The sequence below is a fragment of the Coturnix japonica genome, chromosome 3 (genome assembly GCF_001577835.2).
Source record: "Coturnix japonica isolate 7356 chromosome 3, Coturnix japonica 2.1, whole genome shotgun sequence".
Classification (NCBI taxonomy): Eukaryota; Metazoa; Chordata; class Aves; order Galliformes; family Phasianidae; genus Coturnix; species Coturnix japonica.
In genome coordinates, this window is record NC_029518.1 from 27,470,010 (window position 1) to 27,542,098 (window position 72,089).

The window sequence follows — 72,089 nt, forward strand, 5'->3', positions numbered from 1 at the left end:
TGGAAGATCTCTTCAAGTTTTGGAAATAGAATTCCATTTCCACAGTCATACTCCACACCTAAATGTTAACAATTTTATATGGCCTCTAGACTCGTGTTAATGCCTAGTAGAACCAAACTCATCTCCAAGTATATATATATATATATTCAAATAAGGCTTTCGGAGCACATCTTTAGATAGCATTGCACAGGACAGTGAAAGAATATTTCCAGGCGGGACTTGATAACATGATGGAGTTGCTGTCGTTCTGGAAAGCAGATCCAGAATGGGACAGAGAAAATTAATCTCTGCTGTGATCTTGCTGCCAGCATCCAAGGGACTAGATTCTCAAGCTGTGTGAATGAGCCCTTCATATCACAGTCATTTAAATGCATGAGTTGAATTTTGCCCCAGGATTTTCCTCAGCTGTTTCAGTGACCCAATCTTAACCTGATCTACTACATCCCCATCAGAGGGAGGGAATGCATTATACCAGGAGAGAGTGCAGAAATGTAATGTGTGAGCACTATAGGCACAGTTAGCAGGTCTGTAATCTTTGTTGTAGCATATGCTTTGGGTCATATGATGGTAGAACAATGTCCCTGTTCTCACACAGCTCGCCTATACTTTGCTGGCTCTGCTCCACTATGGACAGCAGGGGTGTCCCATAAAAGACAAGTACAGTTCTCTTCTATTAAGACTTCAAAGGAAGCTCTGAACCATCCTTCTCTGCTTCTTTCAGCTACCCCAAGCCATGCAGTTGTTTACTCCAGGGATATGCTGCCCACTGAATGGAGCTGGACTCAGAGCTAGGATATCACCCTGCTACTTACTCTGGGAACATCTGGGTCTGCCTGAGAGAAGGAACAGAGACGGCAAAAAGAAACTAACCACTCTGGATGAAGGTGAAGGGATTCAGGAGGTACTCAGAGCCTTTACTCAAGATTGGAGTCTTATGTCTGGTGCTGGTTAGGCGGAGCAGAGGGGACAATGTTATGTCAAATTGAGCACGAACACTGCCTGCCCTGGGAAGGACAGCAGCAGGGTGCAGAGTGTGATGATACAGCTTTTAACAGACCATCCAGGAAACAACTCATATTTTAAACAAACAATTCAGCCAGACCAGACAGAACTGCTTCCAGCTCCATCTGGCTCTATTACTCACTGGAAATCACACCTTCTTGAATGAAGGCAATTCAAATTACTTACCCACAAATGAACTTACCCAAATGATCCTTTGAGATTGGAGGTTCTCATAACAGTGAGCAGTGATCCTACTAAACTGTGAGATCTTCAGGGTACTCCAGAGTGACAGTGACAGTCTTAATATGTAGTTATCCATGCACTGTTCATAACTATGGGACAGACTGTCAATTCAGAAAGGACTGCACATCCCTTACACAGTAATTTCTTATATGACTTGATCTTGACAGAGAAAAGGAACTGATCAGTGATCATATTAATAGTTATTTACATTCAAGTAATCAAGATTTGACTACATTTATGCTAAGTACGTCCAAACCTGGTGCTGCACGTGGACTTCACTAAATACTACATGTGGAGACTTAGGGCAGGATCCATAAAGCCCAGGATGGTTAGAGAGGACTTCAAATAGAAGCAAAAATAATATTGAGGATCTTGTTTACAGGCATGCTGATTATAAATCTGTAAAATAATCTAGGAGGGATACTCGAACTCAGCAAGAGAATCAAATTGTGAAATGGATGAGGACTTGGTCATGAGGAAAATGAAGAGGGATGTCATATCCCTGGAGAAAATAGCGTGCACAATAGGTACGAGATTTCACATTTTTTTAGCAAGTCTCATTGGTGTCTATAAATAGGGTAATTCGTGATTGGACAGCATGGGGAGCAGCACAGATTGCAGAAGATTTGGGGCACTCTTGAAAAGGAGCCAAAGAACAGCAATGTTCACATGAGCTACCGACAACCCCTTTAGCCCTATCAGTGACAGAATGCAAGGGTGAACTAACTACTGGTTAGCCGAGGGAAGTGACATTGAAGGTCTGGGTTTTGCAGGGCACTGGGTCAAATCCCACGTATAAACAGGATGACAGGCGTATTGCTGGTGCAGGAGAACTAATCTTCCTAGCCTCAGTCTAGCAGTAATCAAGGCATTACACAATGCAAGAACCGTGGGTTAAGGAACTACAAACAAGTTTGACATGTTGTAAAAAGATTTAACCATGTGACAAAGAATGTGAAAAGAAGACGTTTTCCATTTGCTTTTATACAGACATTAGGCGTCTGGGTAGCAGGCAAGAGGAATTGGAAATTCTCATTAGTGAGAAGAAATGTGATATAATCAGCATTACTGAAAGCTGCTGGTTTCAATTTGCATGATCGGAATGTTAAAATGACTGGTTATAACCTGTTTGGGGAAGATAGAGTTGGTGAAAATGAACTGTGTGAATCATACCGTAACATCATACCATAGAGAAGGAATTACTCCACAGCCTCTATGAGAATGCATGGAAAGAAGCAGCGTCACATGGACTTTCATACATGGGGGCTCCAGTCACTGAGAAAACATCCTGATTTGGGGAACACTATTGACTATTATCTAACACAAGGAGCCATCATGTGGTAACTCTTCTGACTTCATTCTGACAAAGATGAATTAATTACTGGGCTGAGAGTTGACGGTTGTCAAGGGAACAGTGTGGATGACCTGATTATATTCAATATGGGCAAACAGAGGGCTGCCCCTAAATTCAAAAGAGCTAATTTTTCACACCCAAAGTAAATTAGGAATCAACTTGATCGTGAGGAAAAACTGAGACAGGAAAAAATGTGAATGGAAGTAGGATATACACGAGGATTGTTATTGATGGCCAATAGCTGCAAGCCTACTGTATATATATATATATATAAATTAATAAAAAAGAACTAGTGTAGCATTAGACAAAGGATTTGTTGTAAAGTTAAGAATAGCAATTAGGAATAATAATAGTAATAAAAGTAAATGGATAAGAAAATAATAGAATTGTAAAACTTCAGAAAAATAGTGAAAGCATCTAAAACACGCAGCCCGTAAAATTAAGGTAAGCAATAGGACATTTTCAAAAGGATAATGAGAACAAAGGAAATTGCAGTAATCACTTAGGCCTATTACTGGGTGAAGATAACATGAAGAGGCAGAAGTGGTTCAATAAATATTCCTGCTTTGGTGTCAAACGTCTTTGGAAGTTGAACATCAACTAAAGGCGCAGCATTTCTAAAACAGCAGACCCAAATAATCTGCATTCAGGGACCACAGAATTGTTAGCTGAGACCTCTTGCAATTAATTTTGAAAGTGCCTTGTGAAATGGGAGTTTCCAGACAACGGAAGAAGCACTATCACTATTCCAGTTCAAACAGGGCAAGCTGGATGAGCAAGGTAACTACAGATCACTTAACACCAGTCCAAGCAAAATGGAAAAAATGACAAAGAATAGACGGACAAAAAAAGCAGCTGATTCTGATAACATTGTGGAAACTATGTCTCAGTGAACAAATAAAGTTGCACGCCTTCAGCAAGATTACAAGAACAGCCAGTAGAGTTGTCAGTCAGCTACTACATGATGGTTCTTGATAAAGCATCTTCCTTAGTACCACATAACAGTGTGATAACTGTAATCAAATGCCTGGAGAGCACAGGTGAAACGGCACAAAGAACAATGTGAATGACAGATTTAAACAAGCTGTCTACAGAGGAGTTATACTGAAGGCAGATGTATTGCTGCTGAGATTGGTACTAGACTCTCCTACTCAACATTTTCATCAATGAGACGGAAACTTGAAATGACCACTCATAATTTGTTGATGATACAAAAATTGGTAGATGGGTAAACAGTGGAGGTACAGCAATAACACTACCTGACTGCATCACTTGATTAATTGGGCCCTTCCAACAACATTTGTTTAGTAAATCAAATGCTAATGTATTCATCTAGAAACAAGGAATGCAAGCCGTTCATAGAACCCAGGGATGACATTCTGAAAAGAGATAATTCCAAAAAAGATTAAGGGAGGAAAAAAGGCTCATAGGAGAAGAGGATAGTTCCACAATATTGCTGAAAATAACACCAGTTGATTCTGCTTGCGTTTTTTAGATGATTGAATTTGATAGAGAGGCAGCTCATGAAAGAGTCATATTGAAGATTTTATAGGAGAAAAGTTTCTTACGGAGTGAGACTTAGAAGAAAAAGGGGAAAAAAGCCCACAAAGAACTGCTTCAGGCCTCTCAAAACAGGGCAGACTTAAGAGCTTGGTCAGGCTGCTTTAGGTGTTGTCTGCCTAAGTTTTAGAACTCCCCATCGATCTCCAGTGCATTATGGCTCTTCCAAGCGAGAAAGAACTTCATGTCCAATCAGAAAATGCCTCTGAAGCAACTCACACCCATTGCTTTTCATTCTTTCATAGTGCCCTTCTGTAAGAAGTCTGTCCCCACCACCTCCATAGACATCCAGCAAGCATCTCCTCCTTAGCGTTTGCTTCTTCAGTGTGAGCAATCCTGGCTCCTGCAACCTCTCCTCACATACTATATGTCCCAGTTGCCAGGTATTTCAGTGGTCCCCTGATGGAATCTCTCCAGTTTGCCAGAACCTTTCTTATACTTACAGAGTCCTATTTCTTTTGTCAATCTAAAGCCAGAATGAGAGAAGATTTAAAGTCCTGAGGCCTCTCTAAGCCAGAAGGAAAGGAAGATCAAGGATCTGTAACTGAAAGCTGAAGCCAGATAAACTGGATTACAGTGTGGGCTCTTTGCTACTAAACAGACAGTACAGGTGCTGGATTCTCCAACTCTTGATGTATTCAAATCAAGACCAGATGTTTATATGAACATTTTTCTTCAGCCAAGCAGCACAATCTTGCCTAGGATCAAGGCAAGGATAACAGATAGGAGATCATGAATTGGTGATATGTGAACTGCAGGACTCAACTGCCTCAAATTATGGAATGTTTTTGGAATTATACTCTTAAGGTCCAAGACACTGTACATTTCCAATATAAAAAGCCCAGCCTAGCTCACGGGAGAAATAACAGAAAGAAAGAAGAACCAAATTATACTATATATATTGCACAGAAGAATGGAGACGTTGATAATAGTGCTTCACTCTGATTGAGTTGTCCCTTGTTGGACACTCACTGGACTTCAAGATCTGTATCTGAGAGGCTTTCTTGACCTCTCATAGGAAGCCCTTGTAGCTGAACAACCTTTGGCCCTAAGGACTTGTTGCCCAGCACATTCCAGATCCTTAAAACACAGTTTTCTGGAACCAAAAGTGTGTTCTTTAGGAATCAGAAGTGTTTGTCTAACCTGAAGTCACCATTTGTCTTTTCAGGGATATATAACAGATGTAAGTACACAGATATATTCTTTGAATAGAGATTTTGGACAAGTTTGGTCTTAACACAAATGGCAGACATGGCATATTCAGGCCTCAGAAAATAGTCTCATGAAAGGAGCACATTCCACTATTGCTCACCCACAGGGAAGAAAGTGAATCTGTGTCAGTTTAAAATGTAATCTCAGATTTTAGAAGATTTACAAACTCAGCCAGTGGAAGGAAGAGATGATGTGATTTACCTAAACTTCAGTGACGCATTTGGCTTGGAATCACACAATATTTTTATTAAGGAAATATGTAATACAAAGCACCCTTGAAACTGATTAACAATCAACCGGTAGGCTTTCAAGTGTCATTATAAATTAGGAGCTACTGTTTAGCTCACATATTCTAGCTTGGTCTGCAGCTTATGTTATGTGTGATACAAAACTAAATTATTCCCTTCCAACCTAAACAAGCTATGGGTCTCTCTATGCTATACTTGCAAGCTCTGTAGTTCACAGATTGACATTTTTGAGAGACAGCTCTACCAAAGATGGTGTCTGAGAAAGAGGAACTGGAAGCTTCACCAGACTGTATAGCAACAAGTGTCCAGGCTGATATGTAGGCTGTAGGCATGGTAGGAGGAGGCTGGGCATTCTATATGGAAGTCAAGAGCTCTGCTAATTTACTGTTTGGCAGTATTCCTCCTACTCAGTGAACAGGTGGCTCCAAGGGCTCTTCCAGGGAAAGCCCACTGCAGGCATTCGGTACACGTCACCAGGAAAGAGTTAGAAGATTGCTGGAGTTGTACCTAACAAAAGCCTCACTTCTGCTAGAGAAAACAGCATCTGCTATATTTTGCACCTGTTTTTCCTTCTTGTATTTGTATGTGCGGCTTTTGCCCCTTTTCTCATGATAGTTACAGATCTTTTTCTGAAGGATTATTTTCAGGACACAGAAAAGTGTCCCTTATCATACTGTCTTATGTTCCTGCTGGATGTCTATTTGTCTAGGACTATGGAAAAGAAGCTCTGATGACCAGAAAGAAGCTGTTATGCTCCTGTTCTGTGCTGAGGCCTTCCCTACCCAGATCTGGCATTCCTGGGTGCAATCAGACTTCCCAGCACTGAGATGGTTGTTGAAACAAGTCTTATCTCAGAGAGACACTGATGTGCTACAGAATCAAATGCATCACAGAAATTCAGTCAGCTTGAACAATAGCTTGCACTGCTAGCTCAAACTCAGGTGTTCAGATAAAGCAATTCATCCACAGTGTTATGAGGAACCATGGGATGAAACCAGTGCCCAGAGACTTACACAGAACAGGACCAATTTTGCACACCTTGTGTTCCGCATTATGTGTTACAACCCCGCCCTCGTCTGTAAGGACAAACATGTGAATTCTTACTCTGTCACGGCCACTCCACTAGGCTATTCAGCTGGACAAATTCAGAATAGTAATAGCTGGAAAATAGCCACTATATCCTGAATACTCACAACGCTGCGGGCTCGCTCTGCAAAGAGGTGACTTTGTTTTCCCCTCAATCTGGTTTTGATGTTCTCTTTTTCCTCCCTTTTATGCAAAGCTCTCCACCCCAGAAGGCAGGCAAGCAGCCAATCCACCTCTCTGCCCCACTCCAAAATAAATGTTAGACGCTAAAGTATGCACAAAAGGGAACTGTGAAAGAGTTTGCATAAAGGGTTGTGAGTTGGTTTTGTTGTTTTTTTTCCTAGTCTTGAGGGGGTTTGTGTGTTTCACACGGCACACTCTACTTTGTTCCACTGAGGTTCTTACACCGTGGCTCAGCCTGACCATTCAGCAGGTCAGAGGACATCTGCCATAAAGACCTGATGATACACTGAAAATGCTACATGGCTTTCCTGTTTCATTCCTCCTCTGATGAAAGCAACATAACATGGGCTGTTCAAACAAGTGCTGCACTGAAAGATTAGTCCAAAATTTGGATATTTTTGTGGCAGATTTGAAATACTGCTTGTTAGATCCATATCCAGGGCTATGCAGATCTGGCATAGCTTCATCTAGGGCCAGTTTTTTTTAGCTGAGCTAAAAAAGATTTACAGCAGCTAGGGATATATGCCTACATTGCATGCAATTATGTGTGTATGGATTGGAGGCTGTTTGTTCTATGCAACCCATGGAGTCAATCATGGTTAAGCACTGACCACTCATCCTTACTTTGAAGCAGCATGTGTCACCTTTCAGAGTTGCAAATTTACACTGTTATAAAAGTCATAGAACCATAGAATTGAATGTTGGAAAAAAGCTCTAAGATCATCTCATCCAACCACCAACCCACCCCCACCATGCCCACTGACCATGTCCCTCAGTGCCACATCCACACAGCTCTTGAACACCTCCAGGGATGGAGACTGCACCACCCCCCTGGGCAGTCCATTCCAACACCTCACCACTCTGAGAGCTATTGGATCTGAGTGGTGAGCATACACGGCCCGTGTTACTGCTCTGACAAAGGCAGCTCACATTGCCCGCAGTCGGAGCAGCAGCTACTCAGCTAGGCAGTCAACATCCCAGAGCACAGCAAGGAGAGGATATAGAGCCCTTGTATAGCCCCATCATGCCCTGCAGAGGGGCCACTGGGGCTGCAGTGTGGGATGCGTGGTGGAGGACAGACAGCCCGACTTGAAACCCTTGATGCTACAGTTTCATCTGTGGATGGTCAATGTATGGATGGCCGAAATCCAGGCTCTCTCACAAATAAAGCATGCAGAGATACTGGAACTTCAGCTGTTGTGCCCAAATTCCTGTCTGCCACGGGGAAAGATAGATTGCTCACAGAAGGGCAAGTGTGAGTGGCTGGCCTAGGAGATTTGTTCTCCCAATCCATCAAATATTTCCATGTGCTTCGTTCCAAAATATTGATGTGTAGAGCCTTGGGAGTTTTATATTTAGCAAGGAACATAAATCACAGATGCAGAGGGCAGCTTCTGTAATGTTTCCTGGCTTATCGACTGTACCACTAATAGCTCAGAGGGGCTTGTAAATTGGACTGTGAATTCCACAGTACAAGCAGCGGTGAAAAGAAAGACATTTACCTCTAGTGGAGGCTGGGAAGCACTTTCTGGTGACAGGTCCTGGGGCATGTCAGGATCCTCCTTGCAAGGCTCCCAGGGGGCTGTAAGGTGTCAGTGAAACACATGGGACTAACCCATTCACAAGCCAGAGGGTGACACCAGCACATGGATTTCCTCAGATGTGCTCTGAGGATCTTTGTGCTGGCTCCACTTTTTCTTTCCTCTTTGTTCATTCACTCAGTAAAGGAGCTTCACGCAGGTCCTGTTCCTTTCACTGGCAAATGGCTTGTAAATCCAGAATATCAGATAAATTGCTTGAGATCTTGGGAACACTCATGTGAGCAGCATCAGCCTTTCCCTAGCTGGGAGGATCATCAGCCTTCCCAGCACACTCACTGGTGTGCTGTTGCAAGGAAGATTTGAGGTCTTCTCCTTTGTAATTCATTGTTTTACGCCTCTGAATAACTCAGTGTTTAGTTTAATAATAATGCTTTGTATTCTTGTAGTTCCATCCATCTGAGCACCAAGAATTGGTTTCCCAGCATCAAAGCATCTGTCCTCTTTCATTGACTTTTGGCATCAACTTATTTTCTTAAAATCCCCATTCTGACAGATTTCCCCTCTAGCAGCTTGTCCTGGCCTTTAAAAATTCTTCTAAGTAGAGTCTGAGAATGGCTTTCCTGCTTCCCTCTTGAGTTCACAGCAAACCTTGCCAAGAGGGAGAAAGTGTGCATCCAAAACAATGGCAGTAATATGCATGAGGCCCTGCCAAACACAAGGGGTAAACTGCCTGAAGGAGATAATCAAATACTTGCTTATTGTATTCACAGGGCTCGCTCACTAACAGCCAGAATATAATTTTAGCAATAGGAGGTACCCAGCTTTGAACAGATGGGATCTGAGAGCTGGCACATCCCTCGCAGAGCTTCATTGTGACCCCATGCGGACAAGCGCTTGCATCACTGAAGCCAACACAACTGCAGGAGCTGCCTGCTAGCCTGGCATCATGGCAGAGACTCTTGGGGATGCAGATCCATGATGTTAATGCATACAGTTATCTCAGATTTAGGCAGAGCCATGGTTCTTTTTAGGTCCTTGGACCAAAAAAAACCCCTCAGAACTGCCTTTCCATCTCTTCCCAGCACTATGGAGTTTCCTGGATTGTTCCTTCTTGCCTGCCAGGACCTCTGCAGGGATTTTCTTAGCATTAATGCATGGAGTGCAATGATCTCCCCCAGAACAGAGAAAACTCACTCATGGTATGTTGCAGGAAGGGTTTTGTCAAGCATATTTTCCTTAGTTCCTTTAATTATCCCCTCTCCTTGCCTTATTTTAGAGATGGCTGCCCACACAGCTGTAGCATCCACAGAACAAATGTCTGTGGGGCACGGCCTCTCTGTCTGTACCGTACCCACTCTCACATCACTGGCAAGCTGACAGAACCTCGCACTCTGGATACCCTTCTATTGTGCAATAGGATTTGATTCCATTTACTTTCCGTGAACTCTGTTAACTTTGTGCAGGGCTCTGTTTGCGCTCCTGTGTCTATTTTAAAATGACACACCTTGTGGACTTCTGTCATTCAAAATTTTACAAATACTTCACCCTGATCTTTTTATGACATGTTGACTGTCGAAGCTAACAACAACATTTTATCATGGTCTTCTCTGTTGCCTCTGGCAGAGCTTATTTAACTCTTTCACGGTAATTAATATTTCCTTTGCAGAGTTTCGTTACTACAGTTCTAGAAAGACACCTACCACACATCTCTAAAAACTGCTGTCTTCATCCTTCACTTTAGCTGTTTTTTTCCTATCTGAGTCTTTCCTGTGGCCACCAGCTCTCCTGGATGTTATGCTCTCTCCCATTAGGCAAGGTTTCTTATCTGCATTATTGCTGCGAAAGGAACCTTAGGAGTTTGGACCCCGCAGTGCTGAGAACGGCATAAAACCAGCCAGGAACCATGATCCTAGAGAGCTAACCAATCTTTTTTGGCTCACTTTATGTTTTAATACCTTGACATTGCTTAAAAAAATAAATTACGGAGAGCGGTCCAAAAGTTTCCACTAGAGGCATTTCCCTGGGAACCTCCTATCTCTGCGTACTAGACAGCATAGTTCAGTGATCCTGAGCATCTTGGGGCTGTCAGGAGAGCAACCTGTCATTCACAGCCTAACAAAAGGCTCCTCCTATCCCATTTTAAATCATTATCATTATCAGATGAGACAGTCTCATCACGGAAAAGGTTTTCCTCTGTCTATTGAAATTTCTTTGCTGTCCTTTCCCCCACAAGCATTCAAAAAGCACCCAAAAATACAAGTCTGGAAAGAAATTTCAGGATTTCCAAAGTGCATTTGAAGGAAAGGAGATCGTTCATTATGATGCTGAAATTAAGGTGTTTCAAAGTGTTAAAATTTGTTCTGGAGCTTCAAGGGTTAAAAACGTGTACTATAATGTGAGTTGAGGTAATCTCATGATTTAGCAAAACTGTTGCCTGATAACACACCCACTGCTGGGTTAACGGATGATATGAAAGGAGCTGCTGGAGGAACGGAAGAGGGTGCTGTCAGTCTCAGGTAAGATGCATTTAACTAAGCTGATAGTAGCCCAGACGGTCTCTCTTGCAGGAAGGTTAAGGGAAAGGACACACACCACGTCAGTTCAGCCCCAGTTGACAGGCTTGAGCCACTCAGACTGCTGCTCCGAATTCTGCACAGTGCAGAGCCCAGCAACAGGGATGAACTTCTTGCTTGGCATCGGATGCCCAGAGGCACTGCATGGCATATTAAGCATCATGTAGGCATGTGATCCTAAGTCACTGGCAGCATCCCAGCGGAGTCATATTCCCATTGCATTCCTTGGATATCTCCCAGCCACTGGCCTGAGAAAGTCACTAACCTTCGTATGCTTCATTGTTCTGGCGGGATATCTCCATCCAGACGGTGTCGCGTGACTTCTGCTGACCACTGAGCGTGCACTTGCACAGCTCATCCCAGAAACATCTGATCTCACAGACACGTCCTGGCAATATCACACACCCTGCTCCTCAACACCCCACCAGCAGGATGCACATCTCTTCCAGCTGTGGAAGCAACTGGGTGAGTCTTTCCAGCTGTGGGACATCATCATCACTCCCACTGACACCTTCTCCTGCCTGAGAGTAGAGGAGCTGTGGGCAGTTTAACAGTTTGGGCTTTAGAACTTGTAGTGTTTGAAGAGAGGATCCCTTGAAGATGTGGGATAGTATTTGGATATATGGAAAAACTGCTTCTCAAAAAGAGTAAGGATGTATTGGAATGGCCTGCACAGGGAGGTGTTCAAGAGCTGTGTGGATGTGGCACTGAGGGGCATGGCTAGTGGGCATGGTGGGGGTGGGTCAATAGTTGGACCATATTATCTTGAGGGAACTCAAGATGGAACTGAGGAAAAATGGGAGAAGTGGCTGCATCTACCTGAAGGATGGAGAAGAGGAGCTGAAGATAGTAGCAGTGAGTAGACCCAAAGAGGATCAACGACAATTAGGATGGCACCATTAGCTGCCATGGAGATAATGTTATCCTCAAGCATGATAGAACAGCATGGCTGTTGTCATGAAATGTCAGCTCTCACAACTCAGGGAAGAAGCTGCTGTCAGCTAGAAATTCATTCAGCCAGTACATTTTCTCTGATGGGGAGTGAAAGGCGGGTGCTCTGCAGACATACAAGATACATTTGATAGACAGACCTTTGGTTGAGGAGGTGGAAGAAGACCTGAAGAAGAGACTGAGGAAAACAGCAGCTGTGGGAGGAGGAAGAATAGGTTTGCTGGGTGCAGGAGACCAGCTATTCACACAATAACAGGAGAAATGGCAAGATAAATGGACATTTGGTGCCATGAGAACCAGAGATTAGGATGACAATCATCTGACCTAGGATGGGATGATGGACCACTTTTCATCACTTCCTATAATCTAGCAATTTTATTTGTACCAACTTGAGCAAGGAGTCAGGAAATGCTTCTCTTTCTCAAGCATTATTGCATTTATTTTATTTTTGGTATATTAACAAAATGGTGGTAGGCTCCTGTGTGTTTGATAGTGTTAAACTCTGCACAAGGTTGGAGAACCTGAACAAAGTTCAGTGACATTCATACAACAAGGAGTAGCATAGATTTCTCCCAGTCCTCTTAGATAATGTGCAGTAAGTAGATGTTACAATTACAGAAATGGAAAACATCCAAGACACTTGTAGAAAGCAGGTCTGGTTTAATTTTATCAAACTGATATAAAATGAAACTTAAATATACCAATGATATATATTGAAAGATAACTCTCCAGCTTAAATGAAATTACTGATATATCATGTTGAAGAGGCTCTGTGCTGTCTTTGAAAATATGCAGAAAGAAAAAGACTGTCATCTCCCACTTCCTGATATATGTGGACAGGAAAAGTCAGGATGAACTTCAGAGTCTGTTTCTTTCATGCAGTAAAACAGAGGGGTTGAGACAGCAGGCAGTAAGCCAGCCTGCAAGCACAAGGAGGGGTAGGACCAATTGTTCAATACAGAACAGGGCATCCTGATTGGCGACCTTCATAAATCATGCAGTGTGCAAGACAAGGAGGAGACATGGGGGAGATGTTCAGCTAGTGGGAAAGGGGGTATGTTCCAGCACTGGATGTCTACTCCACGTCCACCTAGTGCTTAGCACACAGGCACCCACCTACATTAAGCAAACATGCATCCAGTGAAGCCTGCCCATGAGAAGCTGGGGCCTGCAGACTTCACGTTGCATCTGCAATCTGCATGCACAACCTTTAGCATGTGGCACTGTGTAGCATTTAATTTCATGATCCCATACTCTTTTTCCACTGTTTTGACTCTATGCATAATTATCCAGCTTAGCTGCTTGCCCTACCCAGTGCATGGCCTGCAGGCCTGTTTTCCACTGTTTATTCCTTTTTTTTTTCTTTTTTCTTTCTTTTTTTTTTTCCCTTTTCTTTCCTGTTTTGTCCCGCAGTCATTATTACTGTGTTTCCTTGTGGCCTTACCCTCAAATCAGAGTGCTTCAAAAAAATGATGCCTATTTCCCCATAGCGTGCATGGGAGAGGAGGTGGCTCAGATACACACAATAAAATAGAGAGGTCAAAGTTGCCTGATGTTTCTCACTAATTGTGGGTGCCAAAATGAAGGCACTTGAGCTTCTGTTTCCCAAAGCTGCTGGCAAGCTTTCAGTACTTTATACACTCACCGTACAGCTCCCACTGACTTCCTTTCCAGGTGTGTGTGCTTAGCACTGCCGCAAACACTGTCTGCACGAAAAACACAGCATGCAGTGAGTGACAAACAGACAAAGTCTGGGCAGAATGGACACTGCCTGCAGAGGGAGGAGCGCATCTGTTTCTTCAGCATAACATCCCTCTGCCTCTCTTACGGGATGTTCCCTGCTGTGACATCATAGTGATAGCCACTCAACGTAGGTAACCCAGAATGGCTTCCTCCTCCTCAGCCCAATTAGGCAGTGGTCATACCAAAATACAGTACATGTTCCTGTAACCAGAGTTCAGCAGAATACTTCTAGAGTTCACAGCAGAGGCATTCCTTGCATTTGGCATCTCTTAGCCAAGTGATCAACACCACAGCTTTAAAATGAGGTACTGCAAGAAACCAAAATCTTTGAGATAAGAACTGAACTAAATATTTTGTTGCATGGATTTGTATTGATCACCTATTTTAGCTGCCATGGAAGAGTTATTTGTTTCAGTCAAGTAATAAAGGTGTGCACTGCAGATTTGTCAGGTTAGGCAAGCTATTCTTTTCTTTGTAGACCAGCCAGAGGTTGAAGGGGAATTAGTAGGACATTCATTCTGGGTAGGATTTTCTCAGCTATTTGCATACAATGGATGGACTGGAAGACTAAGGTCTTGTATGTGCATTTCCAGGGTGCTGGTAGAGTTTGGGACAGGCAGTTGCACACCATTTTGCCACTACATCTTCTCTCATTGCTTTGATCCTGTGAACTAAAGAAAATATATTAATTAATTAAAAATATTTGTAGTAATCTAATCTTTACCTCCATGTAATTCCGTAAGTGATACAAAATAGGACCAGGTTGGCACCTCTCCCAGACAGATTAATTTTTTTTATGCTTTCAGCATGAGTTTGACCATTGAATTTTGGTCATTGTATTAAAAGTGTCTGAAGAAAGGCCAATTGCTTATGAGTTTAAACAGTGTTCTCTGCTCTTGGTGTGAGCTTGATGTGTGGTCATAGAAAATAAAAATTGCAATTGGTTTTGCTAAGTAGCTATTTGAAAGTGATAGAGGTCTTTCCTTCACTCTCTAGGGTGCATCCGTTTCAGAATGCCTCAGAGACGTTACCTCATTAATTTTAATGAGAAGCCCAGACGTGAATCTGACACAACCATAAATTGTTCTTTTTGTGTGTGCATGTATGTGTGTGTTTAAAAGAGCTCCCTGTGTTACCCTGTGAAGGACCTGACTGTGTTGTGCGCTGACGTCTACTACTTATGCATGCGTCATTCTGGCCTCACAACACAGTTCCCTTTTTATCTTTCAGCCACCCTTTGCGAATTACCTTCGTGCTTCTCCCTTTAGTGCCTTCTGTGCAGATAGCTTATTCCATCTCTCCAACAGGAGCAAGAGGCTCTTTTACTCCAGACAGTCTCAAGATTGAAGCTGTAACATCACCCCAAAATACCCTCAGTCAGGCACACCTGTATATTCACTTCAGCTTATTCACTACCTTATGTCCTTGTTCAAGCTGCACAGCCTCCAAGGAGCCTCCTCAGACCCTCTTGCAAGGCATAAGCTTGCAAGGACTCAGGATGTGCAGTTGAGCATGGGTGGTAGACTTGCCAGCCTCAGGAAAGGGATGAGGGAGGTGAATGATGACATCTTGCTCTCCCGTTTTCCATGTCTGATGGCCTAACCTGTTCTGTGGCTGACCCTTGAGAGGCAAGCCACCAACAGAAACTGTTGCCAAAGGAAAACCCTTTGGTCAGAATATCTGTAGTGGAAGAGATCTGGGTTTGTACATCCGCCTATGTGAAGTCCTGGAAAAATAATGCCCTCAGTACAGCCCATTCACCAGCTCCCATGAGATCAAATCCCAAGTGTCTGCTTTGGGCAGTGGGCACTGGCTGTTTAAGTGACATTGCCACAAGGTACAACAACCATTTGTTCTTGTTGTATATAAAAAGCAAAATGAGCAGTGGAAGGACACTCACCACAATACCTAAACTCCTAAAATGCCTTCCTCCCACATGCCTGCATTTCATAGGTGACCCACTTCCCCTACCAGAAAGATCTTTGTTTTCTCCTATTGCATGACAGCCTCACTACTGCTTCCAGCTATGAGCCATTTTCAACCCTTCTCACCTCCTCATCAAATTCTAATCCTACCCTGACCATCTCAGACTGATGAAGAGATGTTTGGGTTTTGCCCAGATGGTGCCTATTTGCTCAACAAATGCCCAAAATTTAGGTAAACTTTAACAACTTTCTCTGTCCTTGTAAGACTCGATTCTTACACATAGTTTCACAGTCACTCGGGTATTCCCATCAGCGAGAGTATTTATGCTGTTTTTAAATCCTCTCATAGCAGCTAAGGCCACCCACCATCTCTTTAAAAAGAGATGCTGCATCTGTTCGGTGAAGTTATACGTCTGAATTTGTAAACTTTGATTCAACTCAGATATGCATGTGCTTTGGGCTTCCTCTGCTCTCTATGTCCTGATTAGCATCTGCTCTTCTGCAAACATCCCGTGTAGCTTGGCAACATGGACTTTTCCCGTCCTGTGTGACTGCATATGACTGCACTGCCATTTTATCTTGATTAACATAGAACCATATATTCAGAGAACAGTTTATATTGGAAAGGACCCTAAAGACAATCTAGTTCCAACCTCATTGCCATGGGCAGGAACACCTTCCACTAGTCCAGGTTGCTAAAAGCCCTGTTCAAATTGGTTTGAGTATTTCCAGGTATGAGGCATTCAAATCTTCTCTGAGCAAAATGTTCCAGGGCCTCACTACCCTCATCATGACGTATTTCTTCCTGATTTCTAATCTAAATCTACTCTCTTTCAGTTTAAAGTCATTAACCCTATATCACTGCATACCCTTGTAAAAAGTCTCCCTCCAGATTTCTTGTAGGACCCCTCTAGGTACTGGAAGGCCACTGATAAGGTCTGTCTGGAATCTTCTCCTCTCCAGAGTGAAGGACCCCAACTCTCTCAGCCTGTCTTCAAAGTTTGGAGAGGTGCTCCTGCCCTCTGGTCATACTCACGATCTTCCTCTGGATTCACTCCAATAGGTCTATTGTTCTTCTGCAGGGGCTCACAGCTGAATGCAGTACTCTAGGTGGGATCTCACAAGAGCAGAGTTGGAGAATCACCTCCTTTGACTTGTCCTTCACACTTCTTTTGATTCAGCCCAGGATACAGGTGTTTTTCTGTGCTGCAGTGCATATTAATGTTTCATATTGAGCTTTTCATCAGCCAACAACACCAAGTCCTCCTAATGTCTGTTTGCAATCCATTCTCTTCCCAGTCTGTAATATAAAGGTAGAAAAGTTTCTTTTGATAATGACACTATTTCAGAATTTGATGGTGTCTGTCTCACCTCAGCATCATAGGGCTACCTCTTCTTGAGCTTTATGGTGTACATGTAAGTGGAAGCCTGAAGAACCTTCTGACTTAAATGTCCCAAGCCTTTGTTACCCCAACCATATGTTCATAAATGCACTTTGGTTTTGTATGTCTTTGCAAACTGCCAAAAGCTGCACACTTTCATGATATGGGATGCTTTTACTGAGAAGTTGTAACTAAATAGCCTTCGTCAAGAACATTGTTTTCTGTTGCAACTGCTTCCATGTTTACTGCAAATTAATCTGTCCTCTGCTTTCTGTTTACTCTGGCTCAGTTTTTGTGCCCTGGTATATGTATGTGAGTAGATTCAGTACCCCTGGCTCACTCCTTGTTAACACTTACAAGGGCTGGTTTCTCTAGACTCCCAAACCTCCAGTGTTACTTGTCAACTCAAGTGCAGTTCCACCTTCCCTTGTGGTCAGTCACACAAATCACCCACTTTCCAGTAGAATAGATGCCAAACATCCAAAAATAAGCAAGATTTAGTTTCATCCACTTATCCCACCAAAATGTTGGGTAGCATCTTCTGACAGCTCGCTTGTAGAGTTGCCTCCAGAATGTTTCTGAAGGACTGGAGACTTAACCTCTATCAGGCAGGAATGGGCTTCAAATTTCTCACATCTGAGATAAAAACTTCTCACTTCTGTTTCTTTGAAATGATTTCCATTTCTAAACAAGTTCAAATTCAATGCAACCCAATTCTGATTCTTCACAAAGCTCCTTTGAAACCAAGGGACTGAGTCTAGGTTTAGCAGATTCGTTTCCTGCTGACACTGCACAAGAGAGATGTTACTGCCAGGGTGTGGGAGATCAGTCTTTTTACCTGGCACTCAGTGCATGGCAGCGTGCAGAGAGTAAACACTTTGTCCCATTCAGGCAGGTCACAGCCAAGGAGACAGTGGCAAAGCTTGTCCTTTAACTACTATTCTTTCTTTGGTCTCGTTTTTCATGATCTCCTTCCTCAATCCCTCTCTGCCTTCTCCCTTTCTTTTTCTTACTGCTTCTAAAGTAGTCTCTCTTTCTCTGCCTTCAGCCTTGACTTTCTTTTTGTCTGACTGTGCAAAATCACCTCCCATCCAGGGAACTGCAATTCTCTACGGTTGGTGAGCTGCTAACAGGACTCTGTCAACAGAGCACTTGTGCTAGCAGTGCGATCTGTGTGAGCTCAGCCTGCTGTGTCAGAGGGAGGGAGCAACACTGCACAGAGCACAGAGCACAGAGCACAGACCTCCTCCGTGGCCAGGGTCTGCTGTTTGAGTTTCCATCCCTTGGGTGCAAATGAATCGGCATTTAAGTGGGACATGTTCTCCAGTTCCTGCTTCTAAAAGTAGAACCCATTTAACTCAGCAGATTGCCCAGCTGGAACAGGCTATTTACAGCTGTACCTGAAGCTCTGATAAGATAATGGTTATGTTGTAAATACCTATCCCATTATGCTGCCTTTGGTTAGTGCTTGCAATCACACGTGAACCAAATGGCTCCTCATATTGAATAACATCTCAGTGTTCCTTCATGAAGAAAGCTGGAAGTCCCACAGGATTTTTAAAATTTGTTTATTTTACTAGAAATTTTCTGGGGACCTGGTAAAAATCATCTGATTGCTGGGTAAAAAGCAGATGTTGTGGCTTGGTCTCAAGGCAGGGAGTGAGGGTGGGCCATTTTCCACTTTGGTTGTTTAATAGGTGTACATTTCATTAACTGAGATTGGATCTGACGTTTATTGGAATTATTAGAGAACGCTGAAAGGGTTGAGATGGGAGAGCTTATAATAAGGAAATCATCTGAAAAAAAACACGTGCACATCTTAGAGCGAAAGAGGATTTGTTTTCCCTTCCTCCCTCTGTCCTCTTTGTTTCCCAAAAATACAGTCTGCTTCCAAAGCAGAGAGAAGACAAATGCTTCTACATGGCCTCACCAAGGTTTTCCCAGATTCTGTGCTGGTGATGGAAATGGACAGCACTTGGGGTCTCTGTCATGGCAAGAGGGCAGAAAGAGTCTTCCAAGTGATCTGGGTTGGCTCCCAGGGAAGAGGCAAAGGAAAGACAGTAATCTCCAGCTTTTATCTAGGGATGTTTGGGTTTGAGGAACCCTTTCTCTGCCCCCAGTCTACCAAGAAATTCTTGCAGACCAGCATTGTCTTGACATGGCAGGAGGCTGTTCTGGTTCTGCTTTCCACCAGCATCCAACATGGCTGCTCTCCCCCTCCCAAAACATTTTGCAGAAACTATCCCTGGTGCAGGCGTCCTTATGGGATTACACAAGTATTTACACTCACAGACCACACACAAGCTGCAGTCAGTGCTGGACGGTCCGTTTGCTTCATGCTGTTCCTCTTGGAGAGAAGGGAGATCCCATTAAATGTGAAAGCCGTGCTCTGCTGTCTGCCCCAGTTTCCTGTACACATGAGGCAGCTCATGCTAACCTTTGGGGCACCATACAGAGCTCATCAGCATCTTGCCTGAGGTCATTAATAAGGCATTTTTCTATTTAATTGCTGGACCCATCCTTCCTTCAGCTCTGCACGTCACTGTGGTTACATTCACATAGGCACTCTCAACCTGAGGAGCTGGAAAAAAGCATCCCCTGAATCATGCCTGAAGCATAGCAGATGTGGTTGTCTCCCTGTAGGAAATCATAATCAAGTTCATATGTGTCACTTAAACCCACTATTGTGTCTGTGCATCAAGTAATTGCTGCTTGACCCATTAGGTGAAACAGCTACAAAACAGAAAGATCTTCTGGCGCCAGAGCTAGGACCGCAGAAAGTCAGGCATATTTTTAAGTGCAACAAAGTCAGCAGCTGGGATATCCTTTCAGAGTTCAGGAGACATTTGCCCTGCTCCAGGTTCAGCTGCTGGGCCTTCATTTTTGCTCCCAGCCCTTGTCCATCTTCTCCCAGATACAGCTTCACTCCCTCATTAGGAGCTCGTACAGTGTCTAGCGTAACGGGGCCTTGACCTGACGCAGCCCCAGGCCCTGCCTCCATAAATCAAGTACAAGAATGGGATTACAGCACTGTCACCCGACAGTAATAACATGTGCTCCAGGTCAGAGACACTGAAGGGCAAGCCTTGCTCATTAAGAAAGAGAAAAATATGGGATTTTTCACTTGACATTATCAGGGAAACATGTTCATTCATGTTTACAGAGTTATTGTAAAAGCTTCCTACAACAAAGATATCCTCTTATGGTGAAAGTGAAACCCTATCTAGCTGCTCAGCCTGTACTAGGCTGACCTCCAAAACTGAACAAAGCCCCCAAGACAGAAAGAAAGCGGATTTTGGGCCCAGAGGAAAGTCTCTGGCAGCGCTAAGCTCTCTGGCTGGATGAAGCCTCCGTGCTATGCCAAACCACCCAGCAGTCACGTATCTCTGGGATGGATCAGCACTCCTGGTAGAGCAGGCAACCAGCCCCACTCTCATCTCTCCCATACTGGATGAAGAGACTGGGGCCAAGGCCTGGTTTCACAGGCATTTCAGCCCCACTCCTGAGTGGATTTGGCCTTTTCCTACTTGGCTTAAATTGTAGTTTAGAGGCAGTGGCAAAGGCTGCAGCTTCTGTTGGCCTCCAAGGGATTCTGGTATTGAGTACCCAGCACAAAACCAAAATGTCTCAGTTTGAGAAAAAAAGAGATCTTCCACTGTACAGATTCTGTTCTACAGAAGAGATTTTTGTTGAAGCAAATCAGCATGTCTTCTCCCCTCTCTAACATAATCAAGAACTAATGTTCTTCCTGGACTCCCAGGAAAACTTTGAATCATACAGTTACTAGATTCACACACACACAAAAAAAAAGGAGATAAAGCAACATGTTGTGTGGTTTTGCAAGCCAGGGAGTTCTTAGGGTTACTCACATCTACCTGGCATTCTGGTGAGGCATCAGAATGGGGGCAGCTCTGGGTCAGGTGTGAGCTCCCCATAAAGAGAAATTGTACAGCTAAAGCAGTCTGACATCCTTTGAAAACTGAAGATTGAGCTCTTCACCTTCTGAAATCCATGGAGTATTTCCAGGTTTCATGTTGTGAACAGAACAACTCAGTCTTGGGTTGGAGCTGGGGATATCTGGCCCTGCTGCTGAGGGAACACTGCTCCTTCCCTTCACTGACCTGCTAGAAAGGAGAATGAAGATTTCCCAGGGCTGTGAGCAGGGCAAAGGCAAAGGTGAAAGCAAAGTTTGCAGCTCCTGCTGAAAGCATTAGTGAAGGTCTAGGGCAACCTGGCCAGATCCACTCAACAGTCAGAGGCATGCTGTTTCATCTCTCTGCACTGTGGTTTGCTGGTTATAAAAGAGAAGAAAACTTTTCCCTACCTCTGAGCAAATCCCTTGGTTCTTGTCAGGCACTTAACTACCGCAGCAGTGAGGGCCATATAAATTATAATTACACTGAGTGCCTGGTGCTGCTGCCCGGAACTAGCACTTCATTCTTTAGTGCACAAAATTTCTTTTTGGTGGAGAAATTAACTGCTGCTGCTGCAACCCTAATTAGGTTCCCTGTCTTGAATGACTCATTTCATCATATAGAAATCAGTTTTCTTTGTCTCTAAAGGAAGCTTGAAATCATGTTTTGGAATTCAAACCAGGTTATATTTGCCCATAACACACAACCCCTGAAGTCTGGTTAGGACAGGGTGGGGAGCCACGGGTGTTAAACTTAGAAATGGATTTAATTAACCTTTGCTGTTTATTGCTTGCTTCCAGAGTTCAGCCAGGTTAGGAAAAGAACAAGGAATGGGTCACCCAGTGTTTACACGGGGCTTTTGAAGAATGGCCCAGACACTTTTTTCCCCCCTCCTTTCTTTAAACATTTCAAGTTTAAAGCTGTGGCTTAATTTTGGAACCACGGAAGGGGAATGTTGATTCAGAGAATGGTAAATACATGGTGGTAGGAGGCAATATGAGCTCCTCTGTGCTGTCTTTCACATAAGGCTATCACTCTGCCTCCTCAGCTTTCTGTCTGGTAGGAGAGCCACTACCTATGAAGAGTCCATCTCTGCCCTCCCTTCCACACGGAGCATTTGTGCCCCCATCATGTGGCTCATTGAGTCACCCTCACATCAGCTCTTGGTTCAAAACAAAGTTACTGTGCACACTGTTGCAGAAGGAAAAGTTGTTTTTCAGGATTTGATGAGCCTGTCCAAGGTTATGGAGCAGGAAACCGCTCAGTTTAAATAGACATCGGGCTGGCGTAACCATGGCAAGAAGCTCTGAAGCTTAGGAGTGACAAAGGAAGATTTAGGAAATGATGAAGTAATGCCTTGTGTGTTATTACATTGCCCATGATGTCAGAGGTGCATGTTGGTGGTGTGGCCGTAAAGGTTGAACCTTCCTGTCAGTATTCCCTTACATTTTGTCACCATGCGATGGATGGCAACAGAGGGGCAGTCTGATAGAATGGCATCAGACACGGATGTGTTTATGAAGCAAAGGAGTGTCACTAATTTCCTCCACAAGGGAAAATACGGTGCCCAGTGATGCTTGCTGAATGTTTATGGTGACCAAACAGAGAAAGTTGGACTGTGCAGGTAACATTTTCCTAGCAGTGATACTGCTGCATCAGCTGTGAAACAGTGGGTCATCTCATGAGTGCGCCATGCAGGCTCTTGTTCATCACTGGAGAAAGTGCAGAGCTAATGGCAGTGACTATGTTGAAAAGTATTGTTATGTAGCTGAGAATGTGCTCTATCAAATAGTGTTATTGGTAATCTGGTAGGCATTACTTTTGGAATGACCTACCTAGATTGTTGAATGATATAAACTAATATCCATTGATTTTGGTGAAGTTACGTACATTTACAGCAGAAGAAAATCTTGTCACGTATAGTCATGAGACAAAGGGAAAAAAAAAAAAAATGAACCAAGAGGTCACTTTGAAGTGTGGAGATCACAGAGGACAAGGCTTTCACTCCAGTAATGATTATGGCAACAGCAGTGCCTGTCTCCAGTAACTCCAATAGCTTCCACTACAAGTTTCAAAGACTACAGGAGAATAACTCAGACTGGGAACTCAGTAGAGTACAGACAGAAGCAATGTTGCAAAGAAAGAAGGAAATGGTCTCCCAACAGAAAGGAAAATGCTGTAGCAGATAGCAAGGAAAAAATATCAAATATCTAAACTATCAAATATCAGGGCATCCATATAGCAGACTACCAGAGCATAGCTCCCTCTAACAATCAACCAGAAGATAACCCTTCATTTTGTAATGATAGCAAGCTGTGCACTGGGTTGGAAGTAGAAAACAGAGGTTCCTCCGGTGGGGTGGATGTGATGTTGTCTGCAGTCCTGCCTTACCTTTTACATTTATGTTCACAGAAAGAAATGGAAGGAATGATAACCTCCAGGACAGTCCTGAGTCATAAAATATTGATAATAATTGACTCAAAGAAAGAAGAGTTTTCTAGGAAATCAAGCTAAATAAAACAGGAGGGAAGGATGACTTAATGGCTTCAAGACAACTGAGGAGTCAGTGAGTGAACCTTTACTCTTTCCACAGAAGCAGAAACAGAAATAGTTCATTTCCCTTTGTTAATCTGTAATGTAATGGGAGTTGAGATGGTCTTTCATTATGCTTTTGAACAGAGTCTAGGAGAGTGGAACCTCAGTCACGGCAAAGCACTTCTGGAATCCAAATGAAGATGGAGATGTCATGGAAACTTGGAGCTGGGTGATCCAAAACATTCCTCCAGCCTTGCAGTGGAAGGCCATGGAGATACTGCATGACAGTAAGTGGCAGTAGTTGCAAAACAGAAGGGGATGCTTGCTCCTTTCTAATTATGGAGGAGAGCATAGTTGGTTCAGCCTTAAATGGCCTCTGAAACATTCAAAGAGAAAATTTCCAGTTGGACTGAAATATTGACTCAGTTGGTGGAAGCCAAATTCTTCAGATACACAGATAAAGTTTTTCAGATCTCATTTGGCAGGGAAAGCCCGGGGCTGAACACCTTTGATATATTTATTGGACAGGTTCCAAAACAATTCACTACACAGATGCTACAAACCCTGTAAAAATTAAAGTGTCTTCTCAGGACATAATTGCCCAGGACAGAGCTGTCACTGAGTATCAGGAATTATTTCTGTACACGCTTACTGTAAACTGTAAGTGGTAAAAGGTTTCAATTAAACAAAATGAAGTTTCAGTTCAATAAAAAGGGAGAAGGAAAGGAAGGGAAAGTGAAAAGGGAAAGGGAGGGGAAAGGGAAAAGGACGGGGAAAAGAGCAAGGAATCTCTTAATTTTAACAGATACTGACACTAAAATTGTTAATGCAGTGTTCTGGCTCTCAGAAATATTTTATCCATAAGTTCATAATGAGATTTTCAAAACCTATGGCGTCCCAAATAAAACCAAGGCAGAGTGACAACAAGAAAAGTTTACTCATTCTGTAGTATGTAATGATATTAATCCAGGTTGCATACTTTTTTACTTGTTAAGCACAACAAAGTTCTTCATGGATGCTACAGGTAGACACACTCATGAATGCAATCAGTCTCCAATTTCATGCCTCTGCAACTTCACCCAGCTTGCTGCATGACTGAGTAGAGGCCTGAAGTGCACACAGGGGCAGCAGAAGTAAGAAAATGTGTCTGCACTGCTGAAGAAAGCAATGCTAGGGTTGCACATGATTGTCTTGATTTGCCCAATGGTGATAAACAAGGCAGACAGCAGTTTCCTCTGAATCTAGAAGAATACACTGTGAGCCTACAGCTGATGGCCCAGGACATGACTAAATCATGGCAGACATGATGCTGAGAGTAAATGCACCACTGATGATGGGAACAAGCAGGAACAGCTCATGCAAACACAATAAAGCACTGTGTGCTGCATCTCCTGAAACAAACAGAATCTTCCAGAAAAGAAACAGAGCATCAGTGCTCACAAAAACTGAAAACTTGTGTACACACTTACTCCCTCTATGTTTACATGCTTCCAGGATGAAAGAAGTAGGAGGAGGATGACATGGAACAGGAGGGAGTACAAAGTTGTGTCTGACTATTTCTGCATTCATTTAGAGTCAGGGTTTGGCTTGCCCTCTGGCACAGACCAGTTGAGCTACTCTGAAACCCAAACCAACAGGCCAGGTTTTCTGCTGGCATAAGTTGGCATTAGTCCACTGATTACAGCAAGCCTTGGATGAAGTTTACAGGGATTGTCCCACTGAAGTCACTAGGCCACTAACCCAGCCTTGGCATCAGAGAATGGTGACAGAAGTTAAGATTTTGGCCCTCTCCCGTGTGTCTTACAGCAGATTAGGAAGGCAGAGATTTTTCCAAAAGCCCAGTGAGGCACACTGGTGGCAGAGGATGACAGCATCAGCCTAAGTCAGCAGTGGGACAGGCAAGGAGGAGGCTGCTTAGGAGGCTGAGCGGACAGCTGCTCAAAGGGAAAAGGCAGGCACAGAGGGAGTATCTGCAGTGGGTGAGAAGGCAGCATGCCCAGGAAGCAGGGCCAAGAGGGGAGAAGGGAGCAGGACCTGGCAGCAGGCAACTGGTGGAGAGGCACCCACTGTCCTCTGACACATTCATGATGTAACAGCAGCAGCTACTCACATGGCCTTTCTCACCACATCATTGTGCTTCTTCAGCAATTTTTGTTGCTATGCTGAGCACTCAAAAAAACATCTTTAAAAAGAGAAAGGTGACATGCTTTCACTAGAGGTGGTCTCACCTGATGCTGAAGTAGCTCAACATTTATTAAAAGTCTGTTATCAGATACTCATACCTGTCACACGAAGCATTTGGCTGGCAAATCCCTATGCTGGGTGTCTGTCTCAAGCTGATTTCTTTTATTCATTCTTGGTTTTTGCATTTCTCCTTAAGTGGTGCGGCTGCTTCTGGCAACAGGAAGAAGAATGCATTGTTTCCCTCATTGTGAAGCCTTCTTACTGATGTGTGACTCTCATGCTTCAGAGCTGGCACCCAAATGCAGGTCTGCCTTCCTCTCAAGAATGTGCTTTTGGCAGCTTCCTCAAAACTGCACCTGCATGGCCACCTCATAAGCCTCAGAAAAAAACAGCGTTAGCATTTTGTGAGCAGAAGCAGGCCAAGCACTGTATTCCCCGAAGGACTCCGGGGCATCCCTCCTGGCTTTGTGTCTTGTCTTGCAGGAGATTAAGGCACACCCATGTGTCTCCTCACAAGGACATGAGGGCTTTGGGACCAACTGTTGCTGCCACCACTGCCACCTGCTGAGACCTCCAGCTCAAAGAGACCTGGACCTACTCTATCTTCTGGGGCAGAGGGGTAAATGGAGACAGAAGCAGAAGGAGCTGGGGACTAAGAGTGGGAAAATAGTCTGAGGCATCATTCAGAGCTGAGAGATGGGGTGTAGGAGAGAGAAAGGGGCAAGAAGAGATGGGGTGCATGGAGTACATCACTCAGAATCACAGTGACAGAGAAAGGTATACTCAAACCATTGAAAATCATTTGTTGTGATTCCCCCTATAAGCCAATGCAATAGCACACAGGGAACCATGCAGGAAGATACATTACGGCTGCACAGTGGAGTGAGGAAATGCTAGTCTGGAGGCTTGCCATATAACATTAATTCCCTTCTTTGTGCCTGTGCATTATAGTACAGCCTTTAAAGACATGATCACGTAGTTCTGTTGGATTTTTCCACAGGACCCCTGTCTCCTTTACTGCCAAGCTAGGGGTGTGTAGTAAATGAGGGAGGGGATTGGAGGTGGAGAAGAGATTATCTGGTCATTAATGCAGCTGAACGCTGCCTAGCCCTGCTCCTACTACTGTCACTTAAATAAACACTTTCACAGTCGGCCAATACCACCTGCTCTGCTTGCCAGGCTACAGACACCTGGGTGTCAGACTGGCAAAAACACTGAGTGGTCTTCATTACAAGCAAAGTGCCTTCACAGAATCACAGAATCACAGAATTGTAGGGGTTGGAAGGGACCTCTAGAGATCATGGAGTCCAACCCCCCTGCCAAAGCAGGCTCCCTATACCACGTCGCACAGATAGGCATCCAGGCGGGTCTAGAATATCTCCAGAGAAGGAGACTAACATTATGAAAGTCTCTGGTTCTAGAGGTTCAAGAACCCTGGCTGTTCCCAGCAGAAATCCTGGCAGAAGTTCCTTGTACCACAATCCCTCTTGTTTCAGCCAAGGATGTGTTCGCCCCCAAAGACATCCCGTATCAGGCTATCACATGTTTGCTACTGATTCCCTCTCCAGTTTGGGTGGCTTCAGCATCAAAGTTCACTAACATGGGCATTCTAGAGGCTGCTCAGCTTACTTTCTTCTCTCATCTCAACTTTACATCTTGCCCAATGATGTTCTCAAGTGCTCTTATTAATTCACTGAACTTTTCCCAACATTAGACTTTCTTGTCGGCACACCATTCTCCACACCCCCCTCCCAGTCCTCTCAACAATTTCGTGTTCTTTTCTCGCACTAAGTGCGCTCTTACATTACTTTGCCAAAAGCAGTTGTTTTTCTTATATATCTGCAATTTCGTCTTTCACAACAGTAATCCTCTGCACTCTAGATTTCAATAACATGCCCTTGTTTAAACATATGTAGTGTGCACTAAAAAAAAAAATTAAAAAATGAAGAAGAAAAACAAACATATAAGTGTAACACGAACAGCCAGTTAGTGATCCCAACTCCTCTAATCTCTCTGTCCTCATTTCACTTCAGTAAAATGGAAGTGGTGCTAGCTCCTTCTTCTTTTTGCAAGAGCTGCAGCGAGAGGAAATCTCTACATATTTGTGAACCACTCAGATTTAGAGTGAAAGTGTCACAGAAAAGCCCATGAGGAAATGTAATCAGTTTGCACTCTACCCAAAGCTTAAGTGGTGTTCGGTAAACAAGGTCTGAGGTCAAGTGATGAGGGTAAGGAAAAATTCTGAATAGTTACTGAGGGAACACAGCAACGATCTGTCCTATACAGTGATGACTGTGACACAATGCAGATACATGTAGAAGGCTGAGATAAGGCTCAAAGAGTAATCGTGACTTTAGAATTTCTCATTTCTGAACACTTCATGTTTCCAGCCATGGTGGTTTTTTAATGACATTATTAAGAAGTAATAAGAACACTGAGAATATAGAAAAGAGCATCTATCTATCTGAAGTGCTATGCAGTTAACGTATGTAGAACAATATTTCTTGGTTATCCTCCTGTCCTCTGTGACAACACAAGATTAGACTTCATGGAACACAAGTCATTACCTCCTTTGGAAGCCTCAGGAACTGTTCATATTCTTGTGCACTTCTCTCTTTAATCTTTCCCCCATGATACTCAAGGTACATTTTCCTTTAAAACTATTCTACCAATTATACCTTTACAAACAGGCAGGCACCCTGTTAAAGTCTCTTTGTCCTGGCTACAGTCAAAACAAGTAAGCATGAACATGCCCCCATAAATACAGCCAGCCATCACAGATCCAAACCAAGCAGGTTTGGGTCATTGTCCCACTGCAGTTTTCTAAAACCTGTCTGACCCATCCAGGCCCTCTGTCACCAATTGCTGGTTTGCTGGGCACAACATCCAGGTTAGCACTAGACCCTGGCTTGGTGTGCCACAGATTTCAGAGCAGTATTGTTTTATGCATGCTTTGTTCCAGTGGGACCAAACTCCACCTGACCGTCCTTGTGGCCAAACTACATGCTGAGGTCTTATCAACTCTGCTCCACATATTGTGTCCACATACTGCCTTCCATTTCTTGGGCCTCATGTCTGTCTTTAACTAGCACACTAACAGGTTCTCCCAGTATCACATCCACCAAGGTTTTCCTCCCTTCTCACTGGCAGTGTATTTTGGGTTGATTAACAGGTGTTTGTTTTGTGAGGGTTTTTCCAAGATCAAAATGCTAGTTTTTTTGCATGGCTCTCCAAAGTCACGTTGTATTTGTCCTCCGTCTAAACTTGCATTTGCAATTCAGCCCAGCTAAATAGCATTAGTTGATGCCATTAATGGCCTTTTAACTCCCCGCAACCCGATTAATAGTGGAGATATTAAGTACACCCAAAAGTAATGTTTACAAAAGCACCCACGTGATTTAGAAGCATGAGTCCTGTCAAATGTCTCTGCGTCAGTTTTGCCTTTAAAAGTGAACTTCACATTCTGGCACAGACCCAGAGAGGTGGGAGAAAGCTTTGTTTTTTGTGTGGCTGGATTTCTTTGTTTTTGCTTTTGGTTCTTCTGGTAGCCTGTCTCTCTGTAGCAGGACATTGGGGTGAGCATCAAATCAACAGTGTTCTGCCTACATTCGGATTTTTCCTTCTCTCCCTGGCTGCTGATGATTTTGAAAGGATCTTGCTTTCCGCCTTGCTTCCTGTTCAGCCACTCTTTTTTGTTTTGTACTTGTTTTTAAAGAAGCACAGGGACTCTCTATCACACCGGACTCCAACTCCTTTATGTATAGACAGGGTCTCCTCTAGTACTTGTTTTCTCAACTCCTATTTGTAAAATTCTTTAATCTTCCCTTGGCAGAAAGAACTCCCTTTGCATCCCTCTAGCGTGCACCCTTTCCCTGCAGCAGCTAATGACTGAGCATTCCAATTTGGTGGCTTTCCCTGCAGCAAAGTATATTAACATACCTAAGTGAATACACCTGCTTATGCAGGAGCTAGACAGATACCCACAACAGAGAGTGCTCGCCCTGGCCCTCTGAATATTCTCCTTTCTGACAAGCCTCACAAGTGCCTTACTTCAATTGAGCCAACCTGAGTTTGCTTTCAGATTGAGGTATGAATCAGTCCCAGCTCTGAGGGAAGAACAAGAGGAGACACCTAGCTTTCTTCCTGGGCTCCTCCTACAGGAAGAGATTGTTTACACCTCAATACATCTGAATAATTTCCCAGAACAGAGCGTACCAACACGGTGCAAATTCATCGCAGCAGGAGCCATGCAGCTCTATCTCACTCATTGCCCAAAAGCACTCAAGCTTCAGGGTCCCACATCCTGCTCCAGCTGCGAGTTCTTCCCAAACACCCATCAAAGCGTAAGCTTACTACCTTTCCAGCCCTTCCCCACAAGATTAAATAGTTGCAGAGCTCCCTGCTGATATTCCCCAACCTCCAGCACTGAGCACCCTACGGAAAAAATCATTGTGTCCAACCTCTTGTTGACATGGAATAGAAAGATGTTCTGCAGAGCCTTAATTGCATTCACCTCCTGAACTGGAGGTATTGGAACTAGTGGGTCAACCTCTGTGTTGACACAGAATCACAGCATCACAGAATCAGTAAGGCTGGGAAAGACCTCAGAGATGATCTGGTTCAATCGCCAACCCACCTCACCAGGCCCACTGACCATGTCCCTCAGTGCCACATCCACACGGCTCTTGAACACCTCCATGGATGCACCACCTCCCTGGGCAGCCCATTTCAACACCTCACCACTGTTTTTGAGAAGAAGATTTATCCAAACCTACAGAGATAGTTTCCGTACTGACTCTGAATAGCCAACTTGTCCTGCTCCAGATGCTACATGAAAACTGAATGGCATTCATTAATGATTCGGTAGACTTGATGCCTTTTGGTGCCTGCTTTGCTGTTGTTTGCATGGCAAAAGAATGTCCATCTATCATCATTCATGGATCTCACTCATGCTGAGTTGCTCTGAGATTTGATATAGGACACAAATGGAATTTTCAAGGGATGATTATGTTAGAAATGCATGTGTTTTCAGTTCCTCGTATGGCAGGAGTGCTGTGGTTCCCTGACTGCAGACAAACTGCATGATGTCCTTGCAGAGCTGCTTCCCTCTCTTGTAAAGAGCTTTCAGTCACCATGATGTGGCCTGTTACCTTGTGGTCGGAGTGTGGAATTAGACCTACACCCATCTCATGGCAACTCCAAATTGCCATTTGGTATCTGGTGAGTGTGCAATGCAGACTAGACAAAGTGGGAATGGAGAAACACAGAATGCACCCAAGGAGAAACCCTGCTGCAGTGCCTGCTGCTGCTCCATGGGAGCCTGGCAAGCACAGCCATACCTTGCTTGGGGAGGGCCCTTCTTCTGTTCAAGGGCATCAAGGTCACACCAGTGCACTGTAAACATGAACAGTGGATGGGGAAGCCAGCTCCAGCACTCTCAACTTCCTTCATATTCTAACACTTGTTTAGAGGTCAGTTCTGTGTGGAAGGGAAGTGTGGGAGCTTTAAGGAGGCTCTCTATCTTCTTGGAGCACTGAAGAACCTCAAACAAACAACCTGATTGATGAGTTATGTCAGTGAGGAACCTGGGAATGGCAAGCATGACTTCTTCCATAACTACCACCATTCTCTCTATGACAGGTCTATATACTGCGAAGACCCAGTCTACTTCTACATTCTCCCAAGTGCTATGAAATTTATTATCATGACTGTTGTTATTTTTTATCACTTTCTATTCAGCAAGGCAGGTGAAGTACAAAACTGCACCAGCTGTACTGATGTACTGATGGCAGCTGTACCAGAGACACAAAATGTAGCATGGGAATAAATCACAGCATGGAGACCAATGGGGAGAGGGAGAGAATCAGAAAGGTCAGAATGGTTGGATAATAAAAGAGTCAGCACATTTGTCTCAAGGGCACAGTTTAATGGTGTATAACTCATGTGTGACCTGCGGGTATTGAATAATAGCCAAACTTCCCTGTTGTCTTCTGTTTGCTTCACCTCTCATCATGACATCTAGTGGAAGTGAAACAGGGTATATTCCTTGATGGGTCAGCACTAAATCTGATGGGTCAGGGAGAGGCATTTCTGCCAAGGTGCAATGAAGTGGTGAAGGAAAGAGTGCAATTTCACTAAGATGTAAGCTGATGATCTATCCCGAGATTATACATACATTTTTTTTGCTGGTTCGGTATTGTGAACTTTTACCAGTAGCAGAACTCCAGCTTGTTCTATTTTGATAAGAGACAAGAGGGTGTTTCGCAAAACTTTGTGGCAGAACACGTAACAGTGGCCAGAGGGCTGTCACATTTGCAAAACTGGGTGAAATGTTGCAAACAGGCAGACTGGCGCCAATGGAGAGCAATTCCGAAAAACAAATGTCCGGACACTTCCCGCTTTCTGCCAGGCACCCAAACACCCTTCAGATACCCTGCTTTTAAAATACCCTAAATGCCATCTAGCTTGACGGACCTCAAGGCATTGCACCAGCATCCACAGCAGGATATATAAAAAAGTCAATATAAAAAGTTAAATAAAAATAAAAGAAGAAGCCAGAGGTTTAGCTATAATTTTTTTTAAAAAAATCTTGGCTTTGCAGTGGATAGTTGTGCAGGAAACCTGCCATAACATGATGCCAATGACTGAAAATGCCACCGAAATGTCCCTCTTAGGGGCCACCCAAAATGTCAGAGTAGCTGGCCATGCCATTGTGTGATTCCTTAAAATAAAATGACTATAATTGCGGTTAAGCTTCAGCAATCCAGGAGCCACATGAAAGAACATAAAAGCCACAGAATAACTTAGCTACATTGTCTACTGGGGCTTTGCCAAGGCTATTTCGGAGATGATGAAATCTCTATCATCTCTGCAGAGCTTACTCTCAATTTCAAGCTCCCAGATCTCTCATTTACCTCTCCTGGAAATCAGCTGGATTGCTTTGAGTTCACTGGTGTTCATTCCCCCACAGCTGAATCCCATCGTGGAAATGTAATTAAGGATAAGCTGTTCTCTGGCACCGACCCTGTTCTGGAGGCCCAAGTCCCACCCCAAATTCAATGCAGACTTAAGCAGAGGCTCTCTGTTCCAGGGCATTGCATTGGAATGCATGGCTGTCCTGCTGAGTCACCCTGATAGAAAGAACTTCTGCCATGCAAAGGTATGCAATTATTTTTACTGATCACGTGCAAAGCCAAGCCAGATCATCCAAGTGTAGGAAGGGGAAGAGGAGAGCTGCAGTTTGCGACAGGAGCAACATAGGGGCATGGCTGTGCAAGTACACCCAGGCAGCAGGTGCTCTTGTCTGCTCTTCCACCAACAGAGCAGCAACAGTAGCAAAATAAATAAAAATTACAACCCACAACTGGAAACTGTACATCCAGAGACATGCTTGGTGCTAAGAGACCTGAAAAAGAGTAGAAACCTTTTCTTTTGCAAGGTGGAATCCCTGCATTTGGGTGTACTGCACAAACAGCTCTAGTCTGTTTATGGGGCATTTGAGAATATTCTGTCAGTTCTTTTCCCCCATAGAATGCAAGCAACCACAGAGGAGAAGCTGTTTCCAGAGGTGATCAACTGACTCAGGAGCCTAAACTTGCAATTTAGAAGCAGGTTAAGGTGAGGGCCTTTCAGCAAGAGGGATTTCTAAGGCCCATCAGTGTTTGAAAACAAGATTTTGGACCCTTACACCCTCAAATGCATGTTTTAAAGCTGCATAAATCCCACCCCCGCCTCCACGTTTATAGCCTGCTCTGTTCCTCTGCAGAGCGAAGCTGCAGGCAGTGGCAGCAGCCCTCATGCCCTGCTCTTTGCGTATCATTCCTGAGCTATTAGAGCAAAGTCAGCAAGTGAGCAGAGACGAAGTTATGACATTCAGGGCCGGCAAGTACAGTAGCAGTGTAAACAGCAGACAGGTCCAGAAACTCCACTGCCATCTCTTCTGTCTTTAAGACTCATGCTTCTCTGCTGTCCGGAATCTCTGGATAGTTTCAAACCTGATGCCAGCCGTGAGCTCTGCTCCCCTGGCAAAGCAGGTACAACCCCTTGCACTAAACAAAGTGTTTTGGTGGCAGGGCGAGGAATCCCTGCACACATTAAGTGTCATTTTTTCTTGTAAAACCTCCTCCAGCTGCTATATGTTGCTATATGGCCAGTGGTTAGAGGGAGTAGGACAGAGGGCCACCAAATGCTCCACTCCACACACCTTCCACGGTTTTTCATAGGCCCTTTTGAACTGATTTTTAAACCTCCCACATGCCTGGCTCATGAAAACTCCTTGGAAAAAAATGTGTTTACACTGATGAGAAAACCTTGACAATGTGAAAGACATTGGCTTGAAGCTCTAAAGACAAATAAATCCCCATGCCCCAATTACCTTTACTCTCAATGCTCGTGCTGTTTAAGGCATGCCTCCTCAAGTCTGACTCGGATACACGGGACAGCTGAAGTTGGCAGTAGCACATAAGTGGCACTCAGGCACTGTGTTGCTTGCACAGAGGTGAATGCACTGACATATAGGAAGGCAATGCATAATGGGCTGCACTAATTTTATATTCCCTCCTGTAACCGGGGAAGGGTCTTTGCATATATCAGCACCTGGAAGAACCTGGAAAGATAGGCATGAGATACAAAACTACTATTCCTCTTCTCTCCTCTCCATTCGAGGCACTTCCAGAGAACACAATTAAGGGTGGTATTTATTTATTTCTTTGAATGAAAAAGGAAAATTGTGCTTGTGATTTGGGGGGGAGAGCTGCCAGAAGAGGAACTGGAGCCCTTCCAACACCTCACAGTCTAGTAGTTCAGCATTGCCTGAATTGGGCACCGGGGAATCTTGAGTCCTGCTTTCTTCCACTCACTGGTTTATAACTCTTGGCATTTAAAAGGCACCTTGTAAACATTTATTTCATTGTTCTTCAGCATATAATTGACTCATTTGCCTGCTTACCTTGTTAGAGGGAGGAAAGCACCCTGCAAGGAGAAGTTCTCTTCTTCTTTATCCCCAGCAGCTCCTTTCCTGCTGAGGAGGAATGGCACCAGCTCTGTGCCTTCTGCTTCATGCAAGCACCCCTTCCCCTGAAAGCAAGGGAGGTCATCTTGCAGAGGGTCTTCTGTGTGCATTGCCAGCTCTTCCTCCACACCTCTATGGCACCCACACATATTTGCCCACATCAGTCCCACCTCATGAGTGAGGCAAGCCAGAATTTTCCACATGGTTGTCTCAAGTGGGGCTGGTGTGGAGATGTTGCCTCCTCCCAGCCCTCTCCGTTGAGAAACATGGTTTTCAGCAGTGGTGCTTTAACATTTGTCCTGCTATTCAGCATGTTCATGTTATCCATGTGAGGGTGGCACAGATACCATACTGTCCCCAGTGTATATGGGGTTGGCTGTCTCCCTGCCCCAATTGATGTGTCTTTTTTTAATGTTTCCCCATTGTCATTACTTGCACTTAAGGCACAGGCCAAGGCTTGTTCAATGCTGCTTCCCTTTTCCATCTTATGTACAAGTTAGCAGAGAAAATACTGAATTCCAGTAAGGGACTGAGTGACAAATCTGCTGGTTAATCATTTATTGTTGGGTGAACCTGCTGAATAGCAAATATGCTAAAAAGGGGAAAGGAAAGAGTATGGCAAGAGATTAACTGAGGACAATCAAAAGTCAACCAGCAGAGAGCAAGGATGAGGCTGAAAGGTCAAGTGGCAAGCAGGAAGGCTACTGTAGGGTAAACACTGCCTCTCAGAAGTATAGCTGCCATAGCCAGGACACAAACCACAGAGCAGATGCACTGCCTCACTCCCAGTTCAGTCCTCTCTGCTCCATGTCTGCAGGCACTGTGATCTGTGTAACAAGCTACTGCCTCCAGATGAATTTAGTGGCTTACATGCCTAGAAGAGCTTTTTTGTTTAAGTTTCTTTTACCGTTCCAAGCCTTGGGTCTTAGCTGCCCCCAGAACATGTGCTCCTCACTAGGAGAGTGCGATCATGATCCTTACAGCCATCAGAACCCACATTTCCTCACGAAGAGTGGCTGTTCTCATCAGTGGCTCTGACTGCCAGTCCTGGGGCACTGAGGTGGTAGGAAAGGAGAATCTACTCAAGCAGAATCTACTCAGGGAGCAGCAACTATGGCCACTACCACTAATTATCTAGGTAACTACGAAATGGGTTGCAGGCATGGCCACATGGGCAATAGCAGGGTTTATGATATGTTGTTACTGTCAGTAACACAACTGACTGACAAACTATGGCCCCACAGCAGTAATGCAGGTAGCCAGGAATTGCATGTGAGCTGGACAAAGGCCTCACCTCTTGCTATGCACACCTCCAAGCTAGGGAAAGCAGATGGGAATGGCTTCCAAGGGCAAGGAAAGAGCCCCATTTTGTCCTTTGTTGACACAACAACTGCATACCATTGCCAGCATGCCCAGAGCATGGTGGCGAAACACTGTACCATGGGATATCTGCCCAGAAAGCAGGGTATTTATTTTGAAACGAGCACAATACTTAGTGAATGCCACAATTCAGAGAGGGAAGTACTACAGCCAACATAAACAAAGAAGTTATTGATATATTTACATGACTGAGGTTCCTAACTAGAATTATGACCGTCCATTGGATTCATTCTCCATTTTTTTGCTCTTCACCTTAGGCCTCAGTGTTGATCCAGAGGCAGAATATTGGTTCATCATCCTACAGCTCTGTTAGCATTAAAAAACTCTGCTAAAGCTCATGCTGGTATGCTCAAGCCTGCTGTCTTCAGTCATGTCATTTCTGCTATGGAGAAGGCTGCAAGCACCACCCTTGCCCCAGCCATTTTGGGAGACCTTTGGCTTTAGCTGAAGTCAACAGTGTGAGGTGGTGGGAAGGTGTCTTTGGGCAAAACAGGGTGAAAGTAGAGCCTGTTTGCCATATCCTTCTCCTGAGGCGAGGAGTGGGGAGCAGTTGTGTACACCTTAGCCAGGGAGAGGAAGACTACAACCACGCTCCAGATGGTGAGCAGAAATAGCAAATACTCCCTGCCAGGGGAGACTGTCTCCTGTCTTGCACTGCACTTGCCTGGCCATTGCTTTGCTCATTATTTCTGTGAAGACCCCTTAGGTTGTTCCTAGATCTTTTCCATTGCCTTTCTGACACTTTCAGAATGCAACTGAATGCTCCCTACCTTCCTTGTCTTGCAGGCACATATCAAATACTCAAACAAAAATAACTCTCTCATCTATGCAACCATCAAGAAATAGAGCAACAGAGACACAGGTCAGGCCTTTACTATCTCAGTACCAGACTTCATAGAAGATAGCTCTTTTTCCTCCACCTGCTCTTGCAAAATGGGTGTGAGCTTAAAGCAACAAGAAATTTAACACATTTTCTTCCTCTCCTGTACAAGATCCTGGTCTGATTTACAGCTGGCTGGGAAGGAAGATAAGTTAGGAACAGCAGCAGAAACTAGTTTACCATCTATCTGAGTACTCAGCAGACTGACCCTCCAAAGACAGAGAAGAGTTTGTTCAAAAAGGCAGTGGGCTTTACAGCCTCTTAAAATAGAATGGAGTGAAAGAATGAAACAATCTCCTGCCTATTTGATGGTCCCAGCAGGATTATATTGCTTCACACCATGCATGGTAAAAACAAGCAAATACAAATATATCTACCAAAAACTCTTCTATATTTGCCTGTGCACAAGCATAAACTGCAGTGCAAAATATTTTGGCAGTGAGCATTCTCATTAGGAGCAATTAAAATAAGGAGGAAAGCTTTGCCAAAGCTGCAGATATCTCTGTCAATTTGGTTTGGTCCGTTTACCTTGCAGCTACTAAAGACCAGCTAAAAGTGAGAGGAAACAGGGATCCAGTATCTCCCTTTGCCCGTTTAAGGCTCTGACAATCTACAGCCAGGCATGATCATTGTGGTCCGGGAGGGATGGGAACAGATGGCTGAAGTGAAAAGTAGAGGGAGAATGGGAGGAATTAAGGTGGTATCACTGGCCAGTTGTTAAATCATTTGATGCCTGACAAAACACGCTGGTGATCCAGTTTTTCTGTGGAGCAAGCAGTGGATTAAGAGTAGCATGAGTACAATGCAGAAGCTGAGGTTCTTCACCATCCAGACTGGCATCAAGGAAGCCATAACTCTTATTATGCAAACCTAAGCCCATCACAAAAATGTCACTATGATATCAAGAATGTGACACCAATTGAGACTTACCTCCGTCCCAAGCAGACTAGAGAATGGGAAATAAGAAGTCTTGTAACTGAGAGAAGGTACTGGAGTTCTTGTAAATACAGCTATAAAAAGGTGAGTGCCACCCCACAGCAGAGCTGGACCCTCTGTTCCCCCATGCCATTTCAGACCAGGGAGCCTGGTGTCACCCAGATAGTGAGGAGGCCTTCAGCTCCACTGCAGCACAGGGGGAATTTTAGCCATTCCATTCCGTAGAACTGACAGTTTAGCCATAGAAAATAAGAAGACCTCTTCCTGGGGGACTTTCTAGGAACTCACTTCAGGATGATTCCTGTTGCTGAAAAGGGCATGTATCAAAGCGTTTTATATCCTGTGGGAGGAGAAGGGGAATTCTTTTGCAGACATCATCTCTTCCTTATGTAATTAAAAAAGTCGATGGGAAACGAATCCAGACATGAATATTTATCTTTGTCTTCCTGGTAAGCATTTCACTGCACTAATTCCCTTGGCCTCCTCCCAATTTGCTTATAGAGAGAACCCAGATACACTAGTTCCCCATAAAGACTTGGGCACCTGGGGACATGTAGCCTGGGAACCTGTTGACCCTCACATTGTCTGGCTGGGCTGATACATGCATCTTCATCTAACGTATTCCCCAAAGACTCACCCCTCAAAGTAGTGTTTTCCATAAAGAGTAATGATGCAGTTATACTAATAAAGAACAGTGCTGTGAAACTGCTGGCTGGTCCCTTCCCACATAGCACCCTTGTCCCAGAGATGTGTCCAAGTGGGTATGATGGAAATGGATCCACCGACCCATCGGCATCAGTTTTAGGTATTATTGGGACACAGGCCTCCTGTGGTCCCGCTTTGACCACTAATGACCAAACAATCAGGGCTTGGGAAGGGACCACAAACACTCCCCAAGGCAATAAAGACAGCCTCCTGCTGTGCCTTCTGCTTCCTGCATACTCTCACCAATTGGCAGTCTCCATGTCTTTGCTACCAGTCCTCCCATTCACAAGGATGCTGCTACCTCCTCTTACTCTTAGGTGCAAGAGAACCCCTGCCCCCTTCAGCAGAGTATTTTTGTTTTTTATTTGTTTGGTGGTATTTTTTTTTGTACAAAAAGCTCTGCTCAGAAACAGGTAAAGTTTACAAAGCCAAGGACCACCAGATTAGGAGGAACAGAGGTTGGCCTTCTCTATATAACTATTTTCTCTCCTAGGTGCAAACACTCAGATACCAACTTTACAAGCTTAAGGCAATCTACTTTTAACCCAGAGGTTTTCTATCCACACAAAACAAACTGTAATCTGTAATCTGTAATCTGCACATGTTCACAATTTCTTCCTGTTCTCCCCGTGCCTATTTGCCATGCAACCCAGCCTCTGTCTTGAACGTGCAATTACTCATTTCCGCCTGTGGTGCTTTCCCCATTGTAACTGCTCACTTCACAAACCTTGATGAGATTAAAGTTAACAAGATGAAATTAAGACTAAGCTTTTAGTTTCTCCTCCAGTTTGGGATGCTGCTCACTCTGGAACCCTTCCCTGGTGTCCCTATGATGGCAAACTGTGATGGCACCTCAGTAGTTAGCAGGCTGAGCCAGGCACTCCTCAAAGGCCGACTCCAGCTACCTTGTTGAGATGCACCGATGGAGGTAAAGACTCCATTCTGAACAGAAGCAACCTATTTTGAGATGGCTGTTCCTTGCCATCCATCAGTGGTTTCCTGTCACTTCTCATTGGTTTCTCTTTCTGAGCAAGCATTGCTCAGCAGCTCAGGTAGCATCTTCACCTTCCAGACATGTGCAGGAGGATGAAGTGGCACATGCTGGTCATAGTGGTAGTTTGCCAGCAGTGCAGAAGAGCTGTGGGGATGGGAGAGCAGCCCAGCAGTGAGCAGAAGCACGAGCTTAGCCAGGGTAAACCCTGCTCAATGAGTCAGAGCCCTTAACCAGCTCATATTACCTTACGCAGAGTTAACGTGACTCAGATACTACCTGATCACCTGATAGCTGTGATAATGCTATTACGTGTCTACTTGGGAGCCAACAATGTCTTACTATTCCCTGAAAGTGAAAGAGTTGCACAGGGCATGATGGAGAAACACAGCGAGTCCAATGAAGATGCATGAAGTGATCACTCTATTTCCGACAGTTCTTGGACAGCCTGATGTCTGATGTCTGTGGGGAATGGATGATCACATATCAGAAAATAGAGGGGGGATGCGTGAGGGAGAGGAAGGGGAATGGAAAGGAAGAGATTAGAAGATAAACATCCAATAAGAATGTTTCTTTGGGCTCTGATGGAAGAAAAATCTGTGCTCTTTGACTGTGCAAGTGTGCCACAGAGAAGAAAGGAATAAATTGTTCACAGCTGCTGTGACAGCATCATTGCTAGGAAAATGTCATCCACACAGTCCAGCTTTTCACTATTTGGTCTCTATAATCATTCAGCAAATCTCAATGAATGTCAATGGGAGCCATTTTTTTCTTCATGGAGGAATTCAGTGATGCACCTTTGCTTCATACACACTTCCATGTCAGACACTGTTTTGTCAGACTGCTCCTCTGCTGCTATCTGTCACATGGCAACAACGTGTAATGGAATATTGGTAGGATGGTTCAAACTTTACTGCTGTACCACCAACATCTGCCTCTGATGTTGTAGGCTAATATGATGACATAGCAGTCATTACTTTCAGAGTCACCTGTGTGTGTGTTTATATAAGAATGTATGTTTTTTACATACAAATATATATGCATACACTTAATTGCATTGTTTTGACCTGCATGTACACACACACACGTATATATGTACAAAGCAGTGTCACTTTCCTAAACTTGTTCTCAGAAATCAGTTAATCATTTTAGCCTTTTTAAAAAAATAATTAATTAATCACACTGAATTAAGAGACCTAGCATGGAAAATGTTAGGCTAAATACTTAGTGACTGGCAATGTTATAAGGAACTATGAGGGAAAAAAAACATGGAATAACACAAAGAGTTGGCTAACTTTATGCAGCACTGCCCCTAATATACAGATGCATTCTCATGAGGGAAAGTCTCTCCTCTTGAGTTTATCACTATGGTAATGATAGTACCGACTTAGTGGGAGCTTTGCCTAAATAAAAACTCAGAAAAATATTGAGTAAGGACTGGGGATGTTGCCTCATGAAATAGTGGTGCAAATAAAGTGCAATGACACCAGGTGTTGTGTCTTACAAGGGCTGCACTTCCTTGTCAGTCAGGAAGCCCAGGTAGTTTACAGAGTACACGAGATCAGGAAGTCCATCAAGATGTTCCTGGCACGGATTAGTCACAGGGCTGTCTATCCAAGGGTCAGTCACATGTGTGGAAAATAAAAAATAGCAGCTGATGATCTGTTGGTCTCTGAGCACAGTTAACGTGCACCATAACGCTCCGTGAATCACGCAGTGCACACATGCAGGCCTCTTCTCAGATTGAGCCTCCTTCATGTCAAGAAGAGGATTGCTGCGTAAATCCAGACAGCAGCGTATAATGTTGAATTGCAAAAAGAAAAAAAGAAAAAAGAGAGAGGAGGGCCCTTTCACAGAGCTGCCAGCATCATTGCCTTTACAGGCAGATGGCAAAAATGCCATAAAGAAACACTTGAAGAATTTGCCAGTAACGCATGGAGGGGTTGGTACCATACGTTTGAACTGGAGAAGGAAATGTCAGACCAGGAAATGTAGGCCCAGGCTGTTATATCCCCATACTTGCTATCCCCAGGGAGGGAAATCATATTTTTCCAGTCTGGGGACACATCATTGCACAGTCATGCCTAGCAACCCAACTTTCCAGCATCACACCTACAGGGAGATGGACCAGGCTCCTGGAAAAAATCAGCCCTGCTTGGCATGACAGAAGAGGGAAGAGAGGAATAGACATTTGGCATTAGTGACTGCCGTAAGATTCACTGCCTCTCTCAAGATGCTGGTGACTAAGAAAATGCTATGTCAGCTGATTTCTATCAGAGAGAGCGTTGGTTTCCTGCTCATGCCGAATTGTCTTTCATTTCCCCACTCTTTGCAACTGAAAGATAAGCTGTCTACGTTATACCCCAGAGCATGGAGCCATCCCCATGATGAAGACTGAGAGATGTGTGCTGTGGGAAAGAATAGGCCATGATGGGAGGATGAGGAGCAGTACTTTTCATGAGCAACTGTGGAAGACAAGACCAACAAGAACCCAGAACCTAAACATGCAGGCTTATATTACATACCCTGTCAGCCCAGGCAGGCATTACCAAACCATGTCAAGGTTTCCATCCCCTTCTCTACTCCCACAGTTGTGCTCCTCTAACCACAGCAGCCCACCCCAGCATAACACAGGCAGGGAGGTACTGGACTCAACACCTAGAAAACAGTAGGTTCCAATACTGTACTGCAGGCTGCACGGTATGTCTTGCTTTCTTCAAGACTCCTGCTGCTGCAGAATCCCAGCAGAAGAACAGACATAGAAATAGGCAGTGTGAGTGGCACATTCCCCAGATAGATTCACACTTCTAAGGCACAAAGAAGGAAACCAACGTCACTTTGATCAAGCACTGTGGAGTAGAGTTAATGCTGATCCATCACTCCCTGCTGGGCTTGACAGACAGTTTGACATACTCTAGCAAAACTCACCACCAACAACATCATTACCACCTTGCTGGCAGGGCACAACACCTGATGAGTATTGCATAGTGAATACAGTGCAATGAAACAGCTATTCTGCAGACACTAAGCTGCACAGGGAGACCAGAATGAAGCATCTGTTGTGGAAGGAGAACAGCATCTATCCTGGCTCTTTCACAGCCAGCTCACTGCTTTTCTTCACATGTACGGGGGCTCATGAAGGTGCTGCTTTCACCTAAAGCATACAAAAGAACTGTGGTCAATACCATCTGCATACTGAGGGGATTTCAGTTCACATCTCTAGGAAAAGATGAAGCAATAGGACGTGTGGAGTTAAAACCATTCTCCTGCTATCATGGGGGCTCATTCAGATTGGGAACAGGAGGTCTAAATATCCTCTACAGCCCAAAGTACACTCTGCAACTTGAGATCCATGCTGCAGCATCTCTTGTTCCTCCAGCACAGCTGGCTCACAAAGGTCTGCAATAGGCATGATGAGCTATCCTTACACCAGCTCCACTCCCAGAGCCCAATCCTGACACATTCCCACTGAAGAAGCAGAATGCAGATGATGCAACAGGTATTTGTGTCACTATCACCACAGAAGGATTCCTTTGCTTGGGATAACTTCTCCATCAGTGTTATCTAGAGAGTGCAGCTGTACCTTGTACTGTGAAACAGAGATCTCAGTCTCATAAACTCTGTTGGCATCAACCACTGTCACATCAAAAATTGTCCCTGCCATTTCTTGTGTGATCTGGGTAATGTGCCAAAAAGCAGAGGCTATGTGAGGGCATCCTTAAGTGTGAGCACACACTTTCCCTAGAATGACAGCTAAAATATTCACCATGACATATTAAAATAAACCAACCCTCCCTCCTTCAGAGCCAACTTGTGAACATGTAGGGTGTGTGCAGTCAGATGAATGTCATTGCCAGATAACAACATCTCGCACAATAATGCAGTGTGAAGAGCCAAAGTGAATGCCAGTGAGTGATCACTGTCACGTCAGTATATTGCAAAATAGCGACTGCTCTGTTTGCTGTTGCTGCACTGTGATTTTACAGAGTCTCAACACTCACCCATGGGCACCCTCCACAGGGAGTATTCCTCTTCTTTTCATTTGTCCTTGACCATATCTTTAACCAGGTGATTACAAAAATAATCATGTGCAGGGAAGGAAAAAACTGAAGCTGCGCAATAAAGCAAGCCTGGCTTGGAAAGTATTGTCCAGAGCTCACGGCACGAAAACCTTTGGCTGAAGCAAGAGCTTGTTAGAAATCATGGCACTAAATAGTCCAAGATCATTCAAGAAGTGGGTCGATAATTTTCTAACCAAAATTCCTGCTTCCATCATCTCATTTCTTAAATTAACTTTGAACTGTGCCAGTTCCCAGTGAAAATCTAAATCCATGTCCAGTGGAGACACAGCCACCGTGGCTGGGGAACAGAGAAAGAGAGCCAGCCTTTTCAAATCATGGAAGAGCTAATTTCACAACATATGGGAGGCTGTAATATGCCTCCTCTGACTGGGAAGGACACAGCCTTTCCAGAGCAGATTTCAATCCAAGAGAAATATTTATTTTTAAAAGATAACAAAGGATTCACGGTTGCACTGTTGATAATAAGAAGATAACAAGCAAAGCCACGCAAGAGGAGCTTCTCACTCATTGCCCACATACGTTCAGGGAGTGTCTCAACCCAATCCAACATCTGTCCAGGTATTTGAGCAATGACTTCAGCAGAGATCAGCACTTAGTAAACATTTCCTATCTGAGCTGGGGCAGCACGGAGTCAGGGCAGCAAAGAAAATGTAGACTCAGTTTTGTACCTGTAGAACAGCAGGAGGTCTGAGGGCAGCAAATTGCAGTAGCTGAAGTCTACTGCTGAAGACATATACCTAAGGGTGAGACACTGTCTCTCTGAAAGAGATGGGCTATGTACGAGATGCTGCACATTCACACACTGCCTAGAAACGCTCAGAACATCCCTACAAATGTCCACAGGTTCCTTGCATTACACAGAACTTGGGTCTCTGAGGCAATAAATCACTGTTCCAGAAGTATTTTTGTTGCATAGAAAGAAGATCGTCATTAACGAACGCTGCACATTTTGCAGAGTGTCCAGTGGGAGCATGCCAGCGTTTGATTCTTGCAAGTTTTGTTTCTTGGCTTTCCCTCACTGAAGAGGTCAGAATAGTTCCACTCTGATTTTTAACTCATCTGGCTTCCTTTTCCATCCTTCCCACAAGTACTGTGCTCTGTGATTCCCATTCATAGTTCCGGACTTTTTTTTCTCTTTTTCTTTTTTTCCATTTTTGAGGTGGAAAATGCAGCTTATTTGGTAAGTACTTTTTCCCAGGAACATTTATTATAGTGAATCCAATAATTCTCTTCTGGTCACAGACTTAATCAAGAAACCAGCATTCTAGGAGCGATTCAAGCACCTCACCAAACTCAGCAGGGTTTATTAGGATAGGAGAAACAATAAACCTTCAAGATATTGGAATACATCGCCTATGGTTTTTTAATTCCTCTCTGCCTTGGGTTGGGGTTCTAAGTCTGGAGAACAGAGCTAAGAGAGTGTATTTAAACCTCGGAGGCAACAGCCTGGAAGGAGCTCTGTGAGTATTTCACATAGAGAATCATCTCATCCTGGCCATTTGTGTGTTTCTGAGACAGAAAGTGAAAGTTACCCGGCCACTCACCATGCTGGAAGGTTTCCCACATTGGTATATCAAGAACTGGGTGAACAAAGGCAGAAGAGATGTGCTGTGGCACAGGCAGGGGCTGGAGAAACACCAGATGGAGAAGTTTGCAGACCCCTACTGAGAAGATAGGTGCTTAATTCCCGTTGCAGAGGCCCTGTATGACAATGAGACACACACACTTCCTCTGTGACACATTGGAAACAATTTCAGCTGCAGTTCCCCCTCTGGAAAAGGGAGCATCTGATACTCATGTTCCACTCATCTCTGCATGGATCAGACAATCCATAGAGAGCCCGGGAAGCACAGAGCAGCTCCTCCAGCACAGCACATCCAGGTGGCCTCACGGACTTTGCCCTGTCCTGGCTGAGCTACGCCTCCAGTGCTGTGTTTCCTGAAATAGGGATGTCTGGCTCGAGGAGAGCAGGCTGTCCTAGCAGTGTTTAGAAGCGATGTAAGTGGAAGGCATTTTTACAGGAGCTAATTTGACATGGAGCATTTCAGGAACTTACAATTTATTTCATTCACATTTCTAGCCAGAGACGGTGTCTTTATTTTTATGGTTTGTGGGGGGAAAAAAAAGAAAAGAAAAAAGGAAAAGAAAGGGAAAAAGGGAGGGGGGGGAATAAACAACAAGAAACAGCAGAAGAAAGAAAGAAAGAAAGAAAGAAAGAAAGAAAGAAAGAAAGAAAGAAAGAAAGAAAGAAAGAAAGAAAGAAAGAAAGAAAGAAGAAAGAAAAGAAAGAAAGAAAGAAAGAAAGAAAGAAAGAAAGAAAGAAAGAAAGAAAGAAAGAAAGAAAGAAAGAAAGAAAGAAAGAAAGAAAGAAAGACTGAGCAAATAATAACATGTGTGGGTGTATAGCACCCCAACCACATGGCTACAGACAACATTTGGCCCCATTGACCTTTTTGCTCAAATTAAGATAATTTCTCAGCTACTGACAATAATTTGCTGGTTCGCATCTGTGGGTTAGTCTATAGAGAGGTACGTGATAAATACTTTATAGTTTGACACATGGAGGTGACTCCAGGCTTGAGCCAAAACTTAAGGACAAACTGTCCTTAAGTGCAGAGTGATTAAACCTTCATTAAATACAGAAGATAGAAAGATGGAAAGACTGATAGACAAATAGGTAGAAAGACAGACAGACAGGCAGGCCCTACATATGTTAAAATAGACCTAGTCAGGAAATTTCTGCTATAATTTATTCCTGAGGGAAAGAGACTTCCTACAGACATCAGCAGTTTTTGTTTCCTAAGGGATTTGCTTTTCATTTTTCCAGTAGGAAAATCAAACCCGTGTATTTAAAATCAGATAATCCAGTGTGAATGACGATATATTATGTCTTTGACTTGGCCCAAACTACTCTTTAGAGTGCATTTGCATACTATGATGCATTATCTCCTAAGCATCTGCAATTCTTTCCCATAGTACTTCTGGTTCATGTGAGAAAATGGGGCTACCGCTCAGCCTGGGTCATGTGCCTCCATACAAAAACTCTTTGTAATGCTGAACTGACTCAAGCATTCAGGCAAAGTGAACAAACTGACTCAGAACACTGCAACCTTGAACAGTCACATAGGCCATTCCCCTCAGGCTTGTCAATAAAAGCAATTTCCAGGTATGAAAGTTTTAGGGAACGTTTCAGGAAACGTTTCGCTTTCAAAAACCTTTATATTTCAGACACACATCTCAGTCCTGTCATAAAACAAATGCTGAACCATCTATTTTGTTAAACAGAAATTCTGATTTCTGTTCTGTTTCCTTGCTATGAAGCAAGAAAACACAGACCGAGGAAAAAAACCAAAAAGTTAGGATTTTCCTACCTCAAGTTGTAGGGTTGATTGCTGCTATTTTAAACAAACAAAAAAGCTGTAACCTGGAGATCACATAATTCACATGTTTACACAGTGTTGACTACCCTTAAATGAGTCTTAAGAAACTTTTGCTGCTTGAGCTTGGATATTGCATCTGTGCACTACTTCTGCTAACAAAGGTGAAAGTGCCCACAGCACGCTGCTAATGCTGATTTTGTTTTTACAGTGATGAAACGCACAAGTGACAAAATTTGTTGCATATTAAATTCTGGCATTGAATACCATTCAGAGCAAGAGCCCAGATCTTGCTTGCAAAGCAGCAAGGCTCACCCCGAGGCCTAGTTTCTTGCATACCCTTCTGGTGCCAAGCCATCTGGTCCCAAAGCTCCATTCATGCTTGCAGCTTCCTACTGTAATTTGCACACCCACAGTTTGACACCTCTTGACAAAACAAGGATTGTATCTTAGTGAGAATTTGAGAGTTGATCTTTCTTCTTCTCAAGGGCTGGGGTCACCTTCACGTCCATATCTGTGTTTGGCAATATTCACTGACACTGGTGCAGTTTAAAGTGGAAGATGGAAGTTTTACCAACCTACTCATTTTGATGCAGGTACAGAATAGGCCTCTAGGAAGAAACAGATAACTCCAGGCAGAAGTAGGAGCTGGAATGAGACTTATGAACCTGAGGACAAGAAAATGCAGAATATGTTGACTTCCTGTAGACACGCTCCAAGCAGACGAGTGGAATTTTGGCAGAAGTTAGCACTTTTGTCTTATTCATGGTGGTTTTGAATTAGTCCTCTCAGCTAGAACTTCAGCTGAGGATATCTGGGGCCAAAGCTTCCAGAGTGGAAGTGGGTATTAAGCAGTACAGCTCCATAGGATAAGTATGAGCTTAGCAACAGAAGAATCGCAGGAACCAGAAAACGGGTCCTTCCCAGTAGCTGACTTAACCAGACAGTAGCTATCCCTGAGTGACTTTTGCCTTATGCTCTTCATAGATACCCATTGCCCTTTGGGTCAATCTAACACAAGGTATGAGACTAATTCCATAGTCCAAGCTGCTAAATCCATGCACTGATTCACCCATTGATTGTTTGCTCCTTGAAAACACATGCCAGAAATACATGTGGTGTTTTGGTTTTTCTGGTGGTTCTGGAGGTCTCACCTCAATCCAGAAAGCAACAATTCTCTGCCACCTCACAGTTCCCTCCTGGTTTTCCATCCCCTCACACCAGACTGAGTACAGCAAGTAGAAAAATTCAACAAAACAAAGACAAACAGCTTCTCACTGTTATTTTAAGCTAGGAAAGGGGATGGGAGGAGGTGGGGGGAGAACAAACTACTCTGCGTAAGCTGGGAAATCATTTAGTTTTGGCCGATGGCCCCTTGTGGCTGTGGTTTCCACAATGTCTCTGTATTCTATCTGTGTCAAGATGGAACCATCCTCCTGAAATAGACTGAACAAGCTAGACAGGAGCTATTTTAATACCTGGAGCTTGTTCCCTTTAGACTTTGCTGAGTGAGGGGAGAGGGTGGAAGAGAAGAGACAACAAACCAGGATGATGTTATTTTAACGCATGCAGCAGAACTGTCAAAAGGGAGCAGTTTGGCTGCCTTAGCACACACCCCCATCCACACCATGGCTACTACGTGCTAGGATGCACTGAGCTAGCATGCACGTAGACCAGAATTAGCCTCATTTCTGTATGCACAGCTCTTACTGGAAAAGTGTAAAAGCATCATGGTTTCTTTCTTGTCACACCAAGGATGAGTTAATGTCTCCAAATGCATTTGTGCAAGGCACGATGGAGGACCCAACAAAAAGTGAGAGGGACCTTTGTGATATGAGATACAAAAACATCACTCCTCCCAGCCATGACCCCAAAATAAATTGATCATCATGGCTCTGCTTAGAAGAAGACGACTTTTCCTCAGCATCAGATGTTTCAAAGTTGGGAATCCTGACGAATCATCACAGTCTCCAGAATTCCAGGTGCTTTAATGCAACACAGGTTTTGATTCTATGTGGTACTGTGTGATAATAAGGTAGACTTTCAGATATTTCATGCACTTAAGCAACACAGAGCAGTCTTCTCCCTATGCCTACCTGGTTCCTCGTTCCTCAACAGCTCAGACCACAACTTCCTCTCAGTTCTTCACTGGTTTTGCAGCATTAAATAGTCTGTCTTGAAAATGTTCTCCCAGACAACCTGCCAATGTCATCTGAGACTCTCAAATATCAGTGCAGGAAGAAGTATAAACATTTACACCTAGAGTGTTTTTGTACATTTCTGTATGGGAGAATTTATCCTGGTGTCTTGCTAATGGCACATTATATAAGGGGCCAGCCCCTCCATGACAATCTGGAACTAAATTATCCTCAGTATTCCAAGAGGCCTGATAACATAACAGCACAAAACAGTAGATCAGCTGTACCTCTGTCACATAACAGGTTCATTTTCTTTAACTGAAGAGACAAAGACTATATAACATATTACCTCTAGGTTTCCCTGGAGACACACAAGAATGGGCTGGATGGGGCACTGAGCACCCTGATGGAGCTGTTGGTGTCCCTCTTCATTGCAGGGGATTTGGACCAGGTGGCCTTTAAGGGTCCCTTCCAACTCAAGTGATTCCATGATTCTAGACTGGTCAGAGAAGGACATGCTCCAAGGAGGATATTTGTCAGAATCCTCTCCTACTGCTAAAGTCACAGGGCAAATATCACTTATAACTCCAGTATCTGGATCCCCCTTTTCCTTTGCGCACCTTCTGTATTAAACAATTGCCTGAATCCCAAGTGACACCTCTACATTATACAGCAAATCAGACCAAAAATATATGTGCCCCACTATGCTTTTTCTTCTTTCAAGGTTAACTCTAATTTCTTTGCCCTTGCAACCGTACCTCCCCAACACAGCCAGTGAGGTCATCTTCTCTATCAGATGGAAAGAGCTAAAACGTGACATGGGAGATCTCAACTCCATTGGCTGCTTATCTCAGTACCTGCGGCCAAAACAGAAAGCTTACTCAGGCTGCCAAATAAAAATACCTCTTGTAGGCACATTCCTTGCAGAGTGCATGAGAGAGCAAGCTGAGGAGACAGCAAGGGAGAGCAGCAAACAGAATGAAATAAAAGGAAAAAATAGATTAGATAGCTAGATAGGTACACAGATAGAAACAGACAAGACATTGGATGAGAAAAAATAGTGCAGGTGAAGACCTATGAAGACAGAGGTGGGTGACACAGAGGACATACTTGTTTTACTAGCAGTAAATGTCATGGCAAGCAACATAACTGTATGGAGCAGTGTTTTCTGAGGTATGCTTAGTGAAACTCTAGCCTCATTGAAGACTATGGCCAAAATCCCATTGAATTTAGTAATGCCAAGACAAATGGGGCTGCCTTCTGTCTCCCAGCACTAGCTCTGGCCCTTCAACCTGTCAAAATCACTCCTGCAACCTGACGCTGCTTCTCCAGTTTCACCCATCACTCTGCCAGAACAAGACCCAAAGGGGCAAGCAGGGAATAACTGTATAAATGGCCAATGTGTGTTTTTCCCAACTTCCATGTATGGTGACAATTGGAGCGGGTGGCTAAGAGCAGAATTTAGCACCTGCAGCCCATCACCCTTCAGAAAGTTCTTCAAACCCAGCAGCATTTCCTTCTCAATGTAACTGCATCTTGCATCTGCTAGGGAAAATGAACAGCTCCTAACTACTACAGAGGGTTCCTACAGAGCTCCAGCTAGTTCAGAGACTCAGCCATAATAACTGGAAAGACTTCCACCACTGTGGGGAAGCACAGTGTGCCGTGACACCGTACCAATGCAGAGTGGCAGACACACCACAGCCAGCAGAGCCAGCTCTCACAACAGAAAGGACTCCGAGAGCTTGTTCTGTTTTATTTCTTACTGTGATTTGATTACACAATTGTTGTAGCTGTGCAACATGGCAAGGCATAAAAACATCAAAGGGGAAAGGGCTCCTTGCAGTGCAGAGCTACCACAGCACAGAACCAAACTCTCTACCTTTCTTCCCTGGCTTCCCACTTTATACCCAGTTAAGTTCAAGGTCAGAGCCATTACCTTTAGGGTGTCCCACTGCAAGAGCCTAGGTAACTGAAGGGCCAGCTAGCACTTGACTGATAGCTCGACTCCTGCAGCATTCAGGAAATCTCAGCTGCAAGATGAGCCCACTTCCAGATGGCTGGAACAGACCCAGAGCCACTCACAGAAGGATCTTCTGCAAGAAGACACCATGTGTCTTTCAACTCCATGTCCTTCCTTCATCCTTCAAAGACACAAACCAAAAGTGAAAGGAAAAATAAACACCTGAAACACCCACCTGTGTTCTGACAACAATCAGACATGCTCATCATGCTGCTCAGGTGTTCAGAATAATGAGTGCTAAAGGGGTTGTAAGGATCTTTGCACAAAATCTGCTCAGTGCTTCTCAATATGGCAGGAAAAAAAGTAATTCTGCTTTCCTGGGGCAAACTGCTGGGTCAAATGTGTGGGAGGAATCCACTTTGCTGCTCTTCCTGCAGCTGTAGCAAGGGGAAAACATTCTATTCAACTCCTCTCAGTAGTTGCATGTCCCAGCACCCCTACTCTAACCCCAGAAGAAGGGAAAGGAGAGAAAAGGAGGAGGATCTACAGCGCCAGATGAAACACTGATTTATAGCCCTGCAGCTCTGACACTTTGGTTTCAGTGGGTGCACACAGTGCTCACAAGTGATCAGTGGATTCAAAGGCCATCATGGACATAAGTGGCATGCGGCCTAAGCACAAACAAGTGTCACCCTGTGAGGCATGTGTGCTCAGAACCAGGTGCGTGTCACTACAGCAACTTTGGAGGATCTTGCCCTGATTTAGCTATAAAAGAAAGGAGGGGGTGGACAGTGCAGCAGGTACTGGAAATTGTTCTTGGCTCCTAGCTGCGCTGTTTGATCTGTTCAGTGGGTCATGTGCCAGCCAGTCGCCTTTCTACGTGTGTTTAGGCAGCTCTCACATGTCTGAATTCTCCTGGACAGCTGGTTGGTTTAACTCCTTTTACTGCCTTGACCTCGTGCAGGAAGGCAGCACTGGGAGCAGTAGAATGAGCCCCAGCAGAGCTGGAAAGCAGAAAAGGGTTTGAGTTAGGTGAAGATGCATTTTGGATTGGGAAAAGGAAATGGTGCATTTGCTGGAACCCTCAAATTAATGGTGCTCTTGCTGCTGATAAAAAAACAGCTATGATCGTGATCCTTCTGAAAAGTGTTTCCTATAATAGCTTTGATGGAAAATTAACCAGAGCAGCCTCTGCTCTGTCAAGCTTTTGTCAAGTCTTGATATTGAAACCTGTAGCACAAGCTGAAAAGTCAAGGAGGACAGCAATGGATAGCACAAACTGGGTACAAGGAAATAACTAGCAGGGAATTATTCCAGCCTGCCAACAGCACTGTGAGGGCTGAGTGTATCCCTCTATTTCCATTTTTTTGCCATATTATGAGCTGGTTGCGAGGTGGACTGTGACATCTCACACTTCAGGCCATGCACCTGCATTTGCCCTGCTGCAGCCTGAGGAAATCAAGCTGGCATGCTGGGAGTGCCAAACATCAATGAAGGTTTCTCCATTTTACACCCTCCTTGTGGGAAACTTGTTGCCTGTTCATGCAGCTCAGTAAAACCAAGGGAAGAATCCTGACTGTGAAGGATGATCTGGGAAAATCCCACAGAAAATGAAAAATAAAGGAAGGGTGGGGACATCCTTTCACCCATCAAAGAAGCCTGGAGCTGTCATGGTCACAACAATGAAGACACCACAGGAAGAATGTGGAGCTGTTGGAGCAGATCCAGAGGAGGGCCACAGAAATGATCAAAGGGCTGGAGTACCTCTCCTATAAAGAAAGGCTGAGGGATCTGGGCTTGTTCAGCCTGGAGAAGTCCCCATTTACCATGATCAGTGAGTGTTGCTGGCTCAACCAGGGTGGAAAATTAGGGGCCAGCATTCTGACTGCAGGGTCCTGGAGGGTAGTGGTAAGGGAACAGGCACCAATGCAGCCTGCATCTTCTCAGGGGCAAGTGCCAGCAGATTCTTCTGGACAGATTCTCTGTCATCTCCAGGCCTCCCTCTGTCTTTGCGTCTGCCATCAAAAGCATTTTCCTTCTAGCTCCTTACCAAACACCTATTCCCCATACAACTTATCTCCAAAAGTAGAGCCTAGCTGCTGCACAGACTCGAGGAGGAGTCCTGGCTCTTTTGGGAAGCAACCTTTTACTTTGTGTCCTGCTGAAATGATTGACATTTGCATGGATTCTTCTGCTATAGGAGAATAGGGCTGAACTTCTGGGGACCTGGAATTGTGTCTGAGTTCCTGTGTGGGCTCTACACCTGTGGAAGATGCTGACATTGTTTAGTTTTTGTAGCTGGAGCTTTGGGACTATGGACCTCCACTGAGAAAGGTCCTGTGTATTCTTCTAAAGGCATCTATCCATGTGCAAAAGAGAATCATAGGATCATTAAGGTTGGAAAAGACCACTAAGACCATCTCATCCAACCATCAGCCCATCTCCACTGCGCCTGCTAACCACGTCCCTCAGTGCCACATCCATGTATTTCTCCAAAAGAAGCTTCCCAGAAGGCTGTATTACAAGACAAAACAAGCCTAGATGAGCTGGGATGCTCGAATGAGCAGCAGCTATATAAAAGCCTGGAAGAGCAGCGGAAAGACCCTTTTGCATCCAGACCCCTGTCACAGCAGACAACCATGTCACATGAATGTGCTCAAAAGCACCTTCGTTAAACAGGCTGACAGCTGCAGTCTATAAAATATCCTACTGGAATGGCAGCTCCAAATGCCATCCAGCCAGCAGAAAAGAGCTGGTGGCAGGACATAGCCGGCTGCAGTCAGCTCCAGCAAACAGGGTGGATTTGTGAGATAAAGGCTGCTCCTGGTAAATGTCCATATGAAATATCAGAAGCATCATGTTGAGACTGATTTTACTACTGATAAATTGTTTTCATGAAGATGTAGCTCAAAGAGTATGAGGAACTTCCGTCCTCGTTAACCTTCCATTTCCCAGCCCTATGTGCTGCTTGTAGAAAAGAACCACTCCTTTGTTCCAGCTTTCTACTGTCCACACATGCCATTTAGAAAATAAATAAACACTTTTGTTTGTTTGTTTTCCAAAGGAGGTGGGGGGTGAGAACGTTTAAACCTCTAGAGCTCAGAATTTATCAACCATATCAAAGTCATCGTAGGCCTGACAAAATTCCCCTTGTTAATTGGGAGCAGCCTGCAAGGAATTACAAGATAAAGTCAAATATTTGAAATGCTTTTTCCTATTGTTATACTGCTTTGCTTAACTGCCCTGGCAAACCTGCTGTCAGTTACAAATTTCTGCCCAGTGCCAAGCCATCCCAGTAATAACAAAATGTGAGTGCTCCTGAGTTAACCTGGGTTGCTGGCCACCTGGCAGGTTATTCTTTCCTACCTGTGCCTGTGGCTTAAGCAGTGCCCTGACACAGGTGTATGTTCATGGAGGCTGCAGCCCATGAAGAAGACACCTGGCTGCGAGCAGACTTCTCATCAAGGTTCTACCAGCACATGGCATCCTCAGGCTAGGCCTCCCTAGCATCCTCATGCTTGATTGCCCCGGCACAGCTCCCCCAGTGCCTCTGCAGTCTGATTCCTTCCCAGCCATCCCTTCTAACCATTCCTTCCACACCAGCTCTCTGACTGTTTCAGCCCTGTTTCCCCAGTCCTGGCCATGCAACTCTTCCTTCTCTTGGCTGTTTTGGAGGCAGGTACACCTTGGTGTAGAACTGCAGAATCATTAAGGTTGGAAAAGACCTCTAAGATCATCTGGTCCAACCACCAACTCACTCCCACCGTGCCCACTGACCATGTCCCTCAGTGCCACATCCACACAGCTCTTGAACACCTCCAGGGACAGTGACTGCACCACCTCCCTGTGCAGCCCGTGCCAACACCTCACTGCTCTTTCTGAGAAGAAATTTGGTCTGAGCCAGTGAGGCCCCTGCTCTGTTTTCTTATGTGCCACGTGCAATTCAATAGGTCTGCTTTATTCTTTGATGGGAACGTAAATTCACCAGAAACTCAAATACATCTCACCTGTCACGCGATGACAGATTTCTCCAGATGAAGTGCCTGATGCACCAACTGCTTACACAGCCTGGCCACAGAGTGATCTTATGTTTGTCCAGATCACGTGGCGCTGTGACTTCAGTGAATCTGCCCATGCATTAGTCAGTTGAGGCAGCTGCTCCTATCCAGGAGATGACAAAATGTCCACAGCAGTTAAGCTCCACACCCTGCTCATAGTGTAGCTGAGCAGAGCGGCATCTCCCCTTTTTGCCTGCACGCTCACAACACGGTGAAGAACATGCATGGAGCCCCACACCCGTGCCCTATGGACTTTGCATGGGAAGCTGTCCAGCCACTTGCCCTGCTGGAGGTGACGACCAGGAAGCCACACCTGGGAAGTAACGCAGTGCTGCTGTCAGCCAGCCCTCTGCCACACTGGCTGTCAGAAGGAATCACACCAGGATGGGATGACAGGCCACCCTCCTCACTAATCTCCCTGACTCAGAGCTGGGCTGAGGTCAGTGCCTCCTATCAGTGCCCACTGGCAGCTGCCAGGAGAGTGCTGTGCACAGCCTCTGAGCAGTGCCTTCAGGTGAAGATCTAGCATGGGCATCCCACGTCTGCACTCTGCAGGAAGGCAGCTCAGCATGGTTTCTTCCTTAGACCATAAAAGCTCACATCAGATGTTTCTCAGGGAATACCAAGCTCCTGGGTAGGACTAGGAGCTTTATTCCCTTTACCTTTCAGTGCATTTTGTTCCTGGTCCACATGCAAGAGGAGCAGTCTCATCTGCGTGGTCAGAGGCCCAGTGACACCTTTGCCCTGCAGCCTGGTGCCCCTCTGGAAAGTTCTGAGAGTAACATTATTAAAGGATAGAAACCTCCAGAGAGGAGACCTGAAAATAAACTAACCCTGATTGGGTGCATCTTTCAGAACAAACCTAATTCCGATTTCTCTTTAGGCAACAATGACTTCCGTATAGCTCTGGAATAAATATTTGTTTCATGTGAGCACAGAGGAAGGCAAGTTCTGTCCTGTGCACTGAACTCTGTTACACCTAAATGGATACAAGCCCAGCAGATGCCTTAGAAACTGTCCACGCTTTCAGACATGCTGCCTGGGGGTACAGTACAGTAACAGCACGGTTGCAATCTCCAGTGCCAGCCTCCAGGTCTAACTGCTCTGCCTGGGCTTTGCTTGGTTGAGTGACTTTGAGTTTCTTTCATGGCTCAGGATGTTTCTTGTGTGTTCCCTCTGCTGGTACTTCTTAAGAAGGGTCAAGCATTAATTTGTGTGGTTTTATAATTGATGTGCTCGCACCTGGAGGTCACAGTAGCTGTTTGCACCAGGAAGAACAAAGCACTCAAACGAAAGCCTCGCTCATTTTCTGCACCACAAGGGAAGCCCCTGGACCCTGCACATGACTCAGCCATGGTCTGCAGTGACTGCAGGTTGCTGGCATCAGCCTGGTGGTTTTGCAGAGCAGCCTGTTGTGCTCTAATCACCTGCTGTCATCAGGCAGCTGCATTAGTGTGACAAGCTTTCCTGCCTCTCCAAAACACAGTGCTGACCGATGGGTACAGGCAGAATTTACTGTTGTCACTCTTCTGGGAGGTGCTGGCTCCCTTGTACATTCTGTGTGGTACCTTTGCATTGCATCCTCAGTGTAAATGTCAAGGGCTGATATTTCTGACGTGCCCCAGAGGCTTTGAAACTCGTCCTACGGCATCTTCATGCAAGAACTGAGGATGCTCGGGGAGACCTTATCACTCTTTACAGCTTCTTGAAAGAGGGATGTAGCAAGGTGGGGGTCAGCCTCTTCTTCTGGGAAACAGTGGCAAGATGAGAGGTGATGGCCTCAAGTTGCGCCAGTGGAGGTTCAGGTTGGGTGTTTGGAGAAATTTCTTCTCAGAAGGAGAGGTGAGACAGTGGCACAGGCTGCACAAGGAGGTGTAGAAACTTCCTAACTCAAATGTGTGACTCATGGAAACCCAGAAAGCCAAGTAAACCTCACTGCTGAGTGCTCACTAGTCCTGGTCCTTCTTTTGCTTGTCAGTAAATCTTGAGGGAAGCACAAAGAAGGGTAGGCAGATTTTATGGAAACTTCAGGCATCAGAGTCAGCAGATGAACCCACTACAGGGGCAGCATCTTGAGCAAAGCAATGGGTCAGTTGGCCTGCTGTTGAGTACATAGAAGTAGGAGAAATTACCCTCCAAGAGCCAGCCTCGCTAGCTCGATGGCAGCTATCAGAATGGCTGTCTGTCAGGCTGATGCCAGAGACCGTGCTGCAAGAAATGAAATGTCCTTCCCTAGCTCCCGGGGAAGCCCTATTTCCCTTGTTTGGATCTTGCATGAGCTTCTCTGGGCTTGAATGCTGTTGCATAACTTCCACATCTTTATGGAGAAGTTGTGGAGCACGGTGTTTTTGCAGAAGTAAAGAAGCAGGCACAGATGTAAAAGTTATGGGTGTCTTTTTAGTGCCCTGATGTTTTCTTGCACCAGGAGGAATGCAAAGGGGATTGGCAGCCCTCTGGGAACTGCACAGCCAGGGAGGTTGTTTTACCAACTTGGTCTCTGCAAGGACACAAAATGAGTGTGATAGGATCAACACTGCCTCTAATTCATGTTTTGTCTGCAAGACAAAACCCCTTGGAACTGCAAAGAGAGACCTGGGATGGTGAGGAGGAGAGAAAAGTCCAGCATAAGGCAGATCTGATTCGCACAAGAATTGTGCACATTCCCTACCTGTCTCCAGTCAAAGGAATGTGAGATTACAAGGGCTGCCGGGCTCACCCAGTCTGGTCCCCAATTCTCGCAGGTTCTACATTTCAGAAATTTATTGAATTCCATCTTCAAAGCGGGTGGGTATTTGCCTGGAGAGGAAAGTTGTTTCAGAGCCTGGTTTCTGAATGCAACCCCTCCAGGGACGTGGCATGTTTAACAGAGGTCATGAGCTCACTGGAGCTCATGCTGGACATGGGGTAACCATCAGAAACAGCAGGAACTCATGAGCTTTCTTCTAGTATCTCTCCCAGTTCAATGCCCTTGCCCTTGCGTGTAGTGCCTCCGTGCCTTTTAAGAAGGGAAAGGTAACACGTAAGCTTTAGTAGCTGCTCACTGTTTGTTTATTTTTTATTACCTGCTTGCCTTAAAATGATCCCAGCCTATTCGGCAACTACAGTGCTCCTTTACAGAGCAGCCTTAAAGTTACCACATAAATCACAGCTCTCACTCTATACACACAGACAGGGAGTCATAAAGAAGCTATAAAAAGAAATCTGGCACTTCTTCAACTTATCATCTAAGTGTAATATGGTTGTTCTTTAGACAGGAAAGAACCCGACCTCTTGCCTACACGATTCACCTGGAAGAAGAGAGATGTACTTTATAAGGTGGAAAATTTCTGCAAAATCAAGAGTGAATGGCACAGAGATGTCTGCCAGTTGCCAGGTCTAGATTTCACCCTATCTCACCCCGGCACAGAGAGGAAAAACATGTCCCTTCTCTCTGTGGTACCGGGCAAAGGAAAGAGTTCAGAGCAGCAGGGGCACTGATTTACAGCCCGGTTATGCTCACTTTGAGGACATGATCAAAGGACCCCGCCATCCCCAACCGGAGCAATGGGAAGAAACGGCCGACTGGCTATCTGCTTGGCATGTTCAGCTCTAGCATGAGGCCAAGGCAAACGCTTTGTTTTCATGGACCGGAGCTTCTCAGAGTGGCAGTTGAGGGGAAGTGACTGAAAACTAATTCTCAATTAAGTTGGGGAATCAGTAGGTGGGAAGTTCCACTCAGGCCAAAGACCCAAAACCTTGTATAGAGGTGACCTTGCGTTGGAGAAAGAAAAGAGTGTCAGACGGCTCGTCCCCAAAACTCCTGCTGTTCCCTAAAAGAGGTCATGACTCTGAAAGCTTGTGCTCATCTCCCATCGAGGGCTGATGCACCTCTTCATAGATCCACTTACCGAAATGCATGCAGATCTCCCACCAGATGCACAAAACATGACAGAACAGGATGCAGCCCACAAATGCTCTATGTTGGGGCCCAGCACCAGGCCACAGCCCTCATGTGGTTACGTGATACAGCATGCATCCTGCAAGGCCACAAGTCACAAGAGAAGGTGGAGCTCAGAGCAATGACTGTGGTCTCCTCCCTCTCTGGTCTCAGCATAGAGGCTGGGGACAACATCAGGGACATCTCCAGGCACATGGCTCTGCAGGGCAGGCAGCTCAGCATCCTGGAGGAAAGGCACAAGGCATGTCCTGTGCTATGCATGAGGCAGAAGTGCTTCTTTAGGACTGGAGGATAGGATCCACACCAAACTGCCCAGGTGCGTGGCATAGTGCACAGGCTCCTCACAGGCTTCATTGCTGGCTGGCTCACCAAACATGGCTTAACACTCAATGCTTAGTTGCAAAAGGAAGAGTTTTTTACCCCTCAATAAACAGACAGGAAAACTGACTAAGGAGACCCTCCTGAGATCCCTCCCAGCATCCACAGCATCTACTACACTCTAACACAGTGTTGCATGTGTCAGATTGTTCTGTATTTGGGACTATCTTGAGGGGGAAACCTAAGGAGCGCCTTCGTGGAAAAGCCACACAGTTTGCAGCTGAAGCAGCGGCTCCACTAGTTGCTGCTTACACAAGGCAGGAACGGCCATGGGAACATGCGGGCTACGTAAGAATACCAGGTCCCTCCCTTGGGATGGCTGCCAAGAAAGCTTGATTAGAGCACAGATAGGTGATTGACCTTCCTTGGTGAGTCTGGGCGGGGAGTGGTTAGCGGGAAAAGGAGCTGTGATTTTGGGACATAAAAGGAAGCAATGGGAAATACAGGAATAGAGGGTTTGGGGCAGGGTGAACCACTGTACTCTTGGAAAGGAGCAGTGGTTGAGGAGAAATGACCACAGGGAAGGAGGAAGGTGGAGATGGAAGGGGATGGAAGAAAAGCCAAAGTTAGTTGTTCCACTGGAGAGAGCCTGCCTAGGGCTGAGGGATGCTAGCACCCCTCTGCACACAGAGGAACCTTCCTGGGACACCAAAAAGTTGTACTCGGTCCAGAGAGACTCTTGGGCAGGACTGTCCCTGTGGACATACTCTTGGGGCACATGTGAGATGACAGTGGCCCTTCTGAACAGGGATAACTTTTACTTGCACACCAGTCCTGCAACCCCAGCTGTGATACCTCAGGCTCAAGATCAGGAAAATACAGTAAACTGGGCAATTCCACCTTCAGTGATTTTACCCCTTTGTCTCCTGCAGCCATTTCCTCATCTCAGCCCCTTAGCTCTAGTCCTTCACATTCATACCACACCACCTCCCAAGGCAGCTCATTTCAAACCTGCATAGGATCTTGCTTTGTCAGACCAGCTCTCACCACAGGAGTCACAACCTGAGGTCTGAGCCACCTGCACAACCACTAACGTCACTACCAGCTTGACGGATGTGGTAGAAACACTACACCCATGAGTGGTCTTGACCCCTGGCATAGTGTTGTTGCCATTTCCAGCTTTATTCAGCACAGTTTCCTGGATAAACGGCTGGATTTTCCTCCCCTGACCCTTCATAAATATTATTTCAAGAGTTCCTTTGAAAACATATAAACAATCACCTGTTTATGACTTTCACACAATATTTTTGCTGCCTTGTAATACACATATATATCTTCACGTCCCTGTTCAAATTAACATTTGCCTCAAGTGGTTCCCAGTTCTGTGCTGCTTTGTTTACCTCTTAAGCAACAGGTTATTGCCTTTCACTCACAGACCTGAATTTCTCGTATCCCATATAATTTAATGGGATTTTACTCGCAGCGATTGAGGGATTCTCACTGGAGGCCTGTGCTTCACACAGATATCAAGCATCCTATCAAAAAGCCCAGCTTGCCAAGGCTTTCTTCTTTGAAGAACTGAAGTGCTAAGTCTTCATGTCTAATATTTCTGTAGGATATGAGCGAGTGGGGGTAAACCTGCCTTTGGGTGCCTGACAGCTTTTCTTTCTTCCTAGCTGCATGATTTGGTCCCAGTAAAAGTCATGTTTTCTCCTTATTACCTCTTGTTTATTTGTGTTCTTTTATCTGCGATAGCTATAAGACAGACATGGGAAACTGTAAATGTGAAGGGCTGGGGTGAGGCAGCAGAAGCAGTCACCTCATCTGTATTTCAGAATTTAGTGCTACCATAAAAACATTCCTGATAATATACTGGAAGTAAAAACAGCAATTATTGTGCCATCATCTCAAAGGCACCGAGAAATCACCGAAAATGACAACAAAGGAGAGTCTCAGAGGCCTCTAAATTTTGCCGACATACAGCTGCTGCTATCTTTTCTGTACATATTAGCTAGCAGCCCGTCTTGAGCAACCTCTGTGAAGCAAGTCACAGATGAGCGTAGCAGCTATGGGCTGTTTTTCCTCTGCTCTTGTCTTCTGCTTGAAGAACTTTGCTCTCTCAGCAAATCCTGACTAAGTATATGGCACTTGAGCGAACAGCTTAACTGTAAACACAGAGCAGGACCAAAGGTGAGATAAACAGGAGGCTGTGAAAAGCAAGCAGCATAACCCAGCAGCTCTCAGTGATCCCAGAACAAGGGGCAGAGCTGGTGCCCAATAGGTGGACAGAGGCTGATGTTTGCTCACCCCTGAGATCACAGGACGCTGTTCTGAGGGAGCGTTCAGCAGAGATCCATAGCTTTTCATTCTAAGAAATCTTTTGATGAAACACGTTGGTTTTAGTAACAAAATATTAATGTCAATACAAATTTCCATGGAAAAATGCTTTTATTAACTTATACATGCCAAAATCTTCACTCAATTTTTGTTATAACGGAATCATTTAAGTTGGAAGGGATCCCTTGAGGCCATGTGGTCCAACTCCCCTGCGGTGAACAGGGGCACCTACAGCTCCATAAGGTGCTCAGAGCCCTGTGCAGCCTGACCCTGGGTGTCTCCAGGGATAGGGCATCCACCACCTCTCTGGGCAACCTGTGCCTGTGCCTCACCGCCCTTATTGTAGAAATCTTTCTTATATCCGCCCTAAATCTCCCCTCTTTTAGTTTGAAGCCATTTCCCCATTTTACTTCCCTTTTACTTTCAGCACGAGCGTCACCATATAAAAGACCTGAAATACTGGAGTTTTATTTCCTTTCCTAAATCATGATGGACAGTTGTTATTTAATACTAATTAAAACACCTTATCTTTTTCACAGATCAAAGTGCCTCCTGTTTATTTTATAATGAACCAGTTTGACACTTCTTGTGTTTGACTTTTTATCAGGCTGTTTTGTTACAAAACAAACAAAAGCCGCTTTGATCTGTAAAGGAAGATAAGATTTTTTAATTAGCGCTATATAGCAGCTGCCTATAATGGTGTTTAAAAGTAAAAGAACGGAACGTTTCAAATCTCATGCCATATTAGGCACGACACTTTATCCTAAAACAGACAGTAATTATGATATAACACAAAAAGGGCATGAATTTGTATTGCCAGCTGATGGTTTGAAATACTCATGTTCTGTAAATGAGCTACAAACTGCAAAATCTCCAACTGGAAATCATTTGAAAATCATCTTTGCATGAAAATTCCAAAAAATAATTGAATTGACTTTCAGAAGTTCCTTTCCCATGGAAAAACTGAGGGTCTCTCCCTGTATAACAGCAGGTGAGGTCTAAGGAGATCTTACATCATCAGCTCAGTTTCTCGGGATGTTAGGACAACCCCAGCCTTGGTGCTCTCATTATTCCTCATCACTTCTAGACACTGAAGTAGCCACATCTGTTAGATTCATACCTCCTGCTCTGTATGAACATTGCCTAGAGCACTAGAGTCCCGTTCTTGGCTGGCACCTAACCACGCTGCAGATGAATAGCTATAATGAATCTTTTGGCAAGGAGACAACATCCCTTCCCCAGTGGGTTCAAATTTCAGTGCAGCCAAGGTCATTCCTCTAACTCCAAGTTGGTTGCGGACTTCACACACCAGACCCTTTGGTTCTTCTCACCTTGTCCATACCAAACTTTGGGCCAAATCTGGACTTTCAGTCCTCCTCTCCACACCAACACATGGGCTGCCTGAGGGAACTGCCTCATTCTCTCTGATGGTGTCTTCTCACAATAGCAGTGAATCACCTGAAAATCTCCGTCTCAAGAGAAATACCGATGTCTGCAGCAGATGGGTGCCTTCTCTGCTGCTGACTCGTACCCCAAGGGCTTGCTGCTGCATGGAGTCAGATGAATGCCAGCCTTCACATCTCCCAAGGCTGGAGGCATGCCGCATTTCAGCCAGCTCATCAGTAAAATGCCAGCACGCCAAATACAGCCCCCACTGTTGACACAGCCCAGGGTAGGGGTCTGTCCCATTGGTGCTTCACTGCAAGAACTCATGGCAGGACAGCTGAAGGACATGTTCCAGATAAAAAGATGTTCATGGGGAGAGGAGGGATGGAAAGGGAGAATATCTGTGTCTCTCACAGCAGCTCATCTCTTCTCAGAACCAGCCTTGCATGCTACATGGGAGGTGGAAAAGCCCTCATGGTGGACAGTTATGCAATAGGCTCCCTCGTCTAGCTCACAGCAATTATTGTCATGAAAGCTAAGATTTATATCCCTTGTAGGTTTTTAATCCCATCTGGTGTAGAGGTGGATGATATTTTTATTACTCCTGTATGGAAAATGTGAGGGTAATGTCTTCCAAAGCTCTTGGCCCCGGTAATATTTTCAAACAATGAATTCCACAGGATATATATTGTGTAAAACAGCCCGCATCTTTATTAGTATTTCAGATGCAGTATTGTAAGTCATGAGATTTTTCTTTCACATTCTGGTATTTTAATAAAGAATAAATAGCAGGGTCTCATGTGCCTTCTCCTTGCTATTGTTCTTTTCATTGCCAAATCACGTCCCTCTTACTAAATTAATGCTCCCAATCTTTTCTTTGTGAAATCTTTGTAGGTATTCTAATAATTTGCATCATCTATCTTTAGGAATCTATTACTGAATAGAAAAGTGACAAAATCTGAGCACATCATTTCAAATATAGGCATATACCTGATTTATAGAAAGGTATTATAATACAATCTTCTCAGTACTAACTAGCTATTGTGTTCACTTCTGCTCAAGGAGTCTGAAAAAGACCTTGATGTTTTCTTAAGTAAGAAATAATTAATTTAGGGTCTGTCGTGTTACGTAAGTAGTTTAAATTGGTCTTTCATGTTGTATTACCTTGTTCTTACCCATGCCAAAATTAAACTGCCAGCTGCCTATTCTGGTGTTTCTCACACTCTCTGCTTTCTGAGTCGTTTAAACAACATACCTAGCCCTGGAGCCTGGAGTCAATATTGAGTCTTGCAAAACCAATACCCAGGGCTCCGCACTCATTGCAGCAACAAGAAGGAGAAGGGTTTGGAGTATAGTTGGTAAGGACCCATAGCTCACCTAGATATATCTGCTGGTACTAATTCTTGCTGCCTTCAGACAGGCTTAGAGTTGTTTACACAGACTTGACCAAACCCTCAGTAACCATAAGTCAGAATAGCTCTAATTAATTCAATGAAATGGACAATTAACACTAGATAATTGTCTATCTTGTAATACATTCTTGAATTAAACTAGATTACCTCCTTTTCATAATTAGCTGATTAGCATTTTACCCTCCAGAATCCCTGCAGATCTTTCCTGCTGGAATTCAGTACACCCCATGTTCTTGCTCTCTTGGTGGGCACAAGATAACATCTGAGTGTTAGACCCATAAATAAAAGAAGCACACGCATGTTGGTTGTTTTTTTTTCCACTACAGAGACCCATTAGCAAATCAAAGCAACAGCTTGGAATGATGGAGCCACAAACCTAAAGAATTTGTGGCATTTGTAAGAAATGCAGATAGTTGAAGATTTTACTTATTTCCAAATATTAAAGCAGCTGTTCCTTTAACACAGGGTGCTCTGCTCAGCCTATTGCAATGCCTGCAATAGTTTATTTATGGATGGCCTGAGGCAACTACACAAGCCTTCTTGTAAGAAGTTCTTGCCCCATATGTTAAATCATTGTTCCTCTAAACCACCTTTCACCAGCAGATTTCTGGGCACTTTGCAAACAGCAGCTTAGGCTTCAGGGAAATCCCCTGTAAGGCAATTAATTGGTGTTGCTGTACTAAGCAAGAGGTTCTGTAAGTTGTTTTAGGTCAATGGGGAAGGCAGGAATTAAACTCAGAACACCACCAAGCCACAGACAACAGCTGGTCACTTCCCACACCTGGAACTAAAAGTCAAAACTCAAGTCCCAGCACCTGCTACAATCACTAAATTGTGTTGCTATTCATTAGAAGTATAATACCTACATCTCTCTTGCCCCTAGTCCATCCTATAAACCACGCACTCTTTGTAAAAAGTCAGCCACAAAGACTCTTCCATTTGCTTTTAAAAGATATAAAACCGTGTTTCCCCTTGTTCTGTGGTGAAAAGTAGCTTGCTTTGTTTTGCTTTGGAAGCCTCCAGCGGAGACTCATGAGAAAAAGAAACCTAAGCTCCAGGCTCAGCTAGTGTGCTTGGGCAAAACTTGGGTAAATTAGTTGCGGTTCAGTTCAAATCTCTGTTGAGTTTCTAGTGATGAGGTTTCAAATAAGTTCCTTGTTTAAAAAATGGTCATTCTCGCTCTGAATGACTTTGACTCTCTTTTGCTTTCCTGTTTTCTACATCACATCAGTGTTCTTCTTTTGTTCACCATATTTTCACATGCTGATTTTTCTCAGGATCAGTCCTACCTCTTTTTTCTTTCCTCTGTTTTCTTTCTACCTTTATAAGTTCAGTCTGAAGACAATGCAGATTTTCTTGCCTGAATTCAGAGCATCTACATATTTAGTCCTTTTCTTGTCCTTATTCTGCTTACTGCATCTTTCCTTCCCTCACCACTCCTGTGCAAGTATCCAGCCAACATTAGCTTCATCTCTTCTCTGAAGTCTAGGTGTACCTTGCACTTCACCTGTCTAAATCCGAATCCTGGCCACATTTCTATTTTCTGGTGGGAAAATCCTCAGTTCTCCCTCACTTTTCACTGGACTCCTTGCCTTAGTTTCACAGGATTGAAACAAAGTTCCCTTGTCAGGAAGACACATCTCAGCTACATCTCAGCTGTATCTGGTATCTGGACACACAAAGGGAATAGCCTGCTATATGGCTGTATCATACCGCACATCCATCCTCAGTGTAAGCAAGTGTTTTTTGACTACCTGAACAATGTTACATAAGCTAACATACACCTATTCAAGTACCTATACTGTACCTTCTCACAATAACATCATCCAGACATCGCACATAAGAAGAGCTCATCACCTCTTAAGATCTGACTTAAAGTCAGAGAGCTGCTAAGCCAAACAGTGACAGAGAAAAGAGGAGGTCCCCACAACCAAAAATAGGTATAAAGATGGAGCCTATAATCACGCAGCAGGTTGGCATTAGCTTAGGTGCAGAACCAGGTCTCCTGATTGCCCCCCACTGGTGCCCTCACTACAGACTATATGGCATTTCTCTCTCCTCATACCTCTCTCCATCTCCCCAAAAGCCACTCCTCTCCTTTTATTTTAAGAGCTGACTCTGCCATTTCCCATCTATAAGGTGACATATGAAAACTTTCTTAGAAAACAGTCATAAAAAGAAGAAGAAAATGAAAAAGAAAGACCCAATGGAGAGCAGAAAATTACAGTGTCTGGGCCGTATTTACAATAATTATAATTATTATAAAGCACAATAGGGTGTAGAAACCCATAATTCTCCTGGTGCTTTCTGATTTTTAGATCTATGTTTAGAAAGCACACGCCAGAGAAACAGTCAGAAAAGGAATGTCATGAAGTCACTTTCCTCTCTGTGTTGTAAAAGCGTCGGGGGGAATATTTGTGCCTGCAGGAACATGGGGACAAGGAGCTTCAGAAATGAGTCCATCACTGCCTATCCCAGTGTGACGTACAACTTTCTAAGCTGAAAATGAAGATCTCTCCTGATGCCACTTCACAAGAAGAGGCCCTCTTTTCCCTACACTTATTCATATGTCACTCTCTAGAACCAAACTGTTCTCCCAGTTCTGACGCTTTGATGACTCCCATCCAAATGTCAGACTTCCACACCAACAGTCACAGCCCCCATCCCACAACACAACCTCAGAGTTAACCCACTCCTTACTTCATCATATCATGGTGATATCAGGAGGCCTCCCCAGAAGTGCCTGAAGCAGTCTGACTAACATCTGCCTGCCCTCTGAGATCCATTCTTTCCTCATAGATGGTTTATTTAGCTCACTACATATCATAGCCAGAGAAAGGAGATTGACTTGCCCGCACAAATAAGACAGAAGTTGGGAAGGCTGCAATCAACCTTCCCTCCTGCAGATGGTTATCTAATCCATCAGATAGCACTGATCCCTGCACAGAAGAGCTTTCTTCAAGTGACAGCAGATTTCATTGCTCATACACAGCAGACTTTCATTCTTAAATCCTATACAATCTCTTCAAAGAACAGTGTTGAGATCTGCAATTATAATCACAGGCCTTTCAGAAAGAAAACAGCCCTTGCTCCTACCTAATCCTGCATAGCTGTCCACCTTGGAGCCAAACCAGTTCATTCTGATCTTCTCCCAGTCAGAGTGGTGAGACTCACATCTCCTAAATGAAAGAGAATGATCTCTGCGCAGTTCAGTATGTCTACAGTGGTCTTCAAACGATGTTTGAAGTGCTAACGGAATGTGTATCTCTTTCTGATCTACCCAGTAAGACACCTTGGGATGCTGGACTGGGAGCAACCAGGGACCTGTTCATTGCATAGATGACCTTTAGAGGTCCCTTCCAACTCAAGTAGTTCTATGATTCTATGACTCAAACATAGCCATTGTTGTGCCAACAGACTGCGGGACAACAAACCAACAAAGTAGAAGTTGGATTAGAGAAATCATCTCTGGAAAGAGCTTTCTTTGTGAAAATGGGCCTTTAATTGCTTTTATCACCAATTCATGTATTAATAATAGAGTCTGAATGTGGAAAAACAAACCCACAAAATGTAAGTTCTGATTGGGAAGTATGTCTGAATAACAGAGCAATGTTCAGTGACATCTGAGAGAGCAGGTAGGAAATTACAGGGACCATCCATGAAGGAACAGTCTGTCGTTTGGTTGGGAGTGAATACACCTTCCCTCAAGCATCAGTTATGTTTCAGTCTAGATAGGAGGTTCAGTTTTGTGCATAGCATATATATGTATGTAAAAGCATACATGTATGTTTGTGTTTTGATTTAAAGGCTACATATTTTTGCCAACTCCAACAGCTCCCAGAATCACACCTATCCAGGTGTTCTTACTCTATCATAAGACCAATTACCATCCCACCTCGAATTAGACAGCCTGAAGTGGGGGGAAAGGGTGATCAGATAGACGCACATACAGGTATCTCAGATATGCACCTGCCACTCAACCAGCGCCAGGGAGACGCCAGGGAGAGAAGGAAATGTTTTCTTTCTTTGACATTTTTAGCGTGGATAACAGAGTTCAAGCAGAGCAGAGGAGCCCAGCAATAATGGCTTCTGTTGCCTTGAGCTAAGCTTCTTAATTGCACAGGGCTGGCTTCTCTGATCAGAGAGAAAGGTGAAACACCTCAGTGTTTGCCACAGCTGATTATCCTCGAGGTACAAACCCTGTGAGCAAAGTGCCAGGTGATCCCCAACATCAGAAGCAGATGAACAGAATGAAGAGTCCTGCTAATGTTAATCTGTGGGCAATAAGGTGTGAGCATGCATGAACTGAAATAGTCTGCAGACCAGGCTCGACCTGAAGCTCAGAAACTGTGGTCATCCCAGCTCTGTGGAAGTCCATTATTCCTAATTCATCTCCTCTCCCATTCAAACTCTAGGGTTCTAGGCAAGAAGCTCCCAAGTGGTTCTTGGTATCTGAAGGAAAATCAGTCTGCTGAAACAGCTGAAATAAAGATGATTTCTTGCACTCTGTCTCATGGTTCAGGGGCATTTTCTTTCACCCTTGTCCTTCCCATTCTCTACAAGACCTTGACTTGCTGTTTAAAGAACTTGTAATCACCCTAAGATATAAAATGTTCTGCTAGGATGTATAACTGAAGATCTTGATGTACCCCAAATAATCATGGGTATCAGAATAGAGCAGGTCAGCAAGAAGAGGCCCTACACTGGCCCAGTCTCCTTGAGAGTCCTGTCACTCAGACCCCTTACCTCAGTAGCAAAATTGGGCAAAATGGTGTAGATTCTTGGACAGTATAAAACAATACAATACAAGGCTGAGGGCTCTCACAGAAATATGAGCATGTGCCCCATAGTATATGGTGAAACAAAGGCCATATGTCTGGTTTAATTTTACTTCAGAACCATAATCAAGGAAACACAGATATCAGGGGGGTAAGTTTGAGTCCAGTCCAGCCCCTTTGCTCCATAACAAACTCTAGGCACATAGTAAAACAAAACTAGTGCCCTTTGCAGAGCCTGGCATCTGGTCGTCTCTCTGGTGACTGACACAGCATCAGGCCTGGCTTCACATCCCATTGCTGCAACTCACCCAGCGTGTAGCCCTGGGCAAGCAGAGCACCACTTCCTTCTTTTAGCCTCCTTCTCTATCTGTCTTGTCTAATTAGGTAAAAGCTTTCCAGGGTAGAGATCGCCTCTCCCTCAGCAGTGACACAGAGCAGCAAGGATCACTTCTAGACACAATTAACTTCTGAGCTGAGCAGATCTGGTGGGTACAATGGTGTCAGTAGGAACAGGCACTCCTGACGCAGGTTTTTATCTTGTCTCAATTAACGGGCAGCAAATGTGGAGACCTTCTGTAGGCGGTAGGAAGCTAAGTCCCCCTCCTAGAGTACCACAGCCAGAAAGCTGGAGCTGCAGGGTGCATCTCTGCTGTGAACAGCCTTCTGAGCTCACCTCAAGCACAGGGCAGAGGGATTTTCTGGAGATTCTCAGGTGCTGTGAAAGGAAAGGCTGAAGAGCCCTGGAAGCCAGCCTATCTCTCAGGTAGAAGCGCACAGGCATTAGGGAGAGAGTGACGCTGGCATTGCTGCTAGAAGGTCTCAGGGCTGATCTGCGTCAGGGTAGAGATAACATCAGCCTACTGAAGGCAGCCTCAGGGCAGCCTAATTGCTCCTGCAGAAGGAGGAAAACAGGAGCCCCAGGAACCAGGCTGGCTCCCATCTCATCATCAGGCCCATGGGCTGCAGTGGGGCTATGTGTCCCAGAAGAGAGACTGCTGAGAAGGGACATCGCGGGCAGACAGCGTGGAGACGAACTCCATTCACACGCAGTGCTTCTTCATCCCTTGTTCCTCCCTGGGGAGGTGGTTGTGCTGAGGTCTGTGGTCACTGTCTCAGGAGAGAAGTGTGAGAACTCTGTTAGGGGACCAATGGAGAGCCAAGAGGTGTGATGTCTGATAGGATTTTAAATGGGGCACTGCAAGGTCTCCCTCAGTCCTTTGCTACACACCTTTTTCTTTCATTTCTGTTTGCCAGTAGATTTAAAGATTTGGAGAATGTCATGAGACTGGTACAGCTGCAGACATTGCTAACCTCAAATGCAATCACCACAGAAAGCATTGCAGAATGGCAAACCCGAAGTGTGTGGACATACCAAACCCAGACTCTACTCAGTAGAAATCCACATGCTCAGAATGTTTCCGACATGGCTTATAAATAACACATTGGCCTTAAATATTCGGAAACCCACAGTTATGTTCTCTAGGATTCAGGCCAAACAAAATAAGTAAACATTTTAAGATGATATAGGTCTAGGCTTTTAAGAGCTGGATACTAAAAGTAGTGATGGCAACAAATGTAGTGTTCTTCATCTGCCCAGTGGGCACGCAGGAGGTGAAGTGTGTGTCAGCTAGCATCCCTGCCAGGATTGATATAGTGAGTGGGTTAAGAAGTGTGGCTTCTGGGTGTCTTCCCTTCCTCTCCTCCTACTTAAAGTCTTCTCCATGCTCTGAACAGTCCTCCGAGTTTGGCTTATTATCCTGGAAGAAGCACAAGAGTACCCATCCACACTGAGTGGGCCCCATGGAGTCTTGCAGGACGAGATGCTCTGCTTTATGGAGCTGGCTCAGCAGTAAGAGCTTCAACAGCCACCCCAGGAAGCCCTTGAGCTCATTCAGAAAACAGGAGCTCGAATCCCAGTGAATCAACATGCTCACCAAAAAGAGCCTGGAAATGATCTGAAGGAGAGCACAGATGGAAATCATTGTCATCAGGGAGGCCAAGTGCTCCGCAGGAAGCACGAAAGGATCAGATGTTTCAGTGGGTAAAAATGAACATCCAGAGCTACACAAGATAAAATAAAAATGTGAGAGATCTAAGCTTTTTTGCTCCAGGATGCAAGCCAAACCTGATGGACAGGGTCTAAGACAAAATGACACATCTGAACAGGTTACTTCACAATTACCTGCAGCTGTAGTTCCTGCCCTCTTCCCCACAGTGTCTGGCACTGGCCCCATCCCAGACCACTGGGAAACTCCTCTGAGGCTGGGTCTGCAGGGCTGGCAGGAGTGAAATGGGGCTCTGCAGAGGGGAGACAGGGAGACAAGCTGGGAAACCTCAACCACAGTAGAGCTCGCTCACTACCCCCTTGCTCTTTCCCACTTTCCTACCTTCTCCCTTACTATTTCTGCCAAGGGAAAATTTCACCTAACCAAAGCTCTGATGAAAGAACAGCCTGCTTTGGATTAGGTAAGCAAAAATAAATTACTTTGCAGACCATCTGTTCTGTCCAAAGAAGAGAGGTTTTTCCCAAAGTGAGCTAACTCTGTGCAATGGCAACAGAAAGCAACGTGATATTAAACAATAATAAATCAAATCTGACATCATTTGGAGCTCATCTGGTCCCTCCTCTGTGGGGCAATAGAGAAAAAAGTAGAAAGCAACCCAATCTGAATCAGATAAAAGACAGTGGCTTTGGGATGGTGTTTTTGAGAGAGAAGACCCATCCTAAAGGCCTGCAGGAGGGAGGGAGAAGGGGCACAGGGAGG

General features: G+C 44.6%; 1 long non-coding RNA gene across 1 annotated transcript; it reads left to right on the forward strand.

Moving 5' to 3' along the window:
• Nucleotides 1-11,208: 11,208 nt before the first annotated feature.
• LOC107311344 lies at nucleotides 11,209-27,569 on the forward strand. Its single transcript, XR_001553998.2, has 4 exons — nucleotides 11,209-11,467; nucleotides 23,330-23,483; nucleotides 23,597-23,739; nucleotides 25,833-27,569. It is a non-coding gene; the product is annotated as an uncharacterized LOC107311344 (long non-coding RNA).
• The last annotated feature ends 44,520 nt before the right edge of the window (nucleotides 27,570-72,089 follow it).